Source organism: Cinclus cinclus, chromosome Z (assembly GCF_963662255.1).
Source record: "Cinclus cinclus chromosome Z, bCinCin1.1, whole genome shotgun sequence".
In the NCBI taxonomy this organism is placed as follows: Eukaryota; Metazoa; Chordata; class Aves; order Passeriformes; family Cinclidae; genus Cinclus; species Cinclus cinclus.
This window is the reverse complement of record NC_085084.1, coordinates 36,822,998-36,894,557: the sequence shown is the minus strand read 5'-3', so window position 1 is coordinate 36,894,557 and position 71,560 is coordinate 36,822,998. Positions and strand designations below refer to the sequence as shown.

The 71,560-nt window shown below is 43.8% G+C and overlaps 1 protein-coding gene across 2 annotated transcripts; it reads left to right on the top strand.

The window, feature by feature from the left end:
• The first annotated feature begins 31,346 nt into the window (after positions 1-31,346).
• Positions 31,347-51,831, top strand: CORO2A (coronin 2A). Of its 2 annotated transcripts, XM_062512851.1 has the most exons (12): positions 31,349-31,549; positions 36,574-36,690; positions 41,569-41,718; positions 42,237-42,416; positions 43,253-43,369; positions 45,602-45,706; positions 46,052-46,148; positions 47,884-47,996; positions 49,084-49,174; positions 49,462-49,488; positions 49,624-49,733; positions 51,700-51,831. In XM_062512851.1, exons 1-12 carry the CDS (start codon positions 31,349-31,351, stop codon positions 51,829-51,831), a joined length of 1,440 nt encoding a protein of 479 aa, XP_062368835.1. The 2 variants fall into 2 exon arrangements, with proteins under 2 accessions (XP_062368836.1, XP_062368835.1); XM_062512852.1 differs by having other exon boundaries at positions 31,347-31,549; positions 49,462-49,733.
• The last annotated feature ends 19,729 nt before the right edge of the window (positions 51,832-71,560 follow it).

Here is a 71,560-nt window from a genome sequence, read left to right as displayed (position 1 = left end):
GAGGCTGGACAGCAGCTGTGCTTTGAAACAGCTGTGTCTGGACACCTCTTGATGCACAGCAGGAGCACAGACGGTCTGGTCTCTTGCTCCCATGGCAAGAAGGCACCAAGAACGATGGTGTGGTGAGGAGTTTCACATGTAGTGATTACATGGCTTCCCGTAGGTGCATGCTGAGCTGCTCTGGCTGTGGAGCTGACTGAGGCAAGCAGCCTGCAGCGCACTGCAATTATGCTGACGCACCTCCTGCCTCTCCTCAGGAGAAACAGGAAAGACCTTTACATCATCCAGGAGGCTGTATTGGCTGAGAGATTCTGATACTCACAGGGCTGTACTGGCTTGTAAGCAGAAGCAAGACTGGCCTAGTATTTCCAGGGATTTCCCCTCTGTGGTATTACAGGCTTGCCAGCAATTCCCCATTTTGAAAATACACCCCGCAGGGCTCTATTAGTGTAATGCTGATGCTTACTATTTCTAAATCACTTTGAAATTCACAAATAGGACTTTCTGACCCTCAGCCAAGCAAAACTCTTTCTAAAGCTTGGAGACATGCTGCTGCCAAGGGGGGGGAACCAGTGACAGTATGCAGCTCCAAGCCCTGTTCTCTCTTTCCTTGTTGACCCCTTCCCTGCTCTGCATCACACACTTTCAAATTTTCCAGAGCAGTGCCCAAAGTTTGGCGCCTCTCTCCCTCTTTCTTCTGAGCATCCTTCACAGCTTCGGTTTGTTGGAGAATTTCCTTCCAGTCTGGTGAATCACTTGCTCTTTATCTCTGTGCAAAGAAACATGGACCTACCTGCAGAGAAGAGGTTGCAGCTGAGGACTCTGCACTGCCTCCCTTCCTCTGTGGGGCAAAGTCACCTAGGAAAATGATAATGAAGACAAAGCAGAAGAAAATCCCAGCAGTTGTGGTATTTTTATTGCTGAGATTAAGACAAAGTTCATGAAAGCTGATAAGATAGCTTCCAGGAATGCAGCAGAGGCCAAACTCCATCTTGTTCTTCCTCCTGCAGTTCTGGGAGCTGTGCTTTAACAGGAGAGGAGGCAATGCTGGGGGAGAGCTCCTCCCAGAAAAAGGTGACTGGGCAAGGCTGTCCATGTCAGGGTTGGATTAATAAAGGAAATATGAGCCTCGTGGCTTGAGCTTGTACATAAAGTTGAGCAGGGACAGTCAGAAAAAAAGGTGCAGGGAGGGGCCAAGACAAATACTGGGCTTACTCCCAAGAGCTGAAATTAATCAGTCCTTGCTCTACAAATACCATGATTTAAACTTGCCTCACAGAGCGCATGTGAAAAGGGCTAAAATCCTCCTTGGGAGAGTCTGAAATCTCTGGATCCCATCCCATGTTTTCTGGGAATCTATGGTGGTATGCATGAGAAGTGCTTGGTGGACAAGTGCCTTTTCCTTGGCTGTGGCTGTCTCTCTGGGCTGGGATTTGGACTGGCACAGCAGGTGAATGAGAGCAAGCACAGGTCTGGGAGCAGTGGATCTCTCCCCATACTGTCTGTCCTACTCCAGCCTCACCTGGGTCTTGTTTAGCCAGGGAGTGTTAGCACACAGGACGTTTGCCAATCTGCCAAAAGGACCTCTGAAGGGCTGCCTCTGAGTGCCCCCAGTGTCATTGTCACACCATTGATCTATGCTGATTTCTGTGGCACCAAGGGCTACCCTGTTGGGTATTTGTGCAGTTTTGCTTTCTGGCTGCAGCTGCTCAACTCTCAGCCACCTTTCACAGGTGAGGCTATTTCAAACCAGTTATTTAAACCAGTGTGTCACGGTGTTTTCTCTAAGCAAGAATACACAGATCTTGACAAATAGAAACCATATTGCCTTGGAAAAGCATAGCTACCATCTTGCCTGAATTGCTGGTACCGTTGCAAAGCTTGTTTCTAGGAAGCCTAACACTGACGTTTTTAGGAACACTGCCTATAATGTGAATGATGCCAGGAAGGACCAATCTTCCTTGTCATCCTTGGTTTCTTCTTTTCTATCTGCTTTGTAAAAGGAGCCTGTGCTGGCAACAAAATTGCAGGGTAATAGGCACAGAGAATCCAGACAGCTCTTAAATTGCCAGCGACAAGTAGAAGAAATCAAAGATTGTCTTGCTAACATCTACTTAAATGTAATTAGTTCACATTATTTTTCTCTGCCATTTTCTCTAATTTGATTTGAATACCAAAATGCACACATAGAGGAACAAAAACAAAATCAGAATAGCATTGCTCCAAGTTCCTGCTCTTGTAATGTTCAGCTTCTTCTGCATACAGAGGCTCTTTTCCTTGCAGTCAGGGAGGATCAGAGTCTGTCTTCTGACACCTCCTGCCTGTGGTCATGGCTGTTTTGCTTTGAATTTGCAAAAGGTCTTTCTGTCAGTAACTGATGCTTGAGTCTTAATTGAAAAGATTGATTTTGCTAATGATAGTCTGGCATCTGACGTATTCCGTAGAAATCAATTAGAATTTAGTGTCTCATGGTTTTAAAAATCATGGCATTTATTTAAAGGTTTAATAGGGATTGAAGGGTTTGACTTTACAGCTCCTTGCATCTATCTGAAGCTCGTGCCCCTGCCATATATTAATCTCCTGTGCAGTAGTCCTGGGTGTGATGCATTCTGCCGGGCAACACGAGTTTTGGAACAGAAAAACCCAACTCTTCTATGAGATTTTACAGTTAAAAGCTCAAGTGGTAACTTGATGCTTTTGTCTTTCTTGGTCTCCAGGCTGTATTTTGGTGAACTCTTGGTTTCTGTGGAATTGAAAATATCAAAAATCACTTCTATCTTTATAGATAATGGATTGTTTAGTTGGACTGACAAACCACAATGAGAGCTGGTAGCTGGAGGCAGAAGTTATTACTTGGCAAAATAATAAGGCAGTTGTGTTTTTAGCAGCAAAGAGGAGGAGTCATGGGAAGAGCTTCTCACGATGATGCATTTGCCAGAAACTTGAACTGGATGATCACCCAAATAATGTCACTCAGTGCAGACAGCAGTGTTCTCTGGAAGTAGGTGACATCTCTCAGTCTGCCATTAGCCAGAAAACAGCTACCTGGCCTCCTGCAGAAATTTCTCCAGTTTGTCACCTCTAGAGCATCTCATCTCACAGAGGAGATCACATATGTCTCTCTCCAAGCTCTCAGCATGTTCTGCTGGGCTTTGCCCTTAGGGCCCCATGGTGGTATTCTTGTTCCCTAACACAACAGCTAATTTTCTCTCATGGGTTATGTTTTATGGGTGCTGGAGGGATGACAATTTAAAGGCAGGAGTTCTCTGAGCCAGTTTGAACTTTGTAATTGGAGAAGGACTTCATAGGCTGTGTGACTTGAGATCTGGAGAGGGAGGGGTAGGTGACTAATCCTCATGGAAGCAGAGCACTGTGTAGGACCAGCACCTGCTTTTGTGATTGGTGTGTAATGTCTGACTGAGTTCACAATTATCCAAACAGGGGCTTAGCAGGATTGTTTTCTTCCCTTTAGTACCTGCATCTTTGGGGACTTTCAGAATTCACTTGAACAAGGCCATGAAAAACCTGGCTTGACTTAAAGGCTAACCCTGCTTTGACTGGAAGTTTGTTCTGTGGACCATCAGAAGTCCCTCTCATCCTAAACTTGCCTGTAATTTGATCATGATACTAGAAGTAGAAACCTGGTAATTATACTAGGAATGGAAGTTTCCGCAAGTTAAAGCAAGGAAACCCATAGCTAAAATCCATCTAGAAAGTCCACCTTGGTCCTTGTGTTCCATTTGTCTTTCCCAATGTTTGTGATATATGTTGAACTTGGATGAGTTGTTAAGAATTCCTAACTTTCTCTGCTTTATAGGTTGATCCACTGAATTAAGAAAAAAAAAATCAAAGGATATTCTTGACTATAGTTTGGTCTTCATTGAGGTTTCAAAAAACCCCCTCATCTTGCGCTTAGCTTGGAGAGTCTCTCTTTGAGACCTTTGATTTGGTGTCCAGTTGTCTGTGGGCTGTTACTAGAACAGGGCTTCTTAAGCCTGATTGATAAAATGCATTTAATGTGTAAAGAGGGAACTGAAGTGACAGTTTCTCTACCTTCTCTTTCTTTCAGTTTTGAGAAACCAAAATTATTTTATATATGGTTTTATATATTTCAGAAAAGTTTTACAATGTCTTACCTGTACTTCCTTCTCTGACATGACTTGCAACATGAATTTTTCTGTGACTTCATGACAGCTTATCTCATGTATTATAAAAAAAAATAGCAGCATTTGTACTCCAATTTCTGCCTGTCTTGTAGTCATGCTCGGTTGTATGAATTTGGAAGATTAAAGGCACAGACACCATATATGGCATTAGAAGTGTTTCACACACCTTTTGTTGTTGTGGGGTTTTGCTTCCACCAGTGCCAATGGCCACTGCCAGTACTGGCAGATGATCACACGGTGGTTTTAGTCTGTTAGTCTGGAAATCTGAAAGTGTTTTCAACTCCTGCAGAACAGCAAGATTTCCCCAGGAAATCAAGATTTTTATTTTGAGCTGTTTCTAAATTAACCCTTTCTTTACTTTCATATCTACCTGTGATATTACCTGCTGTCCTTCCTACCCTTGGGGTTCCCTGGCATCACAGCATCATGCAGGGCAGTGGTAGCACTCACCTGCAGTCCTCAAGCCTGCTCAGGGAGCCCTCTGTGGGACTGTTCCCACTTGCTGTCATCTGTGGCTGAGCTAGGAGCACAGTCCTACTTTCCAATGGCTCTGACCAGTCTTCAGAAGTTTCCTGGAGCCTGAAGGCTCTCTGGGTACTGGAAAGCCCTAGATACAAATGTAATTTCATGAACGCATATAAGATAGCCACAGAAAATGGCATGTACAGATAGCTGCAGTGAAGGACAGCTGCTAGTATGTCCTACCCAGTGCTTCTCACTCTTTGTAACACAGACAGTCTTTGTTTCTGCTGCCTAAGGCATGGAAATAGCATCCCAAGCTGCCGGCATTATGTCAGGAATTCAGAATTCTGCTTTAATTCACAGCCAGATTTTAAGGGCTCTTCTACCTTCTTATTTTTTCTCCTTCCTACTGCACTGATTTTAGAAACACCCCAAAACTGTCTGGATACATCTGTAGTGCAACTGGGTCTTCAATGCCTTATACAAAACTAGCTTTCTGCAGCTCACAGAGAACCTGACAGTGCAGAAGGGAATGCAGAGAAGAATAACTGTTTAGTTTGGAAAAGGTATGTCTGAAAAGGGATGTGACATATGCCTTTTCACGTATGGTAGTATGATGGGATGGAGAATTCAGATAGGGAGTGATTGTTCCTCTGTTTATCACTGCCCAGGAACTACAGGGTACAGATAAACAGTGGAACACATTGACACAGGATGTTGGGGATGTGGTTCAAGAAAAGCCATTAGATGAATCTGCAGGCGGAAAATCCATTAGGACTGGCTGAACAGATAGATAAGCCTTTGGCTCAAAAAGTCAGTGAGGCACAGATGCCCGGAGCTGACTCAAAGGCATAGAAAAGATGAGTTTCTCAGTGTGGATATATGTGGATATAACTATGCTGAAGAAATAGGCTGGCATGGAAAGCAGCAGTGGTAGAAGGAGAGAGAGCCTGTAGCAAAGAGGTCTGCTGGGATGTGGAGGCACTTCTAGGGGTGCTTCCTGGCTGGAAGGGTTGAAGAGAAGGCTGGTGCAGTGGAACAAAACTGGAAGATGACCAAAACTCATACTGTAGGAGAAATGTGAAGAAGCTGGCAGGAATGAATTGTACAGTAATTAAACTACTACTATGTGGGAGGAGAGGCTGATCTTCATTGCTGGGAGGTGTGAAGATGGAGAGGTGTGAAGAATGAGACTGGTCACAGAGGAAAGCAGTGGTGCTGAATCAAGTGATCAGAGATTGAGGAATACCTAAAAGCACCTTGAAGGAGAGGAGGTAAAGAAAATAGTCTATATGAAAACAGATAAGGCTGAAGGTGAAACAGAGAGGGATGTCGATGTGCAGTTACTTACATCTCTGCTAACTGTAATAGCTATAGTTCAAGAAAAGTAGATCTGTAGAGTGAAAGTGGTGATACCAGGACTTTTTATATCCACAGGCATTTTGGATGTTTCAGTTTGGCTCAGGCTGGCTCCATTAGCAGAGGAAGCATACTGAGTCTTGATCCTGGAATGATTTTAATGTCAGCTGTAGGGAATCCTGTCTGCATGTTCCAAGATGGCTTTGCAATGCAAACTGGAGAACAGTGAATGGTGACAATAAATTGGCTTCAAACCCATGCTTCAAGTCTGAACCAAACAATACTTTTGTACTTGCACTGATGGAATAATTTCAGAGTGATGTCAGTGGTTTCCATTAACTATATTTGCCAAGCCCACCAGGTGAATGAATTGGCCCAGAATCTCATTTCCCTGGCAGGGAAAGCGTGGGTGGTCTTCCCATTTAGTCAGCATCACTGAAAGCCAGACTAAAAACCAAAAAGCAAAACTCATCCTGCTACTGCTACTCTAAATGATACATTTTAAAATTAATGATGTATAGGGTACTATACTGACAATGGGGTGGCATCAAATTGGAGGAGCCCTGTCCCTAGTGGGGTTCCACAGGGCTCCATTCTTTGCCCTGGGCTCTTCAACATTTTCGTTAACAACTTGGGTGCAGGACTGTAAGGGACAATAAGCAAGTTTGCCAATGACACTAAATTGGCAGGAACTGTCCACTTCCCTGAGGACAGAGAGGCCCTGTGGAGAAACTCTGATAGAATAGAGGGCTGGGCAACCACCAACAGTATGAAGTTTCACAAGGGGAAGTGCTGGATTCTGCACCTGGGATGGGGCAAATCTGGATGTGTGTATGGACTGGGGAACAAGAGACTGAAGAGCAGCTCCATGGAATGGGACCTGGGGGTCCTGATGACAAGTGAGCATTAGTCAGCAGTGCCCTGGCAGCCAGGAGGGCCAACCCTCTCCTGGGGGGCATCAGGCACAGCATCACAGCTGGGCAAGGGAAGGGATTGTCCTGATCTACTCTGAGTTGCGGCAGCCTCAGCTCGAGTGCTGGGGGCATGTCTGGATGGCAGAATTGAAAAAAGACATTAAAATATTGGAGAGTGTCCAAAGGAGGCCAATGAAGATGGTGAAGGGTCTTGTGGTGAAGCTGTATGAGGAGCATCTGAGGTCAATTGATCTGTTTAGCCAGGAGGAGACTGAGGAGAGACCTCATTGCAGTTACAGCTTCTCTGTGAGAGGAACAGGAGGGGCAGACACTGACATCTAGACTATTGTGACCAGTGACAGGACTTGAGAAGAAGGACTGAAACTGATTTAGGGAAGGTTTAGGCTGGATATCAGGAGAAGGCTCTTTACCCAGAGGTGTTTGGGCACTGGAACAGGCTTCCCAGGGAAGTTGTCACAGCACCAAGCCTGACAGAGTTCAAGAAGTGTTTGAGCAACACTCTCGTGTGGAGTGACTCTTAGGGATATCCTGTGCAGGGACAGGAGTTGTATTTCCATGATCTGGATGGGTCCCTTCCAACTCAGCATATCCTATGATTCTGTGTTGTGGTGGAAGAAAGCATTGGCTGCTGTGCCTATGACACCTGCCTTTGCCATGCTCTCTTGTTGGCTTGTCATGCTTCAAATAAGTGGCACCTGCTGTTAAAGAGCTCAAAAGTGTGTTAGCAGTTTTCTGAAGAACAGAGAGATGTAATTTCTGACTTAATCAACCACTCAAAGAGAAAAGCCTCAACTGGAATCATAATTCCATAGACATGGCATGGGTGTGGGAGAGGTTCCCACACTTCTCTTTTGTGTGGGCCTCTCACTATTTTTTGCATGCAGATGATGCTGTAAGGGAGGTTGAAGAACTCTGCAGCCATGGGTTTCAGAGAATACATCTGCTGCCTTTCAAGGAACAAAGTCCTGGTGTCATTGTCCCCAGAAGGACAGGGACCATTTCCCTGGAAATCTGGCTCATGACTGGGAAACTCTCAGCAGTTTCTTCTCTGGTCTATGGTAGTAGGCACCTGTGTCCTTTGCTGCCAAACCCATTTGCTAACAGAAGGATGCAACTTCTGGGAGGGCAGTTACAGAACCAGACTCTCCTTGGCACTGACAGTGTAATAAGGAGACCAAGAATGCAAGCTGCAGCTGGAGGGAAGTAGGTCAGACATTTCAGAAAACTTCATCCCTGGGAGGGCAGTGGGACCAGACAGGTGGAGGCCATCTTCCTTTGGGATTTGAAGGCTCCACATGTGTCCTGATATAGAAGGTTAGTTGTGAGGCTGGAGACCACAGAGGCAGGGTCTCCTACACTGTGCCCTGGCATATGTGGCTGTGCTTTCCTTCCCAGACGTGTAGGAACCTGGTTAGTGCCTCTGCAGCTCTTTAGCAGTTTCCATTTCCCCAGACAGTTTCAGAGATGAGATACAGACTTGGCCAGGATCTCACTGGCCAGGATCTCATCACATTCAAGCCTGTGTACAGAGCTTCAGACGTGGGGGAGTACCGTGACATGACATCACATTAGATGTAAGGGCTGCACATTGAGACATTCAAGTGAAGTGTGTAACCTCCAAACCTTGACAGAGCTCAGGAGAAACATTGGCACTTGGTGTATTTCCATTGCCTCACCATCCTGCTGGACACTTCAGGTTTGCTCATGTATCTGTGTTCTGGTGGCAGCCACACCTGCTCAGGTAGGCAGAAGAGGTTTGAGAAGAAATCTGGCTAGCCCAGTGGATCCCACTTGGGCTCCTGTGGGCAAGTAACGAAGATCTTGGGACTCCCTGAAAGTGAACAATGTTGAACCCTTGAATCAGTGATGCTGAAGGAAAGCCTTTGCTGCAAGGAAAGCCTTCTGTACAGTAGACTTTAGAAGAGATACCCTGCCAGATGTCTAGAGGCACAGTCAGACCTCACAATAAAGAGAGGTTGGGACCAAGTGTCCTTGTCTTTCCAAAGAACATGGCAGGTTACTGAGACCCAGATGCATCATTTTGATGGGGAGCTGAACCTTGGTGTTTGAAAACCAGAAGCCAGCTTGGCCTTGAATAGTAGAAAACTTCTTTTGTAAAACAGGAGAGTGAAAGCATGGCATTCTAGTTTCAGGAGAAAATGCTGAGCTTGCAGAGTGTCCGATGATGAGTTTTTCAAGGCTGCCTTTCTGACAAGAAACGTGGCAACGTCCCTGAAAGTTCATAACTTCCCTTTTAAGCTGAGCTTTTGCAGGTGTGGGGTGGGGGGGGGGGGAGGGGGGGGGGGGGGCGGTGCAGAAGAGGCTTCCAGCTTTTATTGTTCTTTGAAACAGGATCGTTTTATTTGCTTTTCTTTTGTAGTGAAGTGGGATCTTGCCAGCATATAAAAGGTCTCTAAGGTGGAATTTGCCCTCTTGTTGAATTCAGAAGCACATTAGTACTCACAAGGAAGTTGATAAGCAATAATATTTTCTTTGCTGCCCAGGTAACCAGCAAAGTGAAAGAAGGTATTGTCTCTGAAGAATGCAGGCAAGTTAGCTTTATCTTTCTGTACACAGGTTATCTTGGAAAGCTAGAGGTGAATCAGAGGAAGGTGGGGCTTACCCTCCAAAGAGGCTGGCATTGCCCCATCCTCTGCTTCGGTAATGCTGCCTCCTGCCCTTCCTGAGAGCTCTGATAAGCCTAATGAAACTGAGCTGAGGTTTGGGTTGATTTTGGGTTTTCCCAGTCTTCACACTCCCCTGATCCACTATGGTATCTTGTAAAGGCTATGTTGACTGAAGACATTTATGTCCTCAGCTCACCATGTTTCTTTCTGTCAGAGCTTGCAGAGTGGAAAACCACACGAAGCAGAAAAGGGAGTGGTGAAGGGACAGGTTGAGCTGCCAAAAAAAGGTATTATCACTGAGTGTGGAATCATCCCTGGAATATTCCCCTGTGCCTCCTGGGATGCACAGACTGACTTTGCATTGGGCAAGCACAAGTGTCTTCATGCTCACTGAAGGGTGGTCTATTCACTTCAGCTTGATTTCTAGGTGAGGTTGGCTTAATAATGAAGAAACTTCTCCAGTGACGGGGTGATTTGTGATGCTTTGCTCCCTGTGCCTGAGTGAACTGTGTGAACCTTCAAGAAGCAGAGCTCCAGGTGCTGTTGGCAGTGGAGTAAGATTGATAGTGCCTCAGGCTCCCTTGCTCCAGGGTGAACCACTTTGGTTGCTTATGGGAAGAATGATGCTTGTCAGGCCACTGCAGGAAAGTCCAGAGTCTGGCAACAGACCCTCCACAGGCACTTCCCAGCTCCTGGGCTTTCTAAGCAAGCTGGAGGCTCCAGACTGCTTTATGCCTATAAGGAGGTTAAAACCATTCTCGTGTGAAATTTAACAAAGATAAAAGTCAGCTTCTGCGCCTGATGTGCAGCCTCTCCCTGCAGTGAAAGGAGCAGCTCTTGCAAAGGCTGTGAGGATCCTGGTGGGCAGCAAGTTTGACCAGAGTCATCTGGGTAATTCTGCAGGGCAACTGCAGCCTGAGCTTCTCCACAAGACTCTAGACAGGCACACTTCCCAGGGAGGCCAATGGGATCTCCATCCTCATCAGTCCTTCAAACTCAGCTGGACAGTCTAAGTAACCTGACCTGCCCTTGTAGTGAACTTTGCTGTGGGCTGAGGACAGGACAGACTCGGGAGCTCCAGAAGTGTGCTCCGGCCTGATGTTTTCATGTGGTCCTGTGTGCTTTACTGTTGTCATTTCTCTTTGCTTCACCCATTAGTCCCAGGGAGTCTCAAGTACATATTTGGTGGTAGGATTGGAAGTGACCACAGCAATCAAATGAAGAACAGGTGACAATTCAGCCAGCACTTCAAAATCTTCTGGGGGGGTTCTAGGGTTCTACCCAAACTATAGTCTTGAATTCCTCACCAGATCAGGTGACAGGAGAGTCTGAGCCTCTTCAGAGCTGTCTGAGGCTGTGGTCTCTGACAGTTTTTCTCTTTACTCTCTTCACTGCTCCTCACCATTGTTGCTGACTGTGCTGGGATGAGTTAATAATAACCTGGCTGAGCTATTTTTATGAGGCACATGTGCTCCCTTGTCCATCTCCCTGCTTTAGCAGCATGGCAGAAGAGCACAGAAGAGAAGTACCAGGCAGTGGGGATATGGCAATAACATGGACAGGTATCACCATGAAGGTGTTATTATGCTGGATGCCATTTGGCATTGCTGCCTGCCTTGGGGAGGGCTATGAGGTTTAAACTTGTGACTGAACACAAGTGCAGCTGGAAAACCCATCAAGGAAGGCCATGGGATTTTTGTTATCTCAGCCTTGTCTTGTGAAGAGTTGTCTTGTTTCACTCACTCCTGGCAGCCCTCACCTGCCCCTGGACATACATGCTTAAAATTATTTTGAGGTTCACAAGACTTGGTGTATCTTCCAAAGTAAAAAAAGAAATACACAATATGCATTTTGCCAAACTTGGGACCTTGGCATTAACTTGGCCCTAGTTGGGCAGCCTTGGGTTCCATCACTAGAAAGATGCTCTGAGACAAACAGTGTGGTAGCTGGTGATGATATTTGTGGGGTGCATGGCTGTAGTGGGTTTCTGGAGCTTTTCTATTCAGTACAGGCTGGGTCTCTATGTCATGTGTGCCTTCTCTGGCCTAAGCCATTAACTGGGGGATGCAAAAGTACTGAAATATCCTTCTGCTTATGGTTTGAGCAGAAGATGCCTGTGTCAGTGGGGGAGTCACTGTCTCACCTCTCCTGAGGCTGTGTCCATGCAGTACCCTCTGCGTAAGCTTTGACCTGCTGCCAGCATGAGGGAAGGGCTGGCATGTCTTCTTGTGACATGTCTCCTTGCAAGGACTCACATGAGACCTCACGTCCTGCCCCGGCCAGCATGCACCAAAAATAAGGGTAGGAGGGGCTGCTGTGCACTCTCAGAGAAAGCTATTGACCTTTCTGTTTTGTGGATGAGGAACTCATTATTTTAGTTGAGTGACTCCTTCACCTTCCTACTTCATGTCCTCTCTACTTGTGCAAATTATTATTATTAAACAGCAGAGCTGTTTGTTTTCCACAACCAGTTTACCATGGCACAATATTTAAGTATCTGTGCCATGCTGGAGAGCTGCAAATATTTTTGAGTGTTATTTAGAGCTGGGTAGTCTGATGAAAGACAGCATCTCTAGAAAATGTTCTTCGAGATTTTGCTTGCTGCTGCCATTCTTTCCTCCACCACTTCCATGGATCCTGGTCCATTTGCACTGGTGGCTTGCCCTTCTCAGGCAGCCTGTACGATGTGCTGGTGCTTGGGGTGACAGAGGCAGCTCCCACAGCTCCTGGTGGGTTGCCCAGGAGAAGGGACCTTTGTTCTTCTGCGGACGAGCAATGCTCAAACCAGCCTTGGTGATGGACGTGGACAAAGCGCCTCTTTCCACCACCTATTCTGCTTCTGAAAATACAGATCGGAGCATCTGCCTGGTGCTCTTTGGTTGGTGAAGTCTCTTTGCCCATACTTCATTATGAGGCTGCGTTATAGTGCAGGAGAAGGATGTGGTGTGTGTGCTGCGTGTCCCGGGAGGCCACCACGTCCCTCTTGGGAAGGGCTGGCTGCAGGCTGGGAGCTGCTCCGTGTCTATTTCTGAAAGGCGACTGAAACCTTAGTCTGAGCTCCCTTAATCTGAGCCCCGGAACGGTGGGTGTGGATCCTTATGGAACAAAAGACAAAGAAAGGCAATTGATAAAATCGAGGCCCATCCAGGATGGCTGATTTAAAAGGCTGGTTCCCAGCTGGCCGATTTAAAAGCTTCCAGCTTTGGTCTCAGATAGTGTTGTTTTTCCAAGGATATGCCTCTGAGCAGCTGCAAAAAGGTCCTGCTGCCTGATAGAAAGGCGTGCTGAAAGGTTTTTATTTGCTACTGTGGATTGATTGGAGTACAGATGCTCTGGAAGATGTGCTGCATTATTCATGTGGTAGATACCGTTGCTAAAAGCTAATGTACAGCCTGGAGGCTGTGAGGAGTGGTACGGTCCTTTGTGTGGTTTTGTTGATTCACCAGAGGCTGGACTGCTCTTAAGCTTTTTTCCTGAATACCGAGATTGATAAAGCAAATCGAGGAATGTGAGATCACTTAGTTAATGGCCCTCCACCTCCTTTCTTGTTTACAAAAACTATTCGCAGCTTTTTTTTTTTTTTTTTTTTTTTTTTTGCCAATGCATTATTCATACAAGACTGCTTGCTAGGCTGGCCCTGTTTGCAAGACTTCATCAGTAACTCAGTTTTCTTGCAGCACCAGTTTAAACTGCTTCCCTAACCCGGCTCAAGTGTCTGCAGTGAGTGTCCCACTTGGGATTCTCCATTAATGCATATTCAATAGCCTTACCCATGACATTCCCACTGCTATTCACGGGATGCTGGGGTACCCAGCAGCGGGGCTGTGGGACACATGTCTGTGTTTCTGCACACTGATGGCAGTGGGAAGACCTCATGCAGGGTTCAGCCACGCAGTGCTGTGATACACAGGCCCTGTTTTTGTGTGGAGAGGTGAAACTGCAGCACGTGGGGGCAAAAATGCAGTGTATGTACTTGAGACTGGACTGCCTGAGATGCTGTTCTGGAGACTGAAGGCACAGAAGCCAGCCTGGGAGCGTGTATTTTTCCGTAGCTCTCTTTGCTGAGTGTTGGCAGCTAGCTGTCAAGGGACATGGTCAAGACCATGGTCTTGGTTAGGTTCTCTATCTGGGGACTCTGAACTGATAAACTGATGAACCTTATCTCCAAGGCAACACTTGCTTCTCAAGGATTTTGCTTCTCAAGGATTTTGCTTCTCAGACCACAGCTGTGGAAGAGATACTGCCTCAGCGCAGCAGACTCCACCTGCCCTGCGTTAGGTGCAAACAAGTCATGAACCAAGAGGTGAAAGCCAGCGTTTCACTGGTCGTTTATTTCCCTTGTAACAATAAAACTGTAGCCTCTGAGCTGGTCGTATTGTTTGAGACACGTGCAGATGGTGTTTAAAGCTCTGGGTTGTTTGTATAATCATATGGTCTATTTAATTTTGGTTCCAAAGGAATTTATTACTGGTAATTTCCCCTTGATAGTGTGATAGGACAGCAGTGGAATTCGGACAGCACGTGGGTCTAGGGGTGTGTCACCTGCTGTATTGCAGATGTGCCTAGGAGAGTGTCCGTGGCTTTGAGGGGAAGGTGGCTTCAGCTGAGGGACTCACAAATCATTTGGTGTGATAGGTTTGTGGAAAGCAGGTCCAGAAATGACTTGATCTGTTCTTATTTGGCATCTGAAACAGATGGTTCACCAGATCAGGCTGGTGTCTGGTGATGAAATTCTGAGGGCTCTGATTTTGTCTTGAAGCAGCAACTCAACACATATTGTGATAAAACAGGAAACTGTTTCTTATGAGTCTTACAAATTGTAGATAACACTGACATTCTTCTGTTTGCCTTCTGGGTTGCCTTTTTTAGGGTGTACTTGTATTCCATCCTTGAAGATGGAAGCATTTGTGAGTGGATTTTTGGGGGAAAAAAAAGCAGCAAACTCAAAAATGTAAACCTGAGAGCATTAAATGAAATTAAAAATGTTGCCTGGATAAGGGTGGGAGTCAGCAAATTAGTCTGCAAGATACAAATGGACACACTAGGGCAGCTGGATTGCCCAGTGTAGCCCAGCATATGGCACAGCTTCTCTGTGCTTATGACCATGCTCTGACTGTGCTGCTGGCTGTTGGGAAGTGACTGGTAAAGGACAGCAGTCAGACATGCTGGACTTCAGAGGTGTGTGACTGATTACTTGCAAAGGTAATGCATAAATGTTCTGAAGAGTGTTCTCAGGGTGCAATTCTCCACCCCTTTCCTGGGAAGGAAAAGACAATTTCTATTTTGAAATTGAAAAGCTATAAAAGAATAAAAGGAAGAAAAAAGAAAAACGGCAATGACAGTGTTATCTGCTGAGCAGTAAGGTGTAAGTGTAGTTGCTCTCTGGATTTTTGGAGCTGTTGCTTTTCATGTAGTGCAAAGCAGACACCTTTGCTTATCCTGTTACTACCACTGGGCTTTCCAGGCCTGTCTATGTAGGAATAAATTTTCAGCAGAAGCTAAAGTCTGTAATTATATTAATACAATCACACCAGTATTGCTGGTCCTCCTTGGCACGCAGAAACTAATCCAAAAGAGGTACTTCTCACAGGGGGAAAGGAGAAGATGCTTTCATCCCCATCTTGCCTTTAGAGAACCAGGTCTGCACAGGGATATTTGTTGGTGTGCAGAGCAAAGCCCAGTGTAGAAGTGTGAGACTGCCTGTCCGGCAGAGAGCTGCCAGGTTGCACAGTGCTGCAGGCCTGACTTTCCATAGTAGGAGCAGCAAGGCTTTGTGCAGCCTGAGAAGAGAGGCTGTGACAGGAGGTGTCCTCTGGCTCACTGATTCTGAATCTGGGCTCCTGGGTGTTGCTCTAGATGTCCAGTCACAGGTGAGACAGGAGGTCTTCTCCTGCTGCAGATAAGGCTTTCTGCTAGTGATACAGATGCAGATAGTGATCTGCTAATGATACAGATTCTTGCTGTGCTGGACATAGAGCTTAGTCTTGTGTGTTGGAAAAACCTGCTCCCAGAGCCCCAGGAGAACAAAAGCTTGGAGATCCTCAGGAAACTACACCCCTGGTAGGCTGTGAACAGCAAGCACTTTAATGTCCTGCGTACAGCCCAGTCTGAGGATCCCAGAGGGTTCCTGGGATATTGTTTAGCCAGTGGGTTGTTGCCTAAGGGATGTCCTGTGATCAGCTCAGCAGTGCAGTCCAGTGTGGCAAGGGTCACAGTGTCCAACCACACTGGATTCTTTTAGGGAGACCTCCCCAAGATTGGCTAAATTAACTTATAACAGCAAGAAGGGGTGAGTGGAACTTTGGACTGCAGTGGGGCAGGTGATTTTGGACTGTGCTCATGGAAAATGTGTGGGGATCCCAGTCAGTGTGAGCTGCAGCACACACAAAGAGCTGTCTGAAATTAACTCAGAGCAATTAACCGGTTGTCTTTGAGGACTCTCCAGAGGATGGGGGAGATTCCTGAATTTTAGACACAGTGAAGCTTGAGCCTCTTTATAAGGAGGACATCAGAACAACAAGGAAAAGTAGAACACATGGGAGAAATAATGAGATGAAAAAGACAGCATGAGCATGGTGAAACCAGTCATGTCAACACTGATTTCATCTTCCAGAGGGTGGTAAGCCCAGTGGATGTGGGATCATTTATCTTGACTTTAGAAAAATGTTATTCCACACAATTAAGATAAGGGAATATGCACTGTATACATCTGTCTGCGGTCAAGTATATGTAAATCTGATAAGAGAATTATAGAGGAGAGTTTACATGACAATTTGGTATCAGAATGTGAGGATTAATTGAGAAGAATTTTTCAGGATTCTTCCTGACATCTGATGCTTTTTTTTGGTATTTTTTATTAGCAGTTAGGACATATGAAAAAACAATAAACAGGAAACCAGGAGGAGAAGGAAGCTTGCCAGAATGACAGGGCTCTGTTTTGAAACTGCCTTGATGAGCTGAAGTAATGGCATGGGAAAATTAGGATATGGTTCAGCAGAGAGAGGTTTGGGTCTTCAGATAATGCAGTACCATCAGACCCAGTGCAACTCTGCAGAAAAGCATCCAAAGGCTGCCTTTAGTTCCAACACAACCCAGTGACGTGCTGTCAAAAGAAAATGATAAATATGAACTGGAGGATATCTGGTTAATTTTAAAGGAAGCCTTGGATGGTTCTGTCCATCCATGTTAGTGGAATAGATGTAATCTGCCAGTTTTAGGTGCAGCTGCTCTGGTAAAATGCATATGAGCCAAAGAGAGTGGAAGCAAGGAGGACAAATTCGTCAGCTGTTCAGAAAACATGGCTGACAGAAGGAGAATGAGGTAAAAACCAGGGAAACTGTGTGTCAGCTTTGGAGGAAAGCTTTCTGAAGTAGGAAAGGTGGAGTCTTTTGCCTGGGATCAGGCTAAATAGAATAAGAAGCAAGGGACACCGATTGCACAAAAGGAGATTTAATTTTGATAGCAGAGAAAAGCTGCATAATTGTTAGGGCTGCATAATTGTCTGCTGGGTTAAGTTTTTAGCAGGATGATGATGGTCTGTCCTTGACTTGAGAATTTTGGAAAAAACGTCCTTAGGGGATAATATAGAAAAATGAATGAGAAGGATGGGAAAAAAAAAGATGGACTCACAAGACCTGTGATGATCTGCTTTTGTTTCACGAATTTATGCTTCCTGGAGGACAGGTAAGTGTGTAAACAGAGTGGTGAAAGTCTATTTTGAACTTAAGCCTGCAGCACTCAAATGTAGGTGTTTCCCATTTTCTACAAACCACTTCTAGTTCTCAGGGATGGTACCCCAGTGCCATGAGCTTTCAGAGAATATCAGGAATGACCTTGCAATAAAGGCCAACTTCCTCAGCTCCCGTGGCTCCATTCCATCACACCCTTGTCCATATCCAGTCTGTTTAAATGTTTCCTGAGCTGATCTTCCTCAAAAAAAAAAAAAAAAAAAAAAAAAATCAGTCTTCCTTGCTTTGGATCTCTCTGGACTTCAGGGTGCCTGGGTTGATCCTAGCAGTAACGACTGATGTGAAGAAGGTGTTCAATGCCTCAGCCTTTTCAGTGTCCTTGCTGCTTTTTCTTGTGCTTGTTTGCAACAAACTTCCTCATTTGTGCCTGGAACTACTTCCAGAGACAAAACAGAGTTACAGTTAATATACTTTCTGCCTTCTCAGGGCAAAATAAAAGTTTCACATTTCCATTAAGAAAGGACCTGAAAAACTGAAGGTCTGTTGTGACCCCTGCATCTTCCTAGTGCACCAGTGAGCAGCCTCCTTAGTACCAGAAGACTAGAAGTTGGTCCATGGAGTACTATTGCAGGTGTTGGAACAGATATTTTGTTACATGCTTGTCTCCAAGTTCTGTTCTTCGCAATGTTTTCTCCATAGGGACAGCAGTGTATTTCTCACAGCCTTACCCAAAGGTTTTCACAGCCCAGGAAAAGGAATGCTTGAAATGAGAAGGGACACCATGACCCTTTCAACACGAGGTTAGGATAGCTGTATTGAGGGCTTTGGTCTTGATTTGTTGATGCACATTCTCATGGGAAGATGTTTTTATAAACAAGTTGTCACTGAGCAGGAGAGAGGAGCATTTGCCTTTATGATGAAGACCTTCTTCATGGGGAAGCAAGAGCTGCTAGTAGATTGTGATGAGGGTTGTTTCAGACCAATGAAGCAAATGGATGTTTTGTCAAATCTCCACCCTCTCTTCTACCAGCCTGGCAGTGCAGTAATTCCTTGGTGTGTTGAGGGGTCTCCTCTAGTTTCTTTGCAGGCTACAAACTAGGGTTTGCCTCCCTACCTGCCTGGTGGTGCATAGGGCTTGGTATTTTGGAGTACACCCATGTAATTAGTAACTCTGTGATTAAGAGAGTCACAAGTACAGCTCCACTGGCTTCCCTCTGGCTGCTGGTGAGCTCTCTCTGGAAGCAAGAGGCAGGTGTTCCTGAAAGTACTCCCTGCTCTGCTGGTTCTCCAGGTCATGCATGGAGAGCGTGGGCAGAAGTCTGTGAGGGTAGGTCAGCCTAAGGAAGGTGGTACAGGGCACCAGGAGAGTGATTGAGTCTCCCTTGTGGGAGTTTGCAAGGTGCAGCTAGAAAAAGCTGCAGCCATACTAGTATGTTGCTGAGGACTTCCTCTTAGCCAGAAAGTTGACTTGCACGTGTGATAAAGCTGTCCCTTACTGCTGCTTCACATGAAAGGGAAAAGAGGAGAATGGGATCAGGATGAGGTCTCTTAAATCACCTGGGACTAATACTGGTGTGGGGATGAACAAATGATGGCTGGACTGTTCTCCAGTGGGCAGACTGCTCACGCCTGAGCATGGTTCATGTCCACATCAGCCTGTCCTGTCTTCCAAAACCTTTTTGGGATGAGTGCATGCCACTTGAACAAAACTACATATTACTATAATATTTGATTTAGCAAGAGTGAACACTGCTGTTTCTAATCAAGCCCTTTTCATTTCCATGATAGCTGGTGGCAAATGAGGACACATGGGATAGGAAATTGCACTGATTGCTTGTACTAAAACGTGGCACCTGCAGACTAACACAGCAAACAGACACCTTTCTCATTGCTTGCTTGCTTTGTGATCACTGTGCTCGTACCAGGGTTGCAGCCAGCAGCCCTTTCTCTGCATAAGGCAAGAAGAAAGGGTGAAGGATGCACTTGGAGCAGTGTGAGCTGAAGGTTTTAAAGCTGTCTTTGAAGTGAAAAAGAAGTGAAAAAGACCTCTGCACACTGTTTTTTTAAATGCCTGTCTCTTTGAATGCTCTTGTTTAACCACAGGGGCAGGGTTACAATACGAGGTCCTGGGGAGAGAGATCTTTGCCTTGTGAAAGAAGCATTAATAGCATTATTCAGAGTAAATACAATTATGTGATGTTGTTGTGTTCACTAAAATTGCCCCAGCTGTGTGGACCTGGGACTTTGTTGTCTTGGTAGATTAGTCAGTTGCTAAAAGCAGCCATATCCCAGTGAAGGTTCTTGTGTGTGAGTCTTGCTGGTGTGTCACATGCAGGTGACAGATGTCTACTGCAGGACGTGTAAGACACATTAACCTTGTTGGTGTGAGGTGTGTACTGCACTGCTCCCCTGATCAGAGCTGTGCTGGCAAGGTAAGAGCACAAAGTTTTGGAGCAGCCTTCCTAGCAGATGTTCCTCTGCCCAGATTCATCAGGAAGCAAGATGCAGGAAGAATCACACTTTTCTGATCAGGAGAGAGGACAGCAGTCTGCTTAAAGCAGAGAGATGCTGAAACCAGGACCATATGTCTGTGTGAAGAATGCAGAAGCCTGGTTTGGGAGCAAATAGAACATCTTCCTGCTTCAACACAAATCTGTTGTAGGAGCAGCAGAATGAGGAGAGAGGAAGTACTTTTCTTGCACAGTTTCCTCTGTATGGAGCCGTGTCATGAAATTTATAGTGCGTGTAGCTGGCTCTCAGGCAGAAAACCAGCAGTATTTCATGATTTATTAATAGCCTTATTTAAAATGATGTGTTGAACTCCTTCCTATCTACAAGTCCTGGGGTACTGGGAATGGGAACGTATCTCCTATTTCCAATATATAGCTTGGTGTTCAGTGTGAGGCAGTACTGAAGCTGACTTCATGTACATCTTTTTGTGGATGTGAGCATTGTCTAATTGTCATTGGCAGAGACAAGACAGCTGAAAGGGCTTTTTGAGTCTCCCAGAGTGATTCTTCCTACCTTTTGACACCGACTTACCTTATTCATTTTTGGATGGGGAGAAATGAATTCTGAGAGAATAAGTGGTGTGGAAGGAAAGTGGAAGAGAGGAGAGATTTTAGCAGAACAGGAGAAGGGTAGGATGGATAAAACTGACTGATGATTTCAAGAAAGAAGGAGAGAAGGGACCAGAGAAAATAACGGATCTAGGCAGATTCCGGGAATGACAGTGGGAGCTGAGTGCAGGTAAAGATTTTATTTCATGGACTGGTGGTATAGGACTGAGAAGAGGATGTGTGTCTTCTCAGGAGTTTTCTAGCTGTATATCGTTGTGCACTTTCCATCTGCTTTTTTAGCATGAAGCTGGAAGTTTGAATCTCTTGTGGCTTTTCCTTGGATGCTTGCAAACAGTTCTCTCAAAAGACTTGCAAGGCTGTCTCTATGGGATTTTCTGGCCATAGAAACTTCACTTAAAAATTATTAGGCTGAAAGGGAAGAGGCATTACCAATGCAATGCAAGTTTAGCATTCCAAAGGAGAAGGTAAAAAGGGAAATTAAGTTTTAATGGTATTTGAGATTGAAATGCTCTTTGTAACTTTCAAAATCCCCCTTACTAGCATTTGCATTCCTTCTTTTCTCCTCTTTTTATCTCTTTTGACCATAAAAGAGGAGGAATGAGGACAGAGTATATTTTTTTCTCTGTTGGTTTCTCTGCTTTTCAAATTACCTTTAACTTTCAAGGGATTGAGACCTCTGAAGTGTCTTTCAGATCTTTACATTCTCTGAATTCCCTGGCAGTAAAGACACAGGAGAAAGAGAGTCCAGCTTGTCAGGCTAGGTCACTTGAACATCTGAAGTGCTTTTCAGAGTGACAAGTAAGAGGTAAAGGCAGAGTTTGGAAATCTGCCTATGAACAGTAGAAAACAGTACTTAAATGTATTTTTGGTGGACTGTCATGTTATGTGCTTTCCCCAGGAGTGCATTGGGACTAGGTCTCCAGAGGTTTGGCAGGATTTCAGCCTGTGTCACCCGATGCCAGGGCAGCTTTCATGCAGGAATACAACACAGGCCATGTGGGACACCAGGTCTTGAGGAGAAGGGAGACTTCTTGCATGAAGCTGGGGGAGCATGAAGCTAACATAACCATTATTATTCTTTGCCAGCATTCATTGGCCCGTGTTTCCACTCTGCTCAGAGGTATGCAGCACAAGAGAACAGAAAACAATTGTTTGGCATGGGGCATGTACCATGCACATGATGGATCTGTGCAATGGAACCATCGTGCACCATGAACTGGAAGGCTCAGCCCAGGTGTTCTGAGGAGTGTGTGCTTATCACTGTGGGTTTGGATGGGAAAAGGATACAAGTTTGGCACTTCAGGAGATGCTGTGCCAGTTATGGTCTCTGAAGAGCTGTCTGTTCTTTGATTGCTGCAATAGCGTTTCACAGATTTCACAGAATATTCTGAGTTGCAAGGCACCCACAAGGCTGAACGGCTCATATGATTCAGAGATCAAGAGCAGAGAAAGGCAGTCTGTCTCTCTGTTGCTTACCTGAAGGCAGACAGAGCTGGAGAGCTTTCTGGTAGAATTCACAAATTGTTATTTGGACTAAAAATACTGCATTGGCTTAATTGAGTGCTGGTTCTCCAATCCACACCGCCTTTATGTACCCTGCTTCCATGCCAAGACTGCAATACAGTCTTGTGAGAGACTCACAAAACTCACCTGACTTGATGCTCTACAGGCAGTGATCTTGTGCTTGCACAGGCGTGGTCTGTATGAAACTTGTAAAAAAGTCTTTGAATATCTTACAGGTGATGGGAGTAGAATGCCTGTTTGCACACAGCTGTGAGCCTCCTCCCTTCACAGCCTTGAATCCGTGACACAGTGACAAGTGCTGGCCTGAGGGAGTCAAGAAGGGGTCAAGGATTTGTGCCTTGATGGATGAGTGTTGGGTGGATGGATGCTGGGTGTTGCCAGGACCCTGCCGTGCAACAGGTGCAGAAAAGGTGTAGTTCATGTCTGGAGCTGGGAGCCACAGGAGATGGGTGTTGGGATGGGTCCGGGGCAGCTCTGGGCACTGAGAGCAGCTCTCTGCAAACAGGAAGGTGATTTCCAGCTTGGTTAGCTTGAAAAACTTTCTGGTGCCAGAGACCTCAGACACCTTCCTGAAGCAGCTCCACGTGGCCTTGCCAAGAGCAGAAATTTCTTGTGCCCACTGGGCTTGTTCAGCTCCTGTAAGTTCTCCAGGTGGTGTTTTTGTACCTTTTTTTTGTATCCATTTCCTTACTTTATGGTAATGTAATGTGATCTCTGCTTTTGAAAGCGCCACTGCTTTTGCTCACCATTATCTTCAGGCCTGTATCTGGATGGGGTGGTCTTGTCCCTCTACAAGTTCTTTTTGCAGTCTCACAATGTTGCTGAGATTAATCTCGAGGAAATAGAGCCTACTTGTTTTTACAATGTAGTAGAAATGGTTTCAACTCAAACTCTGCATCAAAGAAACAAACTGAAATTAAACTTTTGGCTTTTACCTACCATTATACCACTTTTAATAGTAACCCTGAAGACTGATATATTTGGAAGGAGCTAGTCTGGCCAGTTAATGGTTGTAATCATGGCCAGTTGCTAAACAGATTTAATTGCAACTCAGCTCTTGGTACCATAATGAAGCAGATTGTTCTCAAGTAGCTGTATCTGATTCAGCTGTTTTGTCCCTGGATGTTAAAAATTGCCATTTTGGCATTAAACACTGCAACTGAATATTGCTTAAAATGGAGATATCGGGTGCACTTCTGAGTGGGTTAGTGCAGCCAGAATGAGTGGGTGTATAGCCCTGCCATGCTCCAGACATAGCAGACTTATTGCATATGAAATTAAAATTATTATCTGATTTCTCTTCCATCTCTGTGAGTCTGTTTTCCGTCCAAATCAGGAGCAGCTGTAGCTCTGTTGTCATTGCTAGGCTTTTATTGAATCTGCCTTGGAAATGCCAGGAGAGATTAATTCCATTCTCTTTGCCACTCCTATGACTGGTAAAAGTTTTGCTGCTGCCTAATTGGAAACTTCTTTGATGCAGTTAAAACACACTCTCTTGTCTCCCCTAGACTTTGAAAGCAAATGATTTATATCCTCCTTGTACCAACTAGTTCTGTGTTTGAAGCCTACTGTCATGGCTTCCCTTCTTAATTTCCATCCCAATGTTTTTAGGATTTCTTAGCAGATCTCACACCTCTGATCACCGATCCATACAGCTCTGCCCTGAATTCTCCTCTAACTCTCTGGCAAATCCTCAAGAGCAGTGCCCAGAGCTGAGGTCCGTTGTCTAGTGTTTGTGTTGCTGGTGACTGAAACACACGCTGAACAGAAATCCCAGTACAGGCCAGTGGAGTGGAGCACGAACACACAGTATGCAGCATCCTCTTGTCTGCAGACTTGTTACATGTCACTTCTCTCCTGGAAATACAGACAGCTCATGCCATGACTTGGTACTTCAGCATAAAGCCAGCCTACCTAATTTCTTACTTGTGTTTTCAGAGTAGGGAATATGCCTGGAATGAAATAAAATGCATGGATAACATCCGGGTTGGTAAAGAGTGGGGTTGTTCAGCCTTTCCCCATGTATAAAGTCAGCGAAGAGTTGTCACCAACAGTAAGCTCATTGTTGAATAGGGATGGGCAGCAGCAGACATTCTTGGCTCTGAAAGAGTCCACAATGCTGAGCCTTTGGGGTTTATTTGGCAGGTGGGGGCACCTGGGAAGTAGAAAATGAGTCACCTTCCTGGCAATCAGCAGCAGCAGGATGTATGGAAGTCCTGGTTCCCAAGTCTTCTGGTGCCATGATAGCTGGAGATGTGCATGTCCTTTCTCAGGGGAATAAGCTCTGCTTCCGAGCTACTTCTTTCCTGGGGTGACACGGTCACACTGCCCGGCTGTGGTTCCCTGGGTGAGCAGAGTGAGATCTGGTTGCTGCCAAGACACTTTAATTCTCCTCCTTCCAGATGTGATGTGACCCCTATCATTTGTGCTCTTTTTTAACACATATCAGATGCTTTTTATGATCTGATTCTGCTCAAATGCCTTGTTCTGGTTTTTGGTGCAGGATGGGTTTTGTGATTGGTTGTTGTTGTGGTCTTTTGCTTGTTTGTTTGCTTGTATTTTCATAATTCCCATTCTCCCCCTACATTAATTTTCTGCTCAGAGTAAGAGAAATCACTGCGTGGATGGGACTGAAGGTGCCAGACCGCAAGCAGTCCAGGACTGTGTTCTTCCTAGCAGTGTGTGGCGCCGCACCCAAAAACTGGTATTTGTAGGAGATAAGGTGCCCATCAATCTTCTATCAGGCCTTTCCCAGGATATAAGGAAAATAATTTCCTGGTTTGCTCCTGGCACTGCCAGGGATATCAGAAACACTAAGGATATCAAAGATGAGAAATGGTAGAATAAAGTGCTGACAAAGTTTTGAATTTTTACACTGTTGGGGCTGACTCTGCTGCTGTGAGTCTTGCACAAAATACTGTGGCGCCAGAGTAGAGGGTACTCTCAGTTTGATCTGGATTAAGCTACCATATGTCTGGGTTTCCTCCAACATATTTCACTTTTTCCATGTGGTTATTTTGTCCAGGACCAAGATAAATTAATCCAGAATTCACAAATGTCATGCATGATTGTAGTGGCTTGACCCTGGCCAGATGCCAGGCACCCAACAAAGCTGCTCACTCACTCCTCTCTGCAGCTGGACAGAGGAATGGAAATTTAATGAAGAGTTCCTGGGTTGAGATTAAGGAATGGGAAGTGGTCATTCATCGAATAACATCATGGACAAAACAGGCTCAACTTAGAGATAGAAAATGAATTTATTACTTACAAAATTAGAGCAGGGTAATGAGAAGTAAAATCCTTAAGAGTACCTTCCTCACACCTCTCCCTCCTACACCAGCAGGGCAAGGAGCCAGGGAATGGGGATTATGGTCAGTTCATCCAAGGCTGCTCCCACTGCTCAGGGGAGAGGAGTTGTTCTCCTGCTGCACCCTGGGGTCCCTCCCACAGGAGACAGTTCTCCATGAGCTTCTCTGACGTGGCTCCATCTCATGGGCACCTCAAACTGCTGTGGTGTGGGTCACTCTTCCAGAGGGTCCAGTCCTCCAAGGACAGGCTGCTCCAGCCTGGGAGCAGGGCCTCTCTCTCCATGGGTCTCCCACAGGGTCACAGCCTCCTCCAGGAATCCACCTGCTCCAGCATGGGACTCTTCCACAGGGTGCAGATGGATCTCTGCATCCCCTGTGGATCCCCATGGGCTGTGAGTGGATCTCTGCATCCCCTGTGGATCCCCATGGGCTGTGGGTGGATCTCTGCATCCCCTGTGGATCCCCATGGGCTGTGGGTGGATCTCTGCATCCCCCGTGGATCCCCATGGGCTGTGGGTGGATCTCTGCATCCCCTGTGGATCCCCAGGGACTGTGGGTGGATCTCTGCATCCCCTGTGGATCCCCATGGGCTGTGGGTGGATCTCTGCATCCCCCGTGGATCCCCATGGGCTGTGGGTGGATCTCTGCATCCCCTGTGGCTGCAGGGGGATCTCAGCTCCAGTGCCTGGAGCATTTCCTGCCCCTCCTTCTCTACTGATTTTGGTGTCTCCATCTTGTTTCCCTCACATGTTCTCACCTCATCCTCTTCTCTGGCTGGAATTAACACTGTGTGTCCCACTTTGTTTTGATTTTCTTATCCAATCTGTTATCACAGAGGCATTACCAACCTCTATAATTGGCTCAGCCTTGCCCAGCAGCATGTCCATCATAGCCATCAGGGATTTGCTCTTCTGGGTATGGAAGAAGCTTCCAGCAGCTTCTCACCACCCCTCTAGCCCCTTGTTACCAAAACCAGACCATGCAAACCAATACAACGGTGCAGATTACCCCTGTAATCCTGGGGTAAGTGGGATGCAATAGAACTGGGAACATGCTGGTGAAGCACATGTTCCGTCAGTTGTACCGGCTTATGCCTGTTTGCTTGATCTGACATTTCCTCCGGAGTAGGAAATATGCCACAGCATGGCTCTCCTAAGAACACATTGAAGTTCTGCAGACATCCCTAGGCTTCACAGCTCTTCTAGGAGCTCACTCCTTTGGCAAGAGCTAAGACATTTGCAGCCATGTTTTGCACGTGAGTCACAAAAGGCTAACTTTTCATAAACAGCCAGGTAAAAGAATGAGAGCTAATGCAGAACAAAGTTCCTTCAGTGCCACTGCATTGTATTTCTGAAGACAAGTGATAGAACTGGAGTCTCAGTCTTTACCTGCATGTTCTCTAGAGGTCACACAACCATTTTGATGGTCACGTTTGGTAAGCACCAAAGATCTTAGTAGTCTGTGCTTGAGGGTTTCAAAATACCCCAGTGGATTTCTAGACACCTTTCAATTACAAGAAAGAAAATTCCCACCTGTTCTGAGCACCAGTCTGAGATTTGCTATGGCTTTGCTTTTTTTTTTCTCATAATTTCAGACCCAACTGCTGAGTTCTGTCTTAAAAAAGAAAAAAAAGATAACGAAGCAAGAGATTCTCAGTTGATTCCCTTCTGCTCTTCTTTCCATGACCTGTTGCTGACTGCACTTGATGCATCAAGCTTTCATGAAGTTTCCTCTGCTCTGTAGTTGAGATTCTTCTCACAGTCAGATCTGCATCTCGGAGTAGTCCATGTTACATTGTTCTTTTGGGGTCAAGACCCAGGAATGCCTACAGTGAGAGGCTACAGAAATAATTTAAACCATGTGTCCTTTCCCTATCTCTTATAGTTGCATTATCCTGCTTACAGAAGTGGAGGAGCCACTTTCTCTCTTTATGCCAGCAGTGAGGAATGCTGAAGAGTATTTTACTCTTATTTTGTATGAAGTGCTACATACTCTTTCATCAGATAGTTCTAGTTCCAGTTCTAGGGTTGCACATCTCAATAGGTAGAAGCTGTCTGGAAACACTGTCCTGCCTGAAAAAGCTGGTATCCAACCTTATAAGCAGAGATCTTAGAAGTGCTTGTAGGGATCTTTTTATCCTTCTTCAGAAACTCTTGGCAGCTTCAGGAAAAGTTTATTATCAAATTATCTTTTATTAAAAGTTTATTATTATTTTATTATCTACTTAATATTCTTTGCTGGGAGAGGTAGTAATGAAAACCTCAAGGTCCCAGGATTTGGTCCCCGAGAGCTGAGTGAGAGGACACTGGTCTTTACATCAGCTGTATGGCTGGAAATACGTGAACAGTAGTATAATCTGCACTATCTCCCACCATCCAGTTCTCACCTCCCCCACAGGAAGGCTGGCAATACTGGGAATTAAGTCAGGATGATGAGGAGGGAAGGCAGGAGGCGGGTTCCTGGATTGCAAAGGCTATGCTGCCTTCCTTCTTTCTCCGGGATGCAAAGGGCTCTGTGCTCCCCTGGCAGAGGGTCAGTGATCCCTCTGTCAGCCTTCTATCCTTTTGTCAGTTCAGGATCAGTTTATATGCTGGCACCAGAGGCCTGAACAGTAAGTGAGGGAGGTTTCTGCCTCTTTGATCAGAGTGAGGACCCAGATCTCAGTTCCAGCAGCCTCTGAAAACATGCTGTCCATGCATGCTGCCCAATGGGCACGGGTGATCTGCATGCCCCTGCCCCCTGGCATCTTGCTGTCCCACAAGCAGTGAGGTGAGCTGGGGATCCCTCAGCTCAGGCCTTACCCAGTGCTGCACACACTGCCCATGTGGGCTCACACAGCTCAAATGTGGCTGTTCAAGGAGAGACCCTCTACCCTGGGACCAGCCCTCCAGTGCAGGTAGAAGGCTAATGCTGTTAGTCCAAAAAACATTCAGGCAAAGCATATTGTTAAGGGACCATGCAAAACATTTAATTTTCAGACATAAAATGCACAAATATGCCTTTTAATTATTTGGAGATAATAGTACCAGTTTTTGCAATGTAAAAGCAGTCCTGTCTTACTAACAAAATATTGATATATTTTTCCATCACTTTCTCCCCCCTCCCCCCCATTCCTTACACCAGTTGCTCTTTGCACTTTTTTGAAAGTGGTTGCCTGTCCAAACAGCAGTTTTTATGAATGAGGAAGAAATGTGTTGTCAGTTCCTGTCAGAGGAACAGGTGAGAAAGCTGAGCTCACAAGGCACACTTCAGATTTATTGGGTTGAAAGTCTTCCTGTATGGGTGTGCATCTTGGTGTGTTGGCAGTGGCATTTTTTTGGCAGTACAAGATACACATGGCTGAGATCCAGAGACCCTAAAATCACAGGATTACAGAACATTTGAGGTTGGAAGTGATCCCTTGAGATCATCTAGTCCAACCCTTCTTCTCAAAGCAGGATCAACTAGAAAAGGTGCCCAGGACCATACCTCCAAGGATGGAAACTCCATAATGTTATGGGCAACCTGTGCCAGTGTGGGACAACGCTCACAGAGAAGAAGTGTTTCATTGCATATAAATGGAGTTTTCTGAGTTTCAGTTTGTGCCCATTGCTTCTTGTTGCTGGGCACTGCTGAGGAGAGACTGATTCTGTCTTCTCTAGTACCTCTTCTGAGGTATTGGTGTGCACTGATAAGATCCTTCTGAGCTTCTCTCAGTGAAGAATCCTGTCTTTCTCAATAATTCCTCCTTGTGCTTGGTGACTCCTTTCTCCAGAAGAGGCTTGAAACTTCAGACCACACACTCTCTCCCAACTAAAGAGCAGTGTGGCTAGAATCTCCTTGCAGCCAGGGAATTTAGTTCTTTTTGGAAAGATAATAATCCTGCTGTATGAAGCAACTGCTGCATACTGCTGCATCTGGACAATGCAGTGATTTCCACCCCCCCCCCCCCCCCCCCCCTTGATGTGAGTAAACCTAACCAGTAAAACTGTAATAAGCATGAAGTTGTTTGAGATCGCTGCACCTCTGGGGCTGTTTGGGAAGCTAGCCAGTTGCATATAACCTCAGCTCGCTTTTTGCTCACTTTTTGTGTACATCCTTTCTTCCAAGATCAGCTTTCAGGATTGCTGCTGTATTTTTCAAATAACTTGCATTTCTTTGGCACAGGTGACTATGTCTATGAAAGATGACTATGAAAGTAACTGGTGATCTGCCAGGACTGTTACAGGCATGTGTATTTGTCCAAGGTGGGGTTGGGTCTGAGCTGTCAGTAGAATTGGGAGGAGGCAGGAAATAGGATAGAACTTGGGTCCTGGTACTGTTCACAGTCCAGATCTTCCAGTGTGACACAGAATGTGAACTTTGTGGATCTTTGTATTGATGGGAGCTTGTAAAACTCCAATTTGACTGCCCAGTTTCTTAGCCTTTGATAGTCATTCCAAGGGGATGCAATACCATGCCAGCAACATGGACATTCTGGTTTAGAATTGCTTAGACCTCTGCTTGTCAGGTGACGATGTACTTGGCTTCCTGCCATTGAGTGCATGTATGCTTTCCTTCACCCTTCAACCATGTGAGTGAGCTGTCTAAGCCTTGCTGTAGCTCAAAAGCTACTTGGTTGTGTTCTCTTGTCAAATTGGATTATTGTTGATCCACTATCACTGATAATACTGTTCACCAAATGCACATTGAGGAGGTCAATACGGGGCAAAACTGTGCCCTCTGCCAGTACTTGCCTATATTCCCTGCTGTAGTGTGAGGTGCTCTTTCACCCATAATCTTCCTGTCTGATCTGCATTTCTTTTCATCTGGGCAGTAGAATCTTCTCCCACACTCACTATGCCTTTTGCTCTCTAAATCTTGTGGGATCTGGATTTAATAGTCTTAATTACCTTTTCTGACCAAAACCGATAGTTTCCTACTTAAAAATAGCCAGTTGAAGGACAGAATTCTACCCCTTTGCTCTCATGAGACCCCACCTGGAACAGTGCATACAGTATTGGTGCCCCCAACATAATAATGACATGGAACTGCTGGAGCAAGTCCAGAGGAGGGCTATGAAAAAGGCCTATGTTAAAAGTACTGTGAAGGCAGGCTGAGAAAATTGGGGCTGTTCAGCCTGGAGAAGAGAAGGCTGCAGGGAAACCTCATAGCAATCTTCCAGTATCTGAAGGGCTCTACAGGGAAGGTGGAGAATAATGCTGATTCAGGAGGTGTAGTGGTAGGACAAGGACTAATGTACACAAATTAAAAAACGGGAAACTTAGGTTAGATATTAGGAATAAATTTTTTACTGTGAGGTTGATGAGATACTGAAACAGGTTGCCTGGAAAAGCTGTGGATGTCCTATCCCTGGCAGTGTTCAAGGCCAGGCTGGATAAGGCCTTGAGCAACCTTCTGTAGTGGGAAGTGTCCCTGCCCATAGCAGAGGGACTGGAATTAGATGGTCTTCAAGGTCCTGTCCAACCCAAATAATTTTGTGATTCTTTAGCTCTAGGATTTTATGAAATCAGTTGCATCAGTTCCATTAAGCCTCACTGCTCTCTGTGATTCTTACGATTAGCATGCTTTATGTGTCATTTAAACACCATTTAAAATGCTGTCTGTCAGAGGGCTGTAGTGCAGTTACAAATTAGACTCACATAATTAGACACACACAGAACATAATTGTCTGTGAAAAAAAATATCAGCAGATGATTGTAACTATTCCTATGATCTGTCAAACTTCTTTTTTCTGTTTCATGTTGGGCAAAATTTAGAATAAGTTTTGGTCTTAAACCACCTGAACCACCTAAACAAAGCATGCATCAAGATTGGCTTTACACTCACCATCTTTCATGCTTACCCAAGATGTTGTATTTTTCATGCTTTCTGAACTCTTATCATACCAGAATTCATCTCCTCTTAAGCTTGCTGCCATGAAGCCCTGCCCCAGTGATAGGGATGCTGCTGGCACATGCACAGCCCAGCTGTGTGGAGATGCTGAGAGCTGTCATTTCTTCCCCACACTCTCCTCTCTCCATCAGAGATGTGCATCAGGTTTATGGTGAAGGGTGAGCACCAGAGAAAACCACATCTACAGGTTGCCAGCTGAGGCTTGGTGTGAGCAGCCCAAGTGGGGAGGGTGACCCTGTGGTGGGGAGAGGGGTGTGGGGTTCTGCAAACCTTGCCAGGATAGCCAGACCTTAAGCCTTGGGACGTTGTGTTTCTCTCCCTACAGATGTCGTGGCACCCACAGTACCGCAGCTCCAAGTTCCGCCATGTGTATGGCAAGGCTGCCAACAAGGATAAGTGCTACGACTGTGTGCCCATCACCCGCAACGTCCACGACAACCACTTCTGCGCCGTGAACCCCAGCTTCATCGCCGTGGTGACCGAGTGCGCGGGCGGCGGCGCCTTCCTTGTCATTCCCATCAAGCAGGTGAGCTCCCCAAGGCGAGCTGGCTTTTGAGAGCGCATCAAGAGGCTGCAGGAGGGACAGGCTTTCTAGGGAGCTAGATCGCAGAGGATATTCAGTTCATGCTGTGGCCCAAATTGCAAAATGATGGAAGAGGCCCCAGTTGTCCTAGCAGATGACTCCCAGCATGTGTGTATTTATATGTCTTGTATTGCTGCTTGCAGATTTTTAACACCTTGCTTCATTTTACAACTCATTTGCCTTTCTTATATAATCAACATAATGTGCTGTTCAGATGTTTGTCTCCTGGAGAAACTGCAAATGGAAAAGTATTTAGTGGATACAAAGGACAAAACTAGAAAGATGCTATAGCAGCATGGATTCAGCTTTGACTAAAGGAGAATATGGTATGTTTTGTTCTACTGTCTCCTTTGTGAAAGAATGGAGACACAGTTGTCAGGCAATGAAGCTCTTAAATTTCAAGCATTGATGCTGTGAAGACATCTCTTTCAGAAACAAATTCCATGTGTATGAGTTTTGATGACTTTGGATCTGATGAGAGGGAGAAGCTGGCTGTCTGATGTTTATTGCTTCAGTAAAATTAGGCATGCACTGATGTGGATTAATTTCAATATGAGATTATGATCTCTTTGGAATCAGGACAGAACAGATGAAAGGCAAAAGTTCAGCCTTTAATTAAAAGTTAATGGATGGTGTTATTGCAATGCCACTTCTTCAATATATATTTGTTAAGGATGAAAGTGAACTGGTTGTGCTTGAAGAGCCTAGCACAGTTTCCGGCCCTTCTGGACTTTGTTAATTCCTTCCTTCAATACTGGTGTTGTTTAGAGACTGTCCTTCTAAAATTAACCACTACCCTGTTTTTCTTGACTGAGTCACTTCTGCCCCCGCAATGATGGTCTGTTGAGGCTCAACAACTTGTCTTTATCACAGAACTGCATCTGTAGGCAGACAGCTGTTGACTGTGGGATGTGGTGTGGGACCACAAGCTCTCAAAGTGCTGGCAAAAGTAGCTGAAGGTGCTTGTACTGCTTACCATTAATTTTTCTGTCTTCTCACCTCTTCTCAGCCTGGCTAGTCTTTGTAGTAATTTTTCCTTCTTACACCTGCTTATACACTCCACCCAGTTCTGAAATACTGCATGCAGAAATCAAAGGCATGGTAGAACTAAAAAGATACAGAAAAGGATAATTAAAGTATGTCAATGAAAATATGAAAGTACTTTCATGTGAGGAAAGACGGCAGGTCAAGCCTCAATCAGTCTGGGAAAAAAGGCAAATGTGCAAGATGTATAAAGCTGTGAGGAGCAACTCTTCTTGATTTATTTGGTGAAGGGGATTCTGAAGACCAGAGAGCAGACTGTTAGCAGCAGATATAAATGGTGCTGCAGTTCAGATGTGGGGCTCACTGTTCTGGATGCTGATGAGTTTGGAAGAATTAACAGCTTCAAAACGGAGCTGTGGAGAGAAGTTGGTCCCTTGAGGGTTAACCTTTGGTTGTGTATCAGGGGAATTAGGTACTTCACACAGCTGTTCTCTGAATACCAGTTCCTGACCTATGCTGGGGGGCAAAGCAGCCCCCGACCCCAGAGAAAGGAATTCCCTGAGTCAGGACCTAAGATACCTGCTACTTTATTTTGTTTGATACACTTCCAAAGTGGTACCACCTGGTGCAAAACAGAAACTTTTGACTTGTGCTTCTGATGGTGTGTTTTTTTGCAACTGCCATCTCCCCCTGTGAAGGTGAGCCATGGCAGCCAGTGTACTGAACACTTGGCTTAAGCCCTCGGCTGCCAGGGCATCAAAGGCAGCCTATTCTGGAGATGTATCTGGCACAGTATTGCCCTCTTACAATGGAAGCTGGCTGTGGTTATTTTGACTGGATCTATGAGAAGCAGACACATCCCAAGTGTGATAAAGTGTGAAGGATGAGCCCAAGAGCCCAAGACCCAGGATGTCAAACATTTGGTCAAAGCAAGAGACAGTAGCCAGGACAGGGAGGGCTGCATTTGCTGAGAAGGATGAACAACCTGTTCAGGGAGCTGTTCTTGTCCCTCCCTTCAATGCTTTCTCTGGTTCATTGTGCATGTGTTGCTACTAGAGGGGCTGCCTGTCTAAGGATGTCCTTGAATGAAGCCTCAGCTTTGCTCTGTGGATTTGCACCTCCTTGTACTCCTCTGCTGCTGAGTCATAGAGACCAAGCTCTCTCATCTCTCCTTGAATAAATAGCACTTCTTTCCTTCTGTACCAGTCTTCTGAGAGCCTGGGGGTGAGGTAGGGATGGGGACAGTGGAGGTTATGTTGAGAATGAGTTCTTTACCTTAGATACAATCCTTTCAGTGGGCCTTTGCATTCAGCCTTGTAAGAAATTAGTTGAATATTTGCCACCACTTCGGAAATGGTCTGTTGCAGGGTGTGTCAGTGACTTCCTGGTGAATATATGCCACTGAAACCAGCTGGGTGGAAGGGCAGCACATCTCAACAGAGAGGGAAGGGGCTGTAGCCACAGGGGCTGCCTGGTGCCCAGGACAGGCTGTGTGACTGTAAATCCTGCAAGTTCAAGGAGACGTGAGCTCAGTGACTGTAACTGAGAGATTAGCTGCTTTCCCACATGTGGCCTGGGTGTAGATGTGCTGAGGAAGTGCATACACAGCATACCAAGGAAAGATCTTGACTGGGAGGGAAATTTTGAGGCCTTCCTTTGAGAGATGAAGTCCTGCCTTTTTCCTTCTCTGATGACCAGACTAGGTTGTGACTGCATCTGTCTTTTCCTCTGCAGCAGAAGGAAAGGAGAACAGGGTCCCAAGAGAAAGGAGATAATTTCTGCCCAGGTCTGCAATCTCCAGTCTTTCAATGTGTCAGCACCAGGTGTGAAAGAGAGGACATCTGTGGCTATGCAAACCTCCTAGACACAAACTCCCCTCCCATCTCTCTGGCAACAGGGATTGTAAAATGAAACTGATGATGTCCCCCTCTGGCTTTAGGTAACTGACACATATGTGAGCGCTCTGCTGGTTCCCTTTAGGGGCAGAGGTGGGGCTGACCTTCCTCACAGTAATCTACCGTGTACAAATCTGCTGTAAGTGTTTTGATAGATGTTCTGCTAAAAGTGATAATTGTCAGTGAGCTCCAAGCTTTTTGGAAATGCTAGAATTTTAGGAAGGGAGTGGTTGAAAAACTGCTAATTTTCAAGCTCTGAAGGCAACTGTGGAAGTCAGGTATGATTTCATGGAATTACAACACCTCTAGTTACTGAAATAGTTTTTGATCTGTGGAATGAAATTTCCTCCAGCAGTGAAGATCTTCACTTCCACATGCAGATGTGCATCTGAGACCCGCAGCTCTAGCTTTATGCCATGTATGGTTTGTTGGCTCTTGGGGGTTCATGTGTGGTGAGTCCTGCTCTGTCCCAGGGCTTCCAGTGGGGCAGGTGAGACTGGCGGGTGGGAGAACAAAGGCTCCTTTTCCAAAGCCTGTTGGGAAAGTGGGAGTGGGGTAAGAAGGCTTTGAGGGATGGGTCAGGCAAAGTGGGCTTAGGACAGACTGGGAATCTCCCAAAATGGAGTGGAGAGCAGACAGGCTCTGGGAGTGGAACAGATCCCTGTGGATCCAGCTGTCCACCCCTTTTAGCTGTCATCTTGAAACCAAGTTCTGAAGCCAAAAAAAGGACACTGTGGGTGGAGGAGTGCTTCTTATTAAATGCCTTTTACCTCTCTTCTGCCTTCCCAAATCTCTTTGCATTGTCGCTGTTGTAAAAGGGAATTGTTTTAGACTGTAGTTTTCAAAAAACACAGTCTTTTACATTTCAAAGCCCTTTGGATGCTCAGTTTAAAGCAGGTTAGTCCCAGTTTATGCAACAAACTTACCAGTGAAGCCAGAATAGTTACACACTGGTGTCCTGTTCTGTATTCAAAATTGCAAAAAAACCACCAAAATTTAAAAGCTGGGAAAATTACATCCTATCCACAGTCTGGTTAGGGATAGCAGTGATTCCCCTCAGCTCTCCTCTCCTAAGGGCCACCTGTGGAGAGGTGTAGGGAGTAGTTAATCTACAGAAGTGTCTGCTTTCTAGGAGACCACACGTTTGCAATCATTTTGGTCTACAGTTTTTCCATGTAGGAAGCAGTAAGATGGGCAGCACCATCAGCTTGCCATCTTGTCTCCCTTCTTAGATGACTGAATTTTGCTCTTGAACTGATGCCTGGGGTGGTTCAGGGGGCTCCCCATACTTCTCCTGCTTCTTAGAGAGAGAAGCAAGTGTTTCTTCCATGTTAATAAAATCACTGCCACCCTTTCTACCATTTAAATATTCAGACTCGACTCTGTAGCAGAGACCATGCCAGCAGTGTGGGTTTATTCAGTGCAAGACAGTCCCCATGTGGCACAAGGCTCTCAATACACCTTTGGGCACTTGGTGTGGGATTTGTACAGGTGCAGATGCCAACTAAACGTTTTTGTTTTCTTTTTTTTTTTTTTTTTTAGTCCAGAATGCTGATTGATTTTTGGTGAATGGCTGCATTTGAGCACCATCAGAGAGAAATAGATAGCCTGCTGAAAGAAAAACTTTGTAATTTGTAATTAGTATTGCAAATACCTTTTTGCTAAACCCAAAACCTAAACAATTTTTTTTGCTGCTTGTAGGAAATGTCTTCTAAAGCACAGTTTGCTGTTGTTTGTCCTCCATCAAGTGATCTTTAAAAAAATACAGAAGATTCACCTTATTCATAGATGTTTCTCTGCCAACTTATGTTTTGGTGTCTGAATCTAATACTGTCTTCTAATACACATATAGGCATGCACAGAAATTTTTTCACAGCAGCATGTACCAAAGAAGGCCTGGGCAGTCTTTCCTTTCTTTACAGTGGTATCATCAAGACTTGACTATCAGGAACAGCAAAACCCCTGACAGACAGCACCCTGGGCATTTGGAGAACAACAAGCAGAAATAAGTTTCTTTCTGGAGCTGCCATGAAAAGGTTCTATAATTCCATGGCTCACCTTAGGTTTGATGATTTTTTTTTTTCCCAGACAGGAAAGCTTGACCCACATTATCCCAAAGTGTGTGGGCACAAAGGAAATGTTCTGGACATCAAGTGGAACCCATTCAATGACTTTGTAATAGCTTCATGTTCTGAAGATGCCACAGTAAGTTTTCCACCTTGTACTCTGTGTTGGTACTGGGCTAATGTGCTTTTTGCAGAATGAAGTTAAAAGAAACCAAAAGCTCATGGATGAGATGTGAAAGCATGCATATGCTTATTTAAGAAGTCAGGTAAGAGTAAGATTATTTTCTTTCTCCTGAGTTCAGACCTGTGTGATGCCTTCCAGGTGATAGACCAAATCAGTGTAATGAGGAAGATCTGTTTTTTGTGGGCTTGTGCCTATTCTTGGTGTGTTTGTGTGATAAAAACAAAATATGAGTTTAAAAGGGAATAGCTATCCAAGTTTAAGCTCTTTAAAACTCTGTCTTTACTTTAGAATAAAAGCTTCAATACAGCATTATCTGGACCAGCTCTTTCAGATTAATTTCCCGCAGAGCAAATTTGAACTTGTTCCTGCACTCAGTTGCTCTGTAAAGTCAATGCTGGATCAGTGGTGGTGAGGAATATGCATTGTACAGCGCTGCAGTGGGCACTTTGGATGAAGTTAATATGGTTAAGATGCAGACACTACAGCAATTGAAAGATTCAAGTCATGTTTGTAAGGGACAATTTAGCTCATATCTACCTCCTGGACTGTCACTTTCAAAAGGTCTTGTAAAAAGTGTGATGTCGACATCATTGATAGCAAGGACATCTGACTAGCTGCCATGCTTTTTTCCAGAGTTCCCATATGAAATCTCACTGGGTTTATTCTCACTCTGCCATATACCATCAGGGAGGTTTCTCCTGACATTTTCTCCAGCTCTGGCTTGGCTCGCATGCTCTGCCATTTTAGTTCTGTCAAAAAGTCACTCCTGATTATACACTTTTTAGATTGTCTTTCCTGTTTAGTGACTTGTCTTTGCTTGTTTGGATATTCTTCTGGCTTTTTTTTTTAAAGCTTCTTTCAGTTTCTGAACTGATTTATTTTATCCTCCAACCTGTATGCCAGGTTTTCATGCTGTTGCAGGAAGTATGGCATGGCTTCCTTGTGGCAGAGGAAACTGCCTTGGTCACTCTTTTGAGCCTCATATGAGAAATGAACACAATCTTCAAAGCACCCCACTGCAGCTACAGAATCACAGAAGAATTAGTGTTGAAGGGGAGGTTGGGTGATTTCTTTCACCACCTCTCTAGCAACCTGTTCCTGTTCTTCACTCCTCCCGTGGGGAATTTGTTTCCTTCCTGTGTAGTTAGTGACTGCTGTATCTTGTCATCCTACCCTGCATTTCAAGACAGAGCCTGGCTCTATTTTCTCAGTAGTCTTGCAAGTATTGAAGGCTTTTCTCAATTTACTCAGAAGCTCTCTCTTCTCCAGCCTGAGCAGGCCTATCTCCCCAGCTTCTCCTCACAGGGTGAAGTGCTGCAGACTCCTGATCATCCTGGTGGCATTCCTTGGACTCACAAGTTTATTAGCATCTCTCTCTCATCATCACCATCTCAGTGGGAGGTGCATGCAAAACTGGATGCATTATCCCCAACTTTCCTTTCCAGTTTTCTCCAGAGACTTCACACTGGATCATTCCTTAGACTAAAGAATGGAAACATGGATCATGTCACTGTTTTCATTACAAAAGCTGTTGCAATAGGTCTGTCTGTTTGTGACTGTACACTCTTTTTACTGGTCTCTCATCCTCATCCTAGCCCAGGAAATGGTACCTTAGGTGTCCTCTGCACTGTGACATGGTGTAGAGGTATCTCCTCCCTGCCTGCTAAGTGGCAAGGACAGCCAACTGTGTTTATTGGTGTGACTGTCTTTCCTGATACCTCATAGCTAGAACTTGGAGGTCACTTCCTGCAAGCCCTGCTTGGGAATTGGTTTGCTTCAGGCCTTGTTCAGATGAGCTGGGAAGATCTCTAAGGCCACAGATTCTGTGGCCTCACTAGGTTCTTCTTCCAGGTGTTGAGTATCCTTCCAGGGAAAATGGGATGCCTTTGATCTCCAGACATTGCCAGATTGCCATATACATCCATTGCCTTTGATGCTTTCCTTGTGTACCTTCAAAGAGTTTGGCTCCATCTTCTCTGTGCCTTCATGCTATGTAGTTGAAGGGCAGCCAGAGACTGAACAGATTGTTTTCCTTCCAGCTCTCAGATTTGCTGTGCTACTGTCTCCTTCTCATCTCATGTCTGCTTTTGGACTCATTCTGTGGGAATCAGCATCTTACTTTAACCTGGTCTGTTCTGGAGAGCTCAGATTGGACACACTGTTGAGACATCTTCACAGCAATACTTCCTCTGTTTTAAGAGAAGATTGAGAAAGGCTTTTTGGGGGTCACAGAGGTGTCCAGCACTTCCACTGGGCTGGACATGAGAGGAAAATCTGTCCTCCCAGTTTGTTGGTGTTCTCTTCCATTTCTGAGCATTAGTGAGCCACTAATGCAAGTAAGACTTGTGTGCAAAGATGCAGCTAATTGCTTACTGGGCTGGGCCTCCCTTTAAGGAAGGCTGCAGTCTTCTGAGTAGATGATAGAAATTTCACTTCTCCCATATTTCTCAGAGGTTTCTTGACCATTAACCAGCCTTTCTGGAGCTTGCCTTGGTGGTACTGCTGTTACCAAAACTTGGTAAAAATAAAAACTCCTTAACACTAATGTAGCATTAAGAATCAGACATTCTTTATTCAGCCGAGGTGATGCATGAGGGGATATCTCCTCTGAAATATCATGCATGATAACTACAAAATAAACTCCTGTTTAGATACTATATTTTACATACAAGTCACTGATTCTTCCCTGAACAAACATACATATAATAATAATTTCCCTCAAATCAGTAACATATTTTCTTTCCCTTTCACACATCCATTCGTCTGTCCTGGGGATCTCTTTGGTTGTCCCTGGTGGTCGGTTACTCCCAAAGTCATACTTGACTGCCTGATCAAGTGGTAAAAGTTGGCACAACTGGGCTGGTTGCTTTGCAGTTCTTCTTATAGAGTAGGCATTGTGCAGTTCCACAGGCTAGTGGTTTTTGAAGAATAGGCATTGTTTTAGCCTGACAGGTGCAGACAATTTTTCATTTGGCAGCACTACAGCTATCTTTTGTGGCACATAGCTGGGGCTATGTAGAATGGTACTTCTGGGCATGGGAAGGATTGTTAAGTTCCCTGTGAACACTGAGTTCCAGTTCCCACTGCTGTTTCAGGCAGGCTTAGGACTGAGGCCAAGGCAAATGGCTAGGGGCTGAGAGTTTGAGTTTATCCTCTTACCCCTTCTGTTCTTCGTGGCAGATCTTCAGGCATGAAGAGTTCAACTTGTTGAAGATCTGCTTCCCTCTCATTAGAGGGGCAACCCTTTGCCTTTTACTTCATTTTATCAGGCTTTCTTAAAGATGTAGCAATGTAGACAGCTTGTTCATTCTTGGATTGTCCATGCTTGCCCTGCATTCCTGAGTTCAAGACCTGCTTATTCTGCACACTAAAGAAGTAGCAATTTCTGCCATTTAATGCAGCCTGAGATTCCAGCAAGGTGCTTTTCTCTGCTTTTATCACCAACGATTTCACAGCATAAGGAGTGGATGGTTCATTCTAGGCAGTTCTTGTCATCATGAATACAACCTATTTTTCCCTTTTCTAGTCTATCAGATCCATTCCTTTAGTGACAGCTGTTGAAATTGTAAAGAATCAGTCAATTTGATTGTAAAGTGTGATGTTTTCTCTAACTGCTGTGGGCATTCATGTGAATACGGCTGAACTCCATAGCCTTTATGTTTCTGGTGGACTTGATTCCTTATTGGGATAAACACTGCTGAGAAGAGTGCTTATGATGTTTTCCAGGAGGTCCAGAATTTGGGTCTGCTTCTTATTTGTCTTAGAAAGGAGTGATCATCATCAACCAAACAGCAGGAGACTTGGGCAGCTCTGGCTGATTTCCACAAACTATGTTCCAAAGAGAATTTTTCTTTTGCTTCAGGCTAAGAACTAGAAAAATTATGACACAAGCATAGTAATTTTCATTGAGCCAAAGGATCAATCATCAGTTAGCATCCTAAATATTTGTGTTCTTAGGGTTGATGTGAGAAAGACTTCTTTTATACCCTCATAGGTTCAGCCCCTCTTGCTGGTTTCCTCTATAGTTTTCTTCCACTACAGGAGGACATAGCATTTCTGTCTTCATGCAGCATCCTTCTAGAAAGACCTGGAGCTGTAGGTGGGCCTGTTACAAGACAGCACGCTCCCAGTGCTGAGTGACTTCAGTGCAGTGCTGCCCTGTGTCTCTGCTCAGGGTGTCTGCTTTGAGGCCACCTGTGTGGTGTTCTGTGAACTTTGGCAAATGGCTGTGTCATTTACAAAGTGTTCAGCACCAGTGCAGCTTTCTGTGAGACACATTTCTGTAACTGTCGCCTGGCCAGGGGGGTTCTCAGTTCTTCTGCCAGGTGACAATGAATGGATCCTCAGGACCAGGATGAAGAGGGTCAGTAGAGCAGGAGAGGATTGAACTTGGATCAATCACTGCTATAATATCATAGAATCATGGAGCTATTCTATCTTTTGGGACTCAGATTTGCTGAGATTGTTTAGCTCAGATTTGCTCAGAGTTTGTTAAGAGGCAAGTTCTGCAAAATCAGTGGTTTACTTCTATCTCTTGGGAATAACTTTTCATAATTGTGCTGGCACGTCTAGAGATTGGATTGCCAGATTTAAAGAAACCCTGCTAGGACTGCTGTCTAAAGGTAGAACATAAAGAGAAATCTTCAGGTCCACAGAAAAGTGAAGATACAAATGACAGTGACAGACAGTGACAGAACAGGCTTTAAAAAAAGCCAGGTGCATTCCTATTCACTACAAAGGGAATAGTAATTCCAAGGTAGTCAATAGCTATTGGTAAATTCCAAATTAGCTCCTTCTCAGGAATCTCATGAAGACTCATCCTGTGCCATTCAGGTTAAAATCTGGGATATCCCCAATCAGTTGCTAAAAAGAAACATTACCACTCCGAAGAAAGAACTTCTTGGGCACGCTCGAAGAGTCGGTCTGATTGAATGGCACCCCACAGCTGATAACATTCTCTTCAGCTCTGGCTATGATTACAAGGTGGGTCTGTGCTCCTAGGACACCCTGTTTGGCTGGGTGTTTTGAAATTTGTTTCAATTTCAAGCTGTAAGACGGTACTAAAGATTTTGGAAGCTTTCTTCAGGGGGAAATTCCATGTTGACCCAAAGGCAAAAGGTTATTGCTTTAAGTTCAAAAGTACTGTCTAATTTTCCAGTCTTGTGATGAACTTCAGTCTACTCTGCACTTCTCATTTACTGAATTGGATACAGCATGCAATGCCATCCACTTTTCTTTGTGCTAGTGCTTATATCTGCACTGATGTTGTCTACTTTTATGTATAAAATGTAGCAGGAAAGGAAATTAAAATATTGGACATTCTTAGCTGACACTGATACATGGCTGTTAGTATCAGGAATTATTTATCAGGAATTATTAGTGCTGGAGAGCAATCACTTATGATGGTAAGACCTATACATGTAGAGAAAAGATGAAGAATACACAAAGTGCCTGGTGTGTGAGGCAGAAAAGGGCTGATTTTTTTATTATTTTTGCTCCAGATAATGATCTGGAACCTTGATGTCAAGGATGCTGTTCTTTCAAAGCCAGTGAAGATTCTTGATGCTCACAAAGATGTGGTCCTCTCCATGTCATTCAACACAGATGGCAGTCTCCTTGCCACTGCTTGCAGGGACAGAAAGATACGTGTGATAGACCCTCGTGCTGGAACAGTGCTACAGGTAGGTTGGGTTCAGAGGTTTATGGTCCATCTGATATCATCTCTTGGAGTGCTTCCTCTCCTGGGTAGCTGCATTGCCGTAAAAGACAATGCATCTGTGCCCTGCATTGCCCAAGACACTATATGGTGCTGTTCCCTTCTGCTTTCCATGGAATGCTTGCTGTCATTGTTGAAAACAGGGATTTTGTATCTTGATACTGTGTTCTTTGCTCCTTGAAACCTTACTGGGATTGTATTGTTTTCATAGGTGCCTCCTGCAGCCTTCTGAGGGACATTATGGGAGGGAATATAGAGATCAGGTGGACAGGTGGATGCAAGTGTACATTTGTCATTTGTCCAAATTATCAAGGTTGTTCTTGTCCCCTGAATTTTGTTGGCTAATTGAAACTGGTTGCATTTTTAAAGCTATTTCCACAGGTTTGTGTACATAGAAAATCCTCCCTGCAAATACTGGAGACTGCTGTCTTGCAAATATGTGAATCAATAGTTAGGGAGGTGAGATTGGCTTAGCTGGTCAGAGCAGAGTGCTGATAACACCAGGATTGTGGGTTTAATCCCCCTGTGAGTCATTTGCTTAAGAATTGGACTTGGTAATTCTTATGTGTCCCTTTCAACTCAGAATACTCTGAGTTGATAATGATCTATGGTTGAGCTTTTGGGAATGATCCTGAAGAGTTGAGGCCATTTTTTTCAGATGCCTGTGAAATCTGCTTACTATAGTTCAGCTGGGCTGAACAGATCTTTCAGATGTGAGTGAATGAGAGTTGTCATGTCACACGAAATGTAGCTATGCAACAGATGTTGTCTTACTCATGCAATGTCCTTTCTTTTCCACAGGAAGGAAGCTACAAGTCTCACAAAGTAAATAAAGTCTTATTCCTTGGAAACATGAAAAAGCTGTTTTCTACTGGAACGTCTTGGTGGAATAATAGGCAAATTGCATTATGGGATCAAGTGAGTTGGACCAAAAATCTTAACCATACCAGCTTCAATTTTCTCTCTTTTGCTGTCACTTTAACTTTCCACCTGCCACATACACAAGAATTGATTTATAACAGCAATTCAGAAGTGATCTGTCAGATTCCTGAAGGGTATATAAGTCTTACTGCTGTGAGACCTGAGTTTCTGGAGAAGTTCTCAACATAGAAGCCTAAGAGAACAAAGTGAATGCTGTGCCCATGTCTTGGTTTTGGCTGGGATAGAATTAATTTTCTTCTTAGTAGTTGGCATAAGGTTATGTTTTGGATTTAGTATTGAAAGCACACTGACATTTGGGGTGTTGCTAAGTAGTGCTTACCATAAGTCAAAGACTTTTCAGTGTCTCATGCTCTGCCAGTGTGCAGGTGCACGAGAAACCGGGAGGGAGGATATCCAGGACAGCTGATCTGAACTGGCCAAAGGGATATTCTATACCATAGAACGTCATGCTCAACTGGGGGGAGTTGGCCAGGAGCCATGGATTGCTACTCAGGGACTGGTTGGGCATTGGTCAGCGAGTGGTGAGTGGTTGTGTTGTCCATCACTTACTTTTCTTGAGTTTTATTCCCCTCTCTCCCTTTTCTTTTAATTGCAATTGTTATTGTTCTGTATTTTGCTTTTTTTTTCCAATTACTGAACTGTTCTTATCTCAACAATGGGTTTACCTTTTTCTGATTCTCTTCCCCATCCCACCAAGGGGAAGTGAGCAAATGGCTGTGTGGTACTTAGTTGCTGACTGAGGTTAAAGCACAACAGCCCACTACAAGAAGAAATTGTTCAAAGGACCTCTGTGTGGTTACTGTAGTTCTGACTTAGTGTGGCTCTTACTGGTCTTACTGGCAAACTGGTCCTGGTGCTGGAAAGAGAAATGAGCTCTAGACACAGCCTACACAGATGAAGCCCTCAATGAAGAAAAGTGTGTCGGGTTTTTGATTTCTGGTGATTCTTGACGGTAGAGTACTGAGGTAGTGCTTAACTGGTCTGGTTATTTCCAAGACATGATCTCCTGTCAGGATGGCTGCTAGCCTTATGAAACTCTGCTCTCATCTACCCTTTCATGTGCAGTGAGATGTTTTTCTTTGTCAGCATCTGAGTATGTCCCTTTGCATCAACCACCATGCAGCACAATCTTTTGTCTCTTTGTAGTGCTTTGTTACCAGACAAAGCTGGTAGACCAGGCCTGTGATTTGCTATGTTTTGGCTATGTTTGGATATGGCTTCTTTGCATATGTGAGAGGCAAAGCACTATGCTGCTGTCTGAAGGCTTTCCACAATATTAAGCAGTGCTGTGACACTTCATCGGTGTCATGTCAGGGTTTTTACACGCTTGGTTTAAGAACACAGCGGGAAGATCTGTGAGGCAAGGTATGTAAAGCCTCCTTAGGAACAGGGATTGGCACAGGGCCTGCCCAGCAGGCCTCTTTCTCAGGTCCACACCCATTTTTGCATCTAAACAGCTCTGGCTTACTGCATCCTGCAGCAGGTCAGTTCTGCAGGAGAAAATGTGCCTTAACTCTATGCTAAATACATGTTTATGTGAGAATTGCCACATGAACAGCCATGGGACACCAGAGTCTGCCCTGTCGGTCCTCCCAAAATCACTCCCTTCAGCAGTGCAGGGATAGCTTTGTGCAAGACGTGCCAGCTTTGCATATGGAGTGTCGTGCTGTGTCCTCCTCCGTGGCTTACCTGCCAAAGGCCAGTGGGAGGTTCTGTCCTTGCAGCAGGCACCTCCCCACTGTGCAGTGCTGAGGCTGCTTGGCTGATGCAGACTGCTCTTGTGGGTGGTGCACCATTGTGAAAGTACGGCTTTGACTAGAAGTTTTGAGAGAATGTGAGTAAAATTCAGAGTGAATTTTACGCCAGTGATGCAGGTGTACCCTGAAGGCCCCTTCGTCTCCTGAGGTCTGGCCCATGTAGAGGCAGGCAATGTTTCTTACTGTGTCTACCCTGAAATGCCATCAGATGCCTGAGGTGTTGCAGTGGTAGGAGCTGATGTCCTGCCCTGATGTCAGGGTGTGGGACAGAGCACCCATTTCCCACCCACAGAGCTTTGCAGCAGTCTGTGCATGGCCCCTGCTCGGGGCTGTGGGTCATCACAGAGCTCTGCTCACATGCTGCTGCCCGGTGGGGTTCAGGTGAAGCATCCTGGACTTGAGGTGACTGACAGGTGATTGCATCTGACTCTTTTTCCTGTGTCCTGCCCAGAATGACCTTTCTGTGCCTTTACTGGAGGAAGATCTGGATGGCTCCTCAGGACTACTGTTTCCCATCTATGATTCTGACACACACATGCTTTATGTGGTGGGAAAGGTAAGTGCTTTCCACATCAGCAAGTGCAGGCCTGTCTGATTCTGCTGTCAGCCTGTGTTGTGACGTACTGAGGTCAAAGATGCTCCTGAAGCATGTTAACCTAAGGATATGAGCAGATGGGGTGGGGCCAGAGGATGCTTCATCATCAGACCACATTTACCATGTCTACAGATGTACCATGTTCTGTTCTAACCTTCATCTGGGTCCTAACCTTCCTGTATAGGAATTTGAGGGTAAACATTTGGTTCACTGTTGATCCTTCATGGCTTCTTGGGCCAGGAATTCTTCTTAGACTGTCTTGCTGAACAGCAGAGTCTGACTGATGTTGATTGTCTTTGCCTTTAGGGTGATGGAAACATACGGTACTATGAGATAAGCCCTGAGAAACCATACCTGAACTACCTGATGGAATATCGTTCTCACTCACCACAGAAGGGAATAGGTGAGTGGCAGGATGCCTAATGATACAAGAGGATTGTAACTTCTTTATTTTAGAGGCTGCCAAAGTCTAGGACCATCCAAAATACCATTTAGAAAAGGGAATGTGTCAGTTTCTTCCACACAGGTTTGCAGGTGCTTACAGTCAGCTTGGCCCAGCTCACACAAATATGACAGGTGGTATTACAGAGTCAGAGCTTAGAAAGGGCCTTTCTGACCAGCAGACCATGGGCTGGGAAGTTTTATTGATCACTCCTGCATCTCCTCTCACATACCTGGTCAAGGTGGAAAGGAGGATATTGTGGGTTTAAAGGTGGAGAATGGTCCTTGCCATTTGTCTGTCTGCTTGAAGATTTTTGTCTTTGAGCTCTATTTTCATAATTCCCACTCTCTGATTTCTCTGGTACCAGATGCTTCACAGCTTAATGTCTTCAATCTTTTGATTGAAGTCTACCTTCTTTTTAACTTACATTTCCTATTTAGAAATAGATCTACTGTGATTAAGTCACCTCTCCTCCCTTGGAGACCCTTGCTTATAAACCTGTACTACCCACTGTTTAACTAATTCAAATCACAGAATTTAGCTTTTAGACCTTATTGTTAGCCCTTTCTTGAACTTTTTTTGGCCTACTCTTAAGAGTCATATTCTTCTACATGTTTCTAGGATCATTAACAGCCCTCCTGTTACTACCTGTGGACACTCCTACTCTTAGAGGACATTAGTACAGATATTTGGCAGCACTGAATTTTGTGCCTGAAGGTTGCCTTCAGAAAAAAATTAAAAGGAATATATTATTTAAAACTTAACTGCAAGATTCTCCTCATTATTCAGTTTTTATAATCCTTCCAGTACAACATCCTTATTTCTCATTGTCATAATCGCTTTAAAAATCATTTAATGGAAAGTAAGTGTACAAGTGTTTTTAAAAGGCCTAAGTGAATCATATCTACTTCCCTAACCTGCTTTGTTCAGCTGATCAAGCATCCTGCTGGGGTTATTGTACTAAACTTCCTTTTCCATAATACCAAAACAAAATACTGTGTGGAAGAAAGGAGTTTAGATTTACTTTTAGATGAATGCATAATGTAAGGGGCAACAGACCTGCTTGTAGAATCTACTGTTTAACAAAGTCACTGGGTATTAGCAGAAAACTAAGCTTGCCATGAGGCAAGGTCTACAAGCACAGGTCTTTTGTTAAGGGAATTGATGTGGATATAGCTTTAGGCTGTACAAACCAATGGGAGAGAAACCCACTGAGGTTGTCAGGTAATTAGAGATGTTGTGTGGCTTAGCCAGTCCCTAAAACACAAATGGACAGAATAGATGTTCACACCTTTCTCATTCTCATTTCTCTTTTGGGACAGTGGGGAAGGATACTTGCCTGGAAGGTATTTCAGCCATATATAGCTATTCTGATGTTGTTTAGGTGTCCTGAAGTCCCTTCCTAGTGATCCTGATGCTCTAATCCTGTGGCATCATCTGACAGTTCTGTTCTGTTCTGGTCACTCTATTGGAAGCCTATTAGAATGAATAGGGAAGAGGAGGCTTAACATGAAAACCACACACCCTTGTATGTGACAACATGATCTGACAGAAAAAAATAATTTAGTCTTCTCATTTGTGCCACTGAGCCAGTTCTATGGCTCCTTTCATTGTTTGATGACCCTTTTCACATGGCTAATGATATTAACTTTCCTAAGGAGATTTATACTCTGTTTATTTCATGCTCTTCCCCCAGGAATGATGCCAAAGAGAGGTCTTGATGTGGCAGCTTGTGAAATTTTCCGTTTCTACAAACTGATTCCAACCAAAAGTCTGATTGAGCCCATCTCCATGATTGTGCCTCGACGGGTAAGTCAGCCTCAGGGCATGTTCATATATGAGGCAAATATCAGTGTTAAAGTGAGGGCACTAGCTCCTCTCTGTGACTCTTGGGGGCAGGAAAGTAGGAAGAAAGGGAGATTTTGTCTCTCCTGGCATGAGGGACATTGCTGGAGAGTTTCTGGGGCAGCCCTGCCAACAAATCCTATCTAGGTAGCTCAAGAGTTAGGTCTCTGTTTAATATCTGACTTTCCAAGACATGCTTCCAGGTCTCTTAGATGTCTGTAAACTTCAATAGAATCTGTTTGACATAATGACAAAAGAGGGAGAGGGGTTGGAACGGATGTTGGGTGGCATAAAAATCTCGTTGAATGAAGAAGAATCACCCTGGTAGAACAGGAGCGATGAATTAATGGGTCTCTGCTCCTTGGTTAGAGCTGTGTTACAGACTGTTGTTCTGCAGTATGTAAGACATTTGTAAGACATTGCACTGAGGGTGATATATGAGTAAGTCTCAAAGCTGGTGTCATTAGAAAAAGAAACAGGCTTTGAATCTGTAGCTAGCCAAGGTAGCTCCTGTGTGACTGTGTGAGATAGGTACAAGGGAAATGTCACTACTGTGCTCTCTACTTCCAGAAAGTAGAACATAAAAACAAAGGCATGAGTTCCTTGAATTCAGAGACACAAGAGAACTAATGCTCATTCCAACTCCCAACTAGGTGTGTTCCTCCAGCTTTATCTCCTTGGCCATTTTCTGTCAGTTAATAATCAGCTGATGCTTTGTGACTTGTCAATCCTTTGTATCCATGTATTCACTCTCAGGAACATGATTTCATGGGAGATGAGTTGGCCTATGTCAGCCTCCCCCTGTCTGAAGACCTTACCAGCATTAATTAAATTAGGCCTTCAGATGCAATTCTTCTGAGTTGAGGTGAAGAGCAGAGAGGTTCAAAGCAGGTGAAAAGACTTTATGCCTGTGCCAGTGAGTGGTCATGACACTCCCTGGGCTGAAGGGGAATAAATTGATTTCTCAATAAATTGATTTTCTCTCACAATCGAGAGGTCTTTAAGCAAAATTTCACTGATACAGTTACTCTGGACCTTTGTTTGCTTCCAGTCAGAATCATACCAGGAAGATATCTACCCCTTGACTGCAGCAGCCCAACCGGCACTGACAGCACAAGAATGGCTCAACGGGATTAACAAAGGTCAGCACATGGAGAGCTCCCCTTCAGCTCCCCAGGGCTTGGATAAGCTGCTTCCAGCTCTCTGGCCTATTGCCTGGCAGAGAAAGAGGAAACAAGGAAAAGGAGAGACGTAGTAAATATGGCTGAAAGCTAAAATAACTTGGTGACTGTAAATTCTGGAAGCTCCTCCCGTTAGGTGCTTCCATGTTGCTCTCTGAATTCATTGCTTATGGCTGGTTGTTTGAATGAATTGCTTACAACTGATTTCTGTTTGTTTGTGAGCACTCACTCATTTCCTCCTTCACTAGGGCCTCTCTTGGTATCCTTAAGACCAGGCTCTGAAGTTGTGAATTCCCTACCACAGTTTCTTGAGCCAGAGCCAGTCACAAAAGCTACTGACTTGAGCCAGCAACAGGGAGGGGGAGGAAGGATGTCACTGGAGGACAAGCAGAAGCCAAGAGAGATTGAAGATAGCAGAAAATGGCTGAAAGTGGAGGAGAAACTGCCAAAAAATGAGCAAATGTGCCTCTCCAATGGCTTTGACATATTTGAGTGTCCACCACCAAAAACTGAAAATGAGGTATGAATGTCTGGGGTGAAGCACTGGGGCCATGGGGGAGGCCCAAAGCCAGATGACAAAAGGATGCCATTCACATGGTGGCAATTAAGTGAGGGTTTATTTTGCAGGCCTATGTTTTGCAAGCATCTTTGTTTTTTGTGGTGGCAAAAGCTCTGCCTGCCCTGACTGCCGCATAGGAAGCAGAAATATGGCCCAGCAGCACCCCAGCTGAGGGGGTCTGGAAGGGAGGGGACAGTCAGGGTTTTCACTTTCTAGGCATTCCTGCTGGATGGCTGGCTGGGGACAAGGAGGTCCTTGTGACTTCCAGTTCTGGGTAGGAGAAGGGGGCTTATGCAGGATAACCCTTTGATGAGAACTGCAGTCAGCAAGCCAGGTGAGCCATCAGGGATTCCTGTGAAAGGAGTGGGTGTACCTTTGGTGCATCCATGTAGTCTTAACTGCCTGACTGTATTTTGGAACCTGACATGAGAAAGAGTATGCCTCTGCAGCTCACTGGTGAGGGACAACTTGTTAGTGCAGTGCTACTCAGGTTGGCTGCTGGCTGCTGGCTGCTGCATGCACCTGGGAAAGGCTCTAGAAAAGATCCTGGCAGCTCCATCATCTGTCTTCAGTCATGGAAAACCACCTCTCTGTATAGTAATCAAAGCTGGCACAGTGGTACATCTCTGGTGGTTTGTCAGCCTCCCACTGTTGTCAGCTCAGGGACATTTTCAACCACATGCAGTGTGTTTGCTTTTAGGAATCTTGGAATAATTTCCTTCCCTGTGAGAAACAGCTGCTCACTTAAAAATTTTCAAACATTTATTAAACCTTAACAAATGCAACAAAGGACTGAATAAGGAAAAAGAGCAGTGCTGGGAGTGTGTAACCAATCACCATGTGCTCGCCCAGAAAAATGTCTGCTCTGCCTTTTGTACCCCTGGTGTTGCATTGGGCAACCCTGGCCCCTCCCAAAGTCTGCCAGTCAACTCTTCTTTGCTGTGCATTATGGAGACTTTCTTCCAACTGGATTGGAGGTGAGGTGTTGTCATGCCTGCCTCCTAGTAACAAGCCTGCCCTCCTCCCAAATGCCCCATGCAAAGGGCATGTACACGCCCTCCCTCCACATGTCCTGGCAACCAAGGCTGTCCAGTGACAACAATACAGGGGTTGGAAAGTGGACTATAGGGAGAACTGAGGAAGTGCAAACAACAGACCACAATAACATAACCATATATCAATAGAACTTCTCTTAACATACACACAATATTCATCTCTGTCTTGGTTTGAGAAGACAGATGTCCTGTCTAAGGAAGACAGGAACCTCTCTTGAAATGGAAAGTGTAAACCCCCTCCCTCTGATTTACTATAATTTTGAAATTAAGGAACTCTCAGGCATAGATATGGGAATAGGAATAAAAGTTCTTTACCAGGAAAATTAAAATAAAATACAGTAATACAAAAAACCAAAACACTGACAAGAGTCAGAATACAACCTGACACCCTGTCAATCAGGGTGTTGGTAGCAGTCTGATTAAATGGTGGCTGCAGTCCTCCTGGAGTGACAGATGTAGTTCTGTTGGAGCAGTGGTCCTATTAGAAGGGTGCTGTTTTCCTTTGAAGGTTCTGTGATGATGTGGAAAGATTTGGTTTTCAAAACCAAATTAAAATAAAATACAATACAATAATACAGTCATACAAAAAAATACTATGCTCTTCCCAACTGGAAGAAGAAAAAGGATCTGCCCAAGCTAAGAGAATGAGATGTGGCAGATCCAGGAATTTAGACTCCAAATACTTTCTGTGAAACACATGCAGTCACAGCCCAATCTAGTGGACAATGTGAGCACTGCTGATGCTGTCTATTGGTTGAAGACTTCCTCCTTAGATGTTTCTCTCAGAAGTGATGTGACAGCTCTGGTGGCATTGTCAGGTTAAGACTGTGTTTTCTTAGTGTAAAGTAAATAAAATGTGTGTTTTCTTACAGCTTTTACAAATGTATTACCGGCAACAGGAGGAGATCCGCCGACTACGTGAGTTGGTAATCCAGAGAGATGTCCAAATTAAACAGCTGGAGCTGGAGCTCAAAAATCTCCGCACGAACACAGGCAATTACTGAGGTTGCTGGCCTGCAGCTCTTTGTACCCCTGGACACAGGGGGAGACTCCAGTTCCTGCAGACAACTCCTCCTAGGTTTTTCACTAGGAGTAAAATTGATACTTCAGGCAGCATGGACTTCCCTGGCTTGTGGTGGTCACATTTCCCTAATCGTCACCAGACAGTTTTTGATGGATTTGCTGTGCTTCTTCAGGCTCCCCTTGCTTGCCTGCTCACCAATGTCAGAAGCTTGTGTGTTAATGCTAGTGAGAGACTTTGGAAAATCTTGCTCTTCTGGTCTTGGAGAAGCTACATGTTAAGCTCTAGGAATGACATGTTTTGCTGCCCCTCCACATGACAGGAGAATGGGAGACTGAAGGCAGCTGCCAGCTTCTTTTGTCACCCTGGGGCCCAGCAATGTGGCTCCTGTGGCTGCTGTCCCCTTGCCAGAGGGAGTCCACTCTGCTGAGCTTCAGAGGCACCTCTAACTCCAAAGTGATCCTTAGGCACCCTTCTCCCCTCACAGCCTGGCTCTGCTCCAGGTGGTTCGGGAAAGCTGTGGCTGCCCTGACCAGGTGCTGGGGATAGTCCCGCTCTGAGTGGGAGGCTGCACTGGGGGTGCCAAGGGCCGGCACTTCTGTGATAGGAAAAGGAGAGTCGGTGTTGGAGGTCCTACTTTAAAAAGTTGATGGTGTGAGCTAGTTCTCACCAGAGAAGCTGAAGAGTCTCTGTGTCCTGTGAGTCAGTGGCCTTCGTTCCCTCTTTCTGCCAAAGACCAGCTGCAGTCAACTGGGGTTCATCAGAGATACAAGGACATTTAAACCTGCACAGTGTTGACAGTGGGAGAATATGCCAAGAGGGTTTAAAATGATGGGTGGGAAGCTGGACCCCCAGCCCACTGCAGGCATTTCAGCAATGGTTCTGGAAGTGTTGTGTCAACCACAGTAAGATCACAGGGCTGTGGTCAGTCATGAACAACCAACCCTCAAGGGTTACTGGACTATCACTTGCCCTTAATGCCTGCAGCTGCTGCTTCCTTAGCTCCCAGGTGCCAGCACCATGTCCCATTCCTACAGCCATCTACAGATGCAGCTTCCCTCTTGCCAGCTGTGTTGTCCAGCCCTCTGCATCCTCCTGGGCTGCTCAGCCTTCTCAGCCCTGTGGCCTCACTGATCTGTGCCCTTCAGCACCAGCTCTCTGGCTTGATGCTGGACCTTATGGAGATGTCTTAAACCCAGGCAGGTCAAGCAAACACTGTTTAGTCTGTAACTGTACACCTCTACTGTGGCACACAGAAATCACTGAATCAGCTAGGCCCAGGGGATATGTCTAGGACACATCCTTGTCACCAAAAGCATTTTGGCTGCATTTTTTTTTTGCTTATTTTTTTCATATAAAATAAATTATTTAAATTATTTCCAAAGTAAAGTAATTTTTCCAGGGGATTTTTACATCATCTTGAGGACTGTTTCTTTGTTATTCTATGACTGACTAGCATAGAGAATGCTAAGAACTATGATAAAGATAAGAACTATGGTTCTTATCCTAGGGTTGTGTTGATTTCAGCATTTATGGAAAAGAAGGTGCTTTCATTTAGGCCTTGGTGAGACTATTTAATCAAAACTTCCTTTTTAGACAGTATGCCTGTAAAAGTGTGGACTGTGAAATGTATTTAAATTTGGAGCTTAACTGCAACAACTAATCTTTCACATGGAAAAAGCCTCAAGGAAATGGAGTTATGTGTTCATGATCTGTGCCTAAATAGTCTTGACTGATTATTCTAACAGTTTCTAGAACTCCTAAAAGCTTTGTAAAAAAACTGTTGAACATGGGGATAAAAACCAAATCTGTGCAATGAAAAGCAAATATAACTGAATAATAAATATATTTAGAGTTTTACTTTTTGATACATGCAAGACTGTTGTTTTATTATTGTATTCTTGAAGAGACTGAAACTTAAGCTGAATCAGGGTCAGAAAGGAGTGTCACCTACTGTCTCTTTCACTTGCGAGAAGCTGTGGCCTTACACTACTACTAGTGTACTACTAATGGGTTGTACACAATATTATACAGATGGCCCTGTCTTTTTACATCTTTCCCAGCTGCCCTTGATGCCACAAAGGGGTGGCCATTTCACACTGTTCTGAATTGCTGTGTGTGTTCCCTCGAGTAAACTGAGTCCTGCTGGAGATGCATTCTATGTGGCGAGGTGTTTGCTGCTGTCTTGCAGTCCTGACTCTTCCCATGTGCAGTACACTCTGACCAGGCTCTTTTAGATATTCCACATGAGGAGGATTTAATGTGTTATTACCAAATTTACTTATTTGAAGATGGGATTTTGATTTAGCAGACTGAAGCAGCATGGACAATACAAGCACAATATAGCAGCTGCAACCTCCAGCTAGATCACAATACAAAGGAAATTCCCATTATGCTTACTTCCATGATGCTGGATATCTCCAATCACTAAGAAAAAATGTGTAGGTTGAAGCCATCTCAAGTCTGTAGCTCTCTTTAAAGCTCATTTTATTGTTTGTGTTTTGCTTTGTTTGGCTCTTGATTCTTATGGGCATAGTAGCTGTGGTGAAAATATGAACCATCGCCTGTGTTCATGGCTTTGGAGCTGTCTTTCACTATAGCAGTTTGTTGAACCCTTACAGCTTTGGAAATGGAAATGTTCATGGCTGCCTTCAAGATGTAATTTTAAATGTTTTTTGGTAGCATATTTTAGGCCAGGGTAAGGAGACAAAAATGGTGGAAATTGCTGGAGGACTGTGCTGGGAACTTTGTGCACATGCCATATTATCAGGACACTAACCTCCTGACCTTCTGGTCTTGTAAGGAACCTTGGGCTGGTGAGTGTCTGGGCAGGCACTGTGTCCCTCCTCAGAGGCTGATACAGTCTCACTGCTCTGAGCAAAGCCTAGAAAAAGGCAGCAGCAGGTAAATTAGTGTGGGAGGCAAGGGAAGAGCCTGCAATGCCTTTGCAACTCTGGTGTTATAACTGCTTAACCTCAAAGAGAGAGTAAAACACAGCCCTGCAGTGTTAGCTTGCCTGCTGGATTTAGAGCCACAACACCTCTTTACCCTCTACTCCAGGCCAGCTGCCAACTGCAGAATAAAACCTAGACAATAGTTGTCATTCTCACTATATTTCTTGTCTTGGGAGGCTGTGCCCGTGTGTGCTCAAGGAACTGCAAGCAGGGGAGAACATGGAGATGATGCCCCTCATTTGCCCTGCAGTGGGAATCAGCAGATCACCCTTGTTGGTCTTGGGCTAGCCATCCATCCCTAGCACAGGGTGGCTGCAGGGGGGCACTGAAGTGAAGTTGCAGTATTGGGAGTTGCCTCTTGGACATGCTACAGCACCATTTCAGAAATCTCTGAGCTTGTGCTGGAGCCACTGCAGTCTATCTACAGCTTGTCCGTGCTGGGGAATCCACGACTGACTTGGCACTCCTCACATGGCCTCACCAGCACTGAGGGTAGAGGAAGAGCAAATTCCCCTGAGCAGTTCTTAATGCACTTCTAAGTACAGCTGAGGATGGTGTTGGTCATTTTTGCAGGAAGCCAGTGTTGCTGGCTCAGACTCAGCTTACTGTCCAGCAGGACCTTACAGAACTTCTGCAAAGCTGCTTGCCAGCTTCACAAGTCCCCAGCATGTGCCAGTGCAAGGACCTACTCTCCTTCAATGGCAGGATGGTGCAATTGCCCTTGCTGTGCTTTATCACATTCCTCCCTGCCCAGCCCTACATTCCTCCTATTGAGGTGCCCCCAAAGGTCAGCACAACTGTCTGCTGGTACCTTTTGCTCCTTCTACTTTTATATGCTCTCTACACTTGCTTGAGTCTGTGCTGTCCCTTTCTGTAGGTCACTAAGGGTTCAACAGCTTTGGATTTGTTTTGTAAACAGTTTCTGTTTTTCTGCTCAGAAATCCAGGCTGACTACTCCTGAACACCTTCTGATTCTGCATGCCTTTGGAAATGTTTTCCAGGGGGATTTTCTCCAACATCTTCCAAAGGATTGCATGAGGCTGTAGTTCATCTTCTTCCTTTCACAATTAGAAGGCAGGACTGAGAGTCAGCCATTTTCAACTTTTCCCACTCACCTCCACCTTTCAAAGAACACTGAGAGTGGCCTTGCAATGCCACTGGCTTTCACCTGCCTCAGCACACTCAGGTCAAACTCATCTGGCTCCACAAACCTGTATACATACAGGGTGTTGAAATATAACTTAACCTGGTCCTCCCTATTTTGAACCTCCCTATTCTGGTATACAGCAATTATCTACTTATCTACCTCAACAATATCCCTTTTTCTCTGCCAGCTTTCCCTCTCCTTAGAACCTAGTTATTTTCTTCAGATTCTCACCATGGCTGCCATGCTCGTGGGAATTAGGAGTCTACTATGAACAGCAGCTGTGCAACCAGTAGTTCATGCATAGCTTCTGCTGAGTCCTCTTTGGGTACAATGGAGAAAACTGCTTGGGTGTCTTCGCTCTTCAGCAGTGCCCCTACAGCCTGCTAGTTCCACTTGATAATTTTCAGGTCACCCCTGGAGTTGTCTTTGGTACCCATGTGAAAAGGCACTAATGTGTAGTAGAAAACCAGATAAGCCTTGGTAGCCTCTGCACAACATGCTCAATGAAAGCCCCACACAAGCAGCAAACCTCCCTAAATCTGATCAGCAGATATCAGGTTTCTGATCCCTGTAGTGGACAGCAGTGTTCTCTATCATTTGTCACTTCTTTCCAGTTGTTTGAAATGGCTCACATGCACCTAGGAAACACCTTTCTGTTGGTCCTGACAAGGCTGGAACTGAGACTGCATGGTTAGAGCTACCACACTTAAAATTCTGGACCTCTGATCTACTGGCAATTGCTGCTTCTGTCAGCAAAGTAATCTCTCCTGAGTAAGATCTTTGTGCAGAATTATAGTAAAAAATTTGACTTTAATTTTCTGTGTCATAACATGGCAAACATTGTGCCCTGTTCTCTCCAAATTCTTGTTTGGGAAAAAATGATGCACAATAATCTGTTTAAGCAAGTTCTTAAAATAATGTATACATAAATGAAAATTGTTTCCACTTCTGATTTTCTTTCCTCTTGTTTTGGCATGTTTTATCTTCAGTAGAAATTTGCACATCCAGTAACTGTGATCCAACCATAAACACCCATGAGGATTCTCAGAGAAGTGGGCTTAATAGCAGGAAGTGTTTTTCATCTCTCTCAGTGCTTAGCCATGAGATATGGATAGCATATGTAAGGGGCATCAGAAGTGGATAGAGGAAGCATAATTTTATTTCCTTTAACATTAGAGAGCTTGGGCCTTCATCTGCTTTGTATGCTGCCTCATATTCTTCCCTCTGTATTAGAGTGGGTGACTACACTTCTGATGACAAAGCTCTTCTGCTTTGTGTTGGATTTGATGCTTTATATTTTCACCATCTTGATTCATGTGGGTATAATTGATCAGATCTTGCATGGTCTATGAGAAAATACCATCAGTACCTTACCTCAGCTTCAGGTCTATGTGTTTTACATGCCAAAGTGAAATCTTTGCACTGATTCCACATCTCTGTAACACTTGGTATGGACAAATTTGAGCAAGGAACAAAAAATTCTGGTGAGTAAACCTGAGGGGTAGTCTGTTGGGTAGAATCATCTAAAAGTAAAGGTAATGTGTTTTGAATCAAACTTTACTTCCTACAGGTAGCCTACAGAACACTTTTTTTTTTGTTGTTGTTGGTTTTTTTTTTGGTTTTTTTTTTTTTTTTTTTTTGCCAGGGCCTGGAGCTAGGGATTCTTCAATTTTCACAAAGATGTTCCTACAGAATTCTTTCATAGGAATTTAGGCGAGCCTTTTACAAAAAGTATGTTTAATACATCTGTTGTGATTTGTGAGGCAGCTTCTTCAGGAAGGTTTAAATGAAATTCTGCTCCTGCACCATCTTCATGAACAGGAGCACAAGATGCTTTGTCCCAGCAGGAAAAGCGGTAGAAATAACAGCATTTACAGCAAAGTGCAAAATAAGGAACTGATTTTACTTTCTATTGCTGCTGAAAGTGGTTGAAAATGGATTCAAGGGAGGGACTGTAAGTGTGTTCCTAAGGTTCGGACACTCTGATATGAAGTGTGTCACACTTTAATGAAAAATGTGCCACCTTTCATGAAAAGGTGTACATACAAATAAACACCTGGCTCAACATGTGCTTCTCTCCCCATTGAAAGGCAAATGTAGCAGACTTGTTTGCTATTCATTTGAATACCAGAAAGGAGCAAGTCAGTACACCAAATATTAAGCCCTTTCAGCTACCTAAAGATGACCATGTTGCTACAGAAGATGTTCCTCTCACGGGACCATTTTAGCTGCAGGCTCCTTTGTATGTCTGGAGAGGAGTTTTTATTACTCATCACAACTGCAAGCATTGGGTTACTAATTTTGGGAGTATGTGGCTCTTGGAACAGTATCTTTTAGACATAGGAGAAGAAAGGCCACCACCCAGGTCCCTGGTAAAGTTCACTGTGGTTTTTTGCAGTCAATTATAAAACCAATTGACTACAGAAAAAATGGAAATTAAGCGAATCAGTCTTTCCTGCCTGTCTTACTGGAGTATACCCAGATTCTGGGCAAGTTTTCTAGTCCAGTGGGACCACTCAAAGCTCACAGAGTGCTAAATAAAGTTTCCTAATGGTTAAGACAGGGTTCTATCTTCTGTATCACACCTCTAGAGCTGGACTTAAGAGTTCTAGCTTTCACTCTCCCCACCTCCATGTGATCCTCGCAGTCTCACACCTTTAGAGGGTCTCTTGTTTTAAAGAGAGGGGGGTTTGGGCAGGTTCTGTTCAGGGATGTATTGGTCAAGAGTAACAGCTGCTGTGGTTTAAATACAAGCCCTCTACTGCAGAGACCATCAGGCTTTCCCCAGACTCTCCTTGCCATACAAGACTGCTATAGGTACTGGGAGTCTGTGAAGCAAAGTTTGTGGTGTGAACTTCCTGGAAAGTGTTGTTCCAGAGCAGAGTTTGGTACCCTTTGTTCACAAGACTGACTCTGTACCTGCCATTTGTCTCCTGCTGCAGGTAACCCAGAGTGTTTCAGCTCTTCCATACTGGTATTGTGCTGTACTGGGTTGTTTTTCACACAAAAACCCTTGTGAAAGAAAAAAAGTTAGTTTTAGGTGCTTGTGCCCCTTCACAAATTTACTTCCTAATGCTTTGTTCAAGGCGGGGATGACAACTGGTGTCTTTGAAGACAGGTTTTGTCCTGTGAATCTGGGGCCTTGCGGTTTTTTTGCCTTACTTCCTCTATCCATTGTCCCTTCTTTCAATGGGTGGTTACTTTTTAAAATTTAGAGTGTAGCTGTTCTTTGGTTATGCAATCAATGCTCTGGTCCAAAATTGCAAGACCTTAAGTTAAATGCTTGTTTAAAATAAATTCCTCCTTCCAGATCAGTGATTTGTACCACTTTTTATTAAAAACCCTGAGAGTGTTTGGGAATCGATGCATTCCAGAGAATTTATGTTTCACTATCAAAATGGTGACAGACCCTTACTTACATCTCTTGCAGCTATCAGGTGCCTTCAGCTGAAATCAAATACCAAGTCCCACAGTCCAATACTTCATTGATTTCTACACCTCTTTTTCTTTATGTGCTTGACTTCTTTGACTCTAGACTTTAGGGTTTTTTGTGTTATTGTAAGCTTGTTCAATTAGGGAAGAAAACCCTCACCTTCAGTAAACATTAACTGGAATTTCGTTCTGAAGGGATTTCTCTGCCCTAAATGTAGCATTACATCAGTCCAGAAGAGGGAACTGTTGTTTCACATATGGTAAGTCCAAACAAATAGTTTAGAGCATAGTCTAATGTGAAGATGAAAAGACGAAAATGGTCTTCTCTAGAGACATAAACAATGAGGTCTGAAAATTGAGATATTTAGAGACTTTAACAAAACAACAAAATATATCAGACCATACAAATGCCACCTATCTTTGCTTTTTAGAGTATTCTTACAACGGTGATTTATATAAAAATGTGTAAATATAATTAAACTGTTTACCACAGAATAGTAGCACCTGAGATCACACTCACTTTCTGACATGGGAAATAAATTAATATTAATTGAGTTGTTTTGGTAATGTACTTGGGTTTAATTTGATTTTATGTTAAGTGCACGAGCCTTTCTCAGGAACAATAAATGCCCCATTAAAAAATGGATCTCTTCATCTGCAGCTTTCTGCTATAAGCCATTGCCAGAAATCAGAAAGGAGGAGTGTTTTCCTTCCCAAAAGATTTTACTGAAGTGAACACTGGCACTTCAAACTTAGATGTTGTAAATGCCTTGGTTTCTTTAAGAATCACTTATTGAGAGTAATTCTATAGTTATAGTTGTATTATTCAGTTCTTGTAAGTGCATGCTGAGATAATTTAACAGCTGGTGCCCTTGTAGCTAATGTTTGTCTTTGGAGAAGGGGCTTCCTTCTTACATCCTCTCAGTGATGATGGTATGTTTCAGTTGTTAACTATATTGTTTTTAGCCTATATGCTCAACATTTAATAAAACAATTGTATCCCAACATATCGTACATGTTTCTGTTATTGTGCATAAAATCATGCAAATGAGTGTGAAGTAACAAGTGAAGGCACTACACAAAGTCATTGAAATACTATCAACTTATTTGGACCTAAGACTGGGATTAGTAGTCCAAATTTAGGACTGAGAATGTGAGAGAATCATACCTTAATTGTTGTCAGGACAATGTGTAGGTGTTGTCTCCCTAGTACTAGTACCTACAACATGGAAGCGAGTCTGTAGAGCTGTTAGTACTGATGCTAGCTAGCATCTGTGGTTGGTTTGAATAAAAACTGCAGAGCTGCCATAAGATGCCAATTAATGGTTTGTTGGTCAAACCACAGCAATATTCTCACTGCTACTACTAAACAACAAGGGAATGTGTGCAGACTGATAAAACCAGACCTGTGGCTTTGTCTTAGTCCTGCTGATGTGTTGTCTAATCCTGGCACCTATTTTTATATGGCTTTCTCTGCTCTCTTACAGAGCCATCACTGGTTCATCTTACTGACAGAGGACAAAATTGATGAAGCATATTTAAGTAAAGCTGTCTGGGAGATGACACTGTAGAATGACTTGTGGTTACCACCAATAGGCTAAATGCATTTCTTAAGTGAATCCACATAAAATCAGCAGGACAGGGTTTCATATGTTGTGTGTCAACATTGCATTTTGCAGTAGAGCTAAATCAGTTTCTGAATCTGGGAGGAAATAGGTTTTCCCAGTTACAAGGAGTTTGTTCTCACTCCTTCTGCATTTCCAAAGTGATGGAATCTATTTTGCATAGTTCCGTTTAATTCATTTTCTTCTCCATCAGTCCTTGTACTTTCCCACTGATTTTAAAATTTTCCTTAGGAATAGTGACACGGTGGCAAGACAACTATGGTGGTTTGCCCTGAACCATCAAAAACCACACAATAAAATTTCTGCTCTGGAATCTTAATGATTGAAAATTCTATTCCAAATTGTAAGAACACAGCTTAATTTGCAGTTAAGATCAAAAGAAATTTTAATGACAACTTAGAGTAGCTCAACTTTTGTCAATAAACTCAGTAATAAGACTCCAAATGATACCTTGGGGCTATATTATACTCTTTCTCCACATATTACTTGTATTTGCAAGTGTTTTGCCACCATTTGAAGTGCTTTATAGGTTTTCTATACAAAAGGGTTTTGCTGTACTAGCAAACAGATGTATTCAAGCAAATATGATCTGATATCCATTAGGGAGAGTAAGTGTGGTTGACTCCAGTGTTTCTTCCTTAGCTGATTTTTGATTCCAGTTATGTATAGAGCACAGATGAAAGGACTAAAGGGGTCATTAGTCCATGTCTCTGCTTGAGGCAGGATTAAGTGCACCCACACCATTTTGGCAGGTGTTTATCTGGCCTATTAAAACCTCCAGTGATGGAGATGTGTGTCATCTTCAGGTAATCTGTGCCAGTTCTTTTCCCTCAATAGGATACTAATGTCTTGTCTGGATTTTTCTTTCTGTACATTAAGGTTGTTACTTTTTGTCCTATTTTGTGGAACTTTATGAGTACATTATTGCTTTTTACTCTGCAATAACTTTGTCTTGTTGGAGACTAAGTCCCTCAGTGAAATTACCCTCAGTTCATTCTCTTCTTCCTCACTGGATTTATCTCACTGATTCACTGGGTTATTTTAAGCAGTTCTGTTCAAATCTTATGATGCAACACTGTACACAGGCTCCCATAGGACAAAGTTGCATTCAAAGGTTATCTTGGCTGTGACCATGTTTCTGAATGCCTGTATGATTTTTTTATACCTATAGAAATGAATGGAATCATGCTCAATATACTCACTGTAAGACTGGCATCCTTTCTGTAGAGCTGCTACACTCTTTTCTCTTCATATTTCTCAGATTATGTTTTCTGTTTATGTGTAGTATTTCATGCATCTTGGTAAAAGTTTTTTATGCACACCTTGAAATAAAAATGTGCCTGAGGAGGTATGAGAGGTCAAACTTCAAAATTGTGCCATTAAGAGAAACAGGTGAATTCTTTTTTTTTCTGGAGGTTGCAGTGCTATGTTGAATTACAGCAACTGGAAATTCAGCTGTCTTAATTACTGGAAATCAATGAACAGTTGTCTAGCTATTTTTGCTCAACCATTCATGAAGCTGGGTGACTGCCTACCTGGCTCAAACTTTGCTTTAATTTGCTTCTCTTATGCTGCTTATAAAATGATTAGATGCCTTGATATCTTGTTCCTTAGAAGAGAGTATGAGAATGATTTGAGTGCAGAGTACCATAGGATGGCCTCATAATGAGGTCTTTTTCTTGAATTTTTGGTATTGGCAGAAAGTCTTATATTTCCCTGCTACACATAGGTTTCCTGAAATACACATAGTTGCTTATAAAAAAAAATTATGGGCTAAAAATATTAAAAAAATATTGGAGAAAAATCATTAAGTTCTGAGAAAAAGTGAAAGTAGGAAAGAGCAGGATGGAAGTAAGACTTCCCTTTCAGTTCTAAAATACTGACACCTGAAGGATACTATCATAGGAAGGCTGTTGTGAATTCTTTGGACTGTGACATCCTTGGGTTATGAAAGAGTGCTTATTGGATAAAATTTTAGCCAAATGTGAGGCACAGTGTCCCTTGTAAGAATACCTGGGTGGGGTTTTCCTGGATTGGGTAATGTGGAAGATAAGAACAGTCAATTTAAAAGTCCCTTCAGTCTTAAAATTATTGAGTGAGCAAAAGTTCAGTGAGAATACTGTTACCGAGACCAAGGCAAGTAATGTGGAAGGAAAGGTGAAAAGGAACACAGAAAATGAGGGAAATTCAGTACTAATAGGTAATATGGCCTCTAAAGAGGGAAGAATGAATAACAAAGCAGAGGTTCAACTTAATCTGCTGGGGTGTGATGGAAGATTGATGCAGATTTCAAAAGTCCATGGATTGGGCTCTTGAGATGCCCAGTAACTCATACGTAAACATAAGTATATACATCAATACATGTATGCACACACAGACATACTTTAGTGTTTGGAGCATTTGTTTTGGTATAAATAATTTTGAAGGTTTATTTGGGAGAACTTGAAAATGAAATTGTGTTCACCCATGAGAGAAAGACACTATTATGACTAACACAGTGTCAAGGGTCAATAATGGTTGGCTATTCTCTGTGCAATTGTGGCTTTCTTAAAGATTAAATTAAGAAGGATCTCCTGAAAAACAATAACAACTATGCTATCATTTTTCAGAGAATAAATAGATTTTAGATTTGGGACAGAGAAATCAGGAGATGTGTACTCCATCACTAAGAGAACTTACATACTTTCTGGGAAGGGTATGTGAGTCATTTTACTTGTGTGCTTCCTGTTAATAGGCAGAACCATCCTTTCTATTGGCATAGAACAGAGTATTTCAACGGAGCTGTCAGATGAAAACACAAATATCTCTTCCTAAAATGAGGAAAAAAGACAGGTTTCATAGAGCTTGATTTTATTTCTGACCTTTAAATTGGGGATGTGGAGAAAAAGAAGGGAAGGGAATGATTTTGGTGGCAATACTCCTCTATTAAACATGTTCAGTGTTCTGGGTCAAAAGGGGCATCCATCAATATTGCAAAGTACTCAGTGGAGCAGCTGTGGTGTCCAGTGTAGGCAGGTTACAAGCCATTGCTGCATATTAGCCATCTGGGAACAATTGGAAACGCCTGCCATTATCTGCCAGGGGCAGCAATTTGTAGGAACCACGCTGCATTATGATGGATTAACTCTGCAGCTGAAGGTGTCATGACCCATTTCTCTACATCTTCTTTGGGAAGAAAAGCAAAGCAAAGGCTTTTATTGTTGCAGTTTTAGGGTAAGGAATCTAATTTGTAATGATGCTGTAGGGCAGAAAGGAAGAAAGGCTTAAATAGCCACCATGCCTGTGAACAAAGCATGCACTTCAGTTCAGTACTTGGCTGCCTTCCTAGTTACCTACTTCAGTGAATTCCTTATTCAGGAATTATTTACATACTTTCATGGACATTGGAGCTAAGACATTAACACCAGTCTGGGACTTGTTTGCCAGGATGCTTCCTCAAGGATTGGTGATCTGCCCTCTCACTCCTACCCCTCCATCTCCAACTTGCTGTGCTCTGGCTGTCCTAACCAACTCCCATCAGCCTTAAGCTACTCTGATAGTCCTTGGCAGCCCAGCTCCTTTCAGTTCCTCCTTCAGGGAAGGCACTGAGTCTGTGGTACTCCTTTATGTGACACTGGCTTGGACACTTACAGGAAGTATGAGGCCTCCATTGTCTTCACCCTTGTCATGAGAATCTTTCTGAGCAATCTCTCTGTCTTTCATCTCATCTCATCTCATCTCATCATCTCATCTCATCTCATCTCATCTCATCTCATCTCATCTCATCTCATCTCATCTCATCTCATCTCATCTCATCATCTCATCTCATCTCATCTCATCTCATCTCATCTCATCTCATCTCACCTCATCTCATGTTTCCCTTTATCCTCATTCTGTTTCAGTACAACAGGTTGTGCAGCAGGTAGCTAATTCTATACAAATATGGGCATACAGACATATTCTACTCTCATGATACTCACATGCACATGCTCTACCACACACCACTGCTGATGTGTGTGTAGGTACTTTGGTAGTGGACTTCTTTCAGTGTGCAACTGATCATACTTACATTGTTTCTGAAGCAGGCACCGACAGGAGGTTTTGTAATTCTGTTTATTTGCTTGTTTTTATTCTTTTGCTTTGTTTTGTTTTTTTCTTTCTAAAGAGCATGGAAGCTATACATTTTGATTTCCTTTTTATTGGGGCAGGATGTCATCTGGTTGTGTGAATCCCTTTACTTCTAACCACCTCTCTGACCACTGTCGAGGCCTGTTTCCCTAGAACTGAAAGAGAAAATAAAATACCCTATTTGTTGGGCTAACTACTTAGTCTGTTGTTGGCAGTTGACTGATCTCCCATCTCAAGAAAATAACTACACCTGACCCCTTGATTAAAAATCTTTCAAGAAGTTTTAGTTATGTTTAAGGAAGAACAAATCAGTCTAAAACATCAAGCAGGAGGTTCCTACACTTCTGTCTTTTTTTTTATGGGCAGGTGAGTCAGGGCTTTATACAGAAATGCAGGACATTTTTGAGGAAAAGGTGAATATTTTTTTAATCTGAGGAGGGGATCCTGGTAGGTTTTGTCTTTGTCCCAACAAGCAGAGAAAATGTGATTTCTACTGTCTGGGATCAGATCCCTCTGTAATTCCTTTAATTGGAATTTGAATCCTGAACCTAAGCAGCAGTTAGTGTGCATTACCTTGAACAAGAGCAAAACAAATTTTTGGCTGAATTAAGATGCAGCACCTATACTCTCTCATGTTGATACTAGCATCAGTAACTGCATATTTTGAGCCCCCACTGATTTCCTCTGTAGTGATGGATATCTAGGACTGTGCAAGAATGATAGCAGTAGTAACAAGACAAGAGTCATTTTGATGGGAACAGGGCTGACATGAGGACCTTCTGTCCGGATGATTCTGTAATATTCCATATGACATTCTTTCCTCTGTAAGACACAATAAACAGTCTTACACTGCAGACTCCTTGTGATAAGAAGATAGAGGTTATGTGGACCTTTTCTTTGGAATGTGAAGCATAATCTACTCTTGCAATAATATTTATCCATTCCTATTCACTTATTAACCTTACAGTACTCTTTCAAAAGCCCATTGAGAGACTGAACAAAAAACTTTCTTTTTTCAAAATAAAAATAGGAAATGCAGTATACATACCAACCAAAATATTTATTTTTCACTCCTTACTGCTTCATAAATAACAGAAATTGTAAAGTTGGGATGGGTGGTAAAGTGGGGTATATAATACACTCCAGTCATATTATGCAGGGGCTGGGAGACAAATATTGTGTTGGGGACATGAAGGCATGAGTTGCAGAGCAAGTGCAAGTACGTAGGAAATAGGATAAGATGTGTAGTGAAAAGGGGCAGATTTGGCTATAATCTGTCTTACTGCACACTGCCTTATGGAAACATGCTGTTTGTGTAAGCCAGAGGTAAATAGCCATAGATAGATGAAGCTGCTGCTGTGCTGGGGAACAGCAACTCTCCTGTGGCTTTTTCTTCATGCTAAAAGGGATTGTGTCTGTAGCTGGATTGCTTGACAAACTTCTGGTGTTTCCTCTACCACAGTTTTGGTTACGTATAGTGAGGAAAAGTGTGATTAAAAGAAGCACATCAACTAGATTTACATTTCAGTGAAAGTACATGTACAGACCACTGAAAGAAATACCAGCTCTCCTTGCATTAAGCCAAGAAACTTTTTGTTGCTAATGTTTTGGTGAGAAATGAGAGAAGAAAACACATCATTGTGTGTTATATATAGGTTGTAATTACTTTTCTGTCTTGTATACACCATAGCCACTCTGCTCAGAGAAAATAATTGGACACTTTTATGGAGAGCTCCTAATGGAGAAGTACAGCATTTTTTCTGAAGTTCCATGAGAAAAATGAAGAAAAGTTTACCTGTTGGGGTATTAACTGAAGTCTTGACACACAAGATAATGGTGGATTGCATATTAATTCTTCAAAGAGCTGCCTCATATCAATGCAAGCTTGGAAATTGCAAGTGTAAGGCAGATAAAATAATGAAAAAAAGAAAAGTAAGGAGCAATCTTGAGTGTGAAAAGCAGAAAATATGCTAAGAATGTTTCTTTGGAAAGCACAGAATTGCTAACAGGTCTACAGACAAAGTGACAAGGGATGAGGCAGAAGAGGGTACAGCTGGCTCCTGTTTCTGCTGTGAACAGCACTGGGGCAGGGACTGAATATCAACATTCACATTGAAGCCAGGGCAGAAGTGAGTGGACTCAGGGAGGGTTAGCATTCTTTCCTTGGCATTTATAAAACATACAGCACCTAAACAAGCTTGGGCTTGGAGGGGTAGTGGTGCTGGTACTTTTCAAACTGCTGTGGAGATGGTGACACCATAGACTTGAAGAGGCAGACTCAAGCTTTGTGCCAGAGCAGAAAATAGTGCTTGTACTGCAAACAGGTGGATATTATACATGGTAACTGTCAGGCTCAGAACATTTAAAAAGGCACAGGGGAATTTAATATATCAGTGCCTGGAAAATTAGCTAAACATTTCTTAGAAAAATGTTAATCTTCCACCTTTGGGGAGAGACCTTACATGCCTCTCCTGCAGGTTTTATTCTGGAAAATTGGCAGAGTGTTGGCTGAGGAGAAATGACAATGGATAAACAGGTAGGATCATGCCATACCACTGCTTTCTACTTTGCTATCCCAGTAGATGTGTGCATTTGGGCCAGCATCTGGGATGGGGTTTCATCTTGTTTAGCTGGAGGCACTAGGTATGCATACACCAGCTATGCAGTCAGTGGAGTCTGCTTCTAAGGGAGGCGAATTTTGTCTTGGATAGGAAAAGTTGGTTTTTCAAAATGATGAAATCTGTGCATGGTGTGAGGACCCTGGGCATGGTGTCACACTTTCTTTAGAGATTTATCAAAGGGGTCATTTATAGAGATCATTCTTGGCCTTAATCTGTATGGAGTCTTAAAACTGGAGAAGTTTTCTTTCTCTGTATCAAAGAAGGTTATTGAGGAGAAAGACACTGTTGATGCTGGGCTGTCACAGTAAGGCACTGTAGGTACTTCAGGCCTGCAAAACCTTGAGAAAAGACATGTGCAGTACTAATTGGCTTTTGTTATTTTCTTAAGCACCTTCTGGGGCATTCATTCCTGTGGCCTCATTTCAGCTGCATGGCAGGTATTCATCATTAGTGCTTCTTTGCCTGCTATATATGTTCTTTTTCCTCAGCATTTTGAAAAGTCCTAATTTATTTTCATAGGGATGCCTTTAGAAAAGCTCTGGCAATTCTTGCAAGAGCTGTGTAAGATATAGTCACCCTTGGCTATCACCAGTAGTTGCAGAGGTAGGAGAATAACCAGTGTGCATTCCACCTGCTTGCCCAGGGTCAGGGAGATTAGAGCAAATTGAAACAAAGTGACAATGATCCCAGCCTGAACACAGCAGATCTCATATACAGGTGGGTCAGGGTTTTAGTTTCTCGGTTTTATTTGCTATTAAGATATTTTCATATCCTTCTGAAGATCAAAAAAGGTAGCTATGTTTTTCTTTTCCTTTCCCCATGAAGGATGGCCCCATACACCTTCCTGCTTCCAGCTACAAAGTTTGATTCTGCTTGGACCAGGACATAAATGTAGTTTGAAGCAGGGCAGGAAGGAGGAACTTGGAGATCTGCCTGAGCAGGGGGTGACTGTCACCCTCATGTCTCATCTCCAGAAACAGATATTTTCCAGCAAAATACTCAGTACTGTGATACAGGGGAGCAGCACTTCAGCATATCTCTCTTAAAAAACCCAAACTGATGAGTAATGAAGGCTATTTACTACTATTGTTATGATTGGATTATCTTTAGTACCAGAAAATCAAACCTTCTGTTGATCAGTTTCCTTTTCCTCTGCCTTATATATAGCCACAGCAAAGATAAAATACATCACATTCTGTACTTGTGGATAATAGCTGCATCTGAAAGCAGCTGTGGGAAATCATTACAGGGGTGTCAAGGGGCCTGAGATCTGCTATTGAGCACCTAGGATTATGCAACAAAATATTACTCTGTAGTTGGAATTATATCACTAAATTATGTCAGTTTTGTTTCTGAAGTTATTATTTGCAAATGGAAGTAATAAATATGTGCTTACTGTGTTTACCTGAACAAAATGTCTTAGGATAATAGAATAATTAAGGACCCAAAACTTCAAGACAGTCAAGTCTAACTTTTCACTAAAAATCATCATGTCAAAAATTCCCATAGCACTAAGTGCCACATCCATTCCATTCTTGAACATTTTAAGGGATGGTAACTCCAGCGCCTCTCTGAGAAGCCTTTTCCAATTCTTCACAACCCTTTCTGTGAAGAAATTCAGGTATAACCTAAACCTTTTCTAGTATGGCTTGAGGCAGTGTCCTTTTGTCCTATCACTGGCTATCTGGGAGAAGAGACCAACTTTCACCTGGATGCAACCTCCTCTCGAGTAGCTGCAGAGAGAAAAAGGTCTTCCCTGAGCCTCCTTTTCTCCAGACTGAACAAATTCCACTCTCACAGCTTCTTCTCTTAGCTTTCACTCTCTGGACCCTTCCCCATCTCTACTGCCAACATCTGAACATGATCCAGTGTCTCAAGGTCCTTCCTGAATTGAGGGACCTGGAACCGGACACATAATTTGAGATGCATCCGTGCCAGTTCTGAGTCAGGGGGAACAATCAGCTCTGCTCCTTCTGGCAACATTATTGCTGATACAGGCCAGGATGCTATTTGCCTTCTTGCCCATCTGGACACACTGCTGGCTTGTGTTCAGGCACTGTTGACCAGCACTTCCAAGTATTTTTTTGTTTTTTTGCTGGGCAGTTTTCTGGGTGCTCTGCCCTAGCCTGTAGCACTGCACGGGGTTGATGTGTCCAAGGGCAGGACCTGAGACTTTGCTTTATTAAACCTCACACCTCTGGCCTTGGGCCATTAATCCGCCCTGTCCAGATCCCTCTGCACAGCCTTCCTGCCCTCCAGCAGGTCGACCCTCCCACACAGCTTGCTGTCATCAGTGAATTATGCTGTAAGTACAATCAGTCTCATACAGATCCTCAGTAAAGATTTTAAACAGGATTGGGCCAAATACTAATTCCTGAGGAACACCACTTGTGACCAGTCCCCAGCTAGATGCAGAACCATTCACCTCCACTCTCTGGGCCTGGCCATGCAGCCAGTGTCTAACCCAGCAAAGAGTGCTCGTGTCCAAGCCAGCTCTTCCAGGAAAATACTGTGAGACAGGGTGTCAAAGGCTTTGCTCGAGTCTAGGTAGACAACATCCACAGCCTTTCCCTCATCCTCTGGGGAGGTCACCTGGTCATCAGAGGAGATCAGGTTGGTCAGACACAACCTGCCTTTCCTAAACCCATGCTGGCTAAGTTTGATCCTCTTGTTTCCTTTATGTGCCTTGCAACAAACTTTCAGGGACAAACATATGCAGAAAATAATTTTATAAGATATTTATTACAAAAAAAAAGTCTTCACATAAATGTGAAAGACTTCAATTTTTCAGACATGCAGATGAAATTATCAGTGCATCATTGTGTCACTTGATAACACCATAAGACTATGAAAGAATACACATATATCCCACAAGTTGGTATCTAAGTGGGCAGAGTCACAGAAAATTTTCTTCACTGCAAACACTATAAAAATGGCCACAGTGAGTTAGACCAAAGGCCTATCTAAGGCAGGGTTCCTTTTTCAGAAATTAAAACCGGGTGTGTAGAGGAAATTAGGACCAGGGAAAACATATGTGAAATTTCCCCCAGGGTCCAATTATTTTCAGCTTGGACACTCCCTTGTTTAGAACTGGGATTTGTGTATTCTTCCTGTTTACTAAATATTCCACAACTGGACACAGGAGAGTAGTGGATGATAAGCTAGTGGAAAAGCTTTAAGCCTGTCCTACTGTGAAGACAATACTTTAAGAAATCATTGAAACAGATACCACAATGATGTGGGAATTTAGAAAACCCAATGATGTATATAATTCTGTAGTTAACATGTTTTGCAATGGAAGGTGTTATTACTGGGTAAAATAGAATATAGTTTGCAATGGCTAAAATGGCCAAGAATGTGATCTCTAAGCATATTTCTCTGTAGCTCAATGACTGTCAAAAAGGCTTACATCTGCTTTCTTATCTATGAGCCACTCCTTGTAGTTCTAATCATGAACTGTTTACTCCAAGAACCCCTCAAGCAAGTTCAAATAAACAAAGCAACTGGTGAAGTGGTAGCTGCATGTGGGTACCTGGGGAGAGGGATGTTATAAATGCTGACAATAGATGGGCTCAATATATTGTTTGAGAAAGTTGTAGCTAGTTGCCTCATTCATCATAGTGACAGCAATACTGACAGCTCTCTGCAGTGCTTCATCTGTGAAATGATGGATCAGCAATGAGGGCTGGCTGGCAGGAGGCACTTGAAACATCCAGGGCTTTCAAAGTTTGCCTTCTCTGTAATGCTTTATTCGTACTGCATAATGGACAAGCACAAGCAGTATGCTGAATTATAGGCTCGAGCCTTGAGATCCAGTCTGGGGATA

What these genes read in the sequence shown, in the direction of transcription:
- CORO2A (XM_062512852.1), top strand. Translation starts at nt 31,349, where the DNA reads ATGTCGTGGCACCCACAGTACCGCAGCTCCAAGTTCCGCCATGTGTAT. An exon ending in GTGCTGGAACAGTGCTACAG is followed by an intron (nt 42,417 to 43,252) that starts GTAGGTTGGGTT and finishes TCTTTTCCACAG; the next exon opens with GAAGGAAGCTACAAGTCTCA. An exon ending in CCATGATTGTGCCTCGACGG is followed by an intron (nt 47,997 to 49,083) that starts GTAAGTCAGCCT and finishes GTTTGCTTCCAG; the next exon opens with TCAGAATCATACCAGGAAGA.